This window comes from Aegilops tauschii, chromosome 7, assembly GCF_002575655.3.
Source record: "Aegilops tauschii subsp. strangulata cultivar AL8/78 chromosome 7, Aet v6.0, whole genome shotgun sequence".
NCBI classification, from domain to species: Eukaryota; Viridiplantae; Streptophyta; class Magnoliopsida; order Poales; family Poaceae; genus Aegilops; species Aegilops tauschii.
This window is the reverse complement of record NC_053041.3, coordinates 242,248,993-242,321,081: the sequence shown is the minus strand read 5'-3', so window position 1 is coordinate 242,321,081 and position 72,089 is coordinate 242,248,993. Positions and strand designations below refer to the sequence as shown.

The following is a 72,089-nucleotide window of genomic DNA, read 5'->3' as shown; positions in this document are numbered from 1 at the left end:
ACCCGACAGTCCAGGCATGCGTGGGAACATGGAACAACTTCCAATGTGTTGCATGTTCTCCACGTGTCCCTCAGATGTGAACCGCCAGGGGCACCTGCGTAATTGCGCTATGTCGTCCCTCTCCCTATAAATACACATCACATCGCGGTCAAAATCTTTCTTCCACCTCTCCACCTCGACAAACCCTAGCGCCACCGCTAGCTTTCGACGACGCCGGCGACGAAGCGCTTAGCTGCCGCGACCTCACCGACGCCGTCCTCACGCCGGCCGCGGACATCGTCTTCTCCGCCGCCGCCGTAGGTGTCCTCCGTCGCCAAGTTAGGGCACGGAAGATCGAACTGCTCGGGCTCCTCTCTACTCCGTCTAGCAGTTCTTTGTGTGGTAATTAAAACTCACTTTTACTGCCTTTTTGATCCGATTGATTCATCCGTTTTCACCAAAAGTGGTTTCTGTGGCTACATAGTTAGATCTATCCTGTTCTGCATCTCATAATATGCCTAGTATATTCACTTATGCTTCACACACAGTTAGATTCCTCACTTGTACCTATTCTTGGATTCGTACAAATCTAGAACCAACTCTCAACATATAAGTGAATGTCTTCGCGCTATGAGGTCAATGTCTTCAAACTGATTTATCTTCAAAATCTTCTGAGAATGCATATGACCTCTTCCCCTTCCCTCGCATCTCTAATGCTGTCACAGGTACATGTCCGTGGGAGAATCCCTTGGTTCTCATAGTCTGCATTCATTTGCAGAATTCTTACAGCATCACATTAACTCTCCCGAAGCTAGTTCTTGTCTGACCAGCAGACAGAAGCCTTTGACAGCTTTGAAGCCATTCAGTCTGAACTTCATGGCAACAGAAAAATCAACAAGGAAAGGAGGCAGACAACACCGTGGGGGCACATCAAGGGATTTGCCACCAGATCTCTATGAGCTGTACAAGACTGATCCAGAAGAGGATTACAATCAGCGCAAAACTCGAATCCAATGGATTCGAAGATATTGGGCCGAGCAATGGTTCAAATATAGGTTCGTGACCCAGGAGTATGCTGAGAAGAATGCCATCAAATGTCCTTGGGGTGATATTCTCTTTCGAAATCTTCAACCCAAGAACAGAGCTGAAGCTATTGCTCAGGGTTTCTACCCCTGTCTGGTCCGTGGACCACAGCCTGCCAATGCTGACCCATCATCATTTCTATGGTGTCGTGATGATAATCTCTTCAAGCGCAAGTTTCAGACTGCAACCCCGGTCCTTCTGCTCCTCGGGCTGATGGCACACGCGATGCTGAACCCAATATCATTGGGCCCTTCTACAACCTTGAAGGTCTCATCACTCACATTATGGTTCAAGGGGCAGCCGTGGAGCACTCTGTAGATGACGCTAACTCTAATGAAGCGCCTGCTCCACCAAAACCACAGAAGCAGAAGAAACCCAAGGCTTCAAAGCCCTCCACTGCACCAAGAGCTTCGCGTGTGAAGCCTCTAGCCACTGTTCCTCCTGCACCAAGTGTGCATTCGGAAGATCTTTCTCGTATCTCCAAGACCGAGAAGAAGAAGAAGCCCATGCAGATTACTGGTCAAGCACTGACCCCAGCTGCCGTTCTAAGGAATGAGAACGAAGCCATTGATCTGTCCAGTGATGATGATCTTGGCGACGATGCTCTCGAGCTGCTGATAAAGAGCAAGCAAGAGGCGGAAATCTTCAACGATCTTCCCCTTTTCGATGTGGACATCCTGAACAACTTCATTGATGAGTGGTTTGACAGCCCAAACCTCAGTTTTGATGATCTTCAGCTTCCAATTGGCCTCAGCGTCTCCTTCCACGGAGCAATTGCTCCTGAGCTAGCTCTAGCTCAGAGAATTGTTGAACTTAAGAACAAAATTGACTATGAAAAGGCCCAGTTCAAGAAGCATATGGCCAAGCTCAGTGTGACTGATGTCCAGAACTTCAAGCAAATGATGCATGAGCTCAAGGAGGCGTTTCACAAGAAACGTGATGAAGCTAAAGGTTCTCGAGAGCGCATGAAACTCCTCGCTGCCAAATGTGTTCAAGCTTACAATGAAGCCGAGAAGCGCAAGGCACTTGGGCGTCCTAGCATCGACCCCAAGATGGCTGCCAAGAAGAAGAAGCCTACTGTGGCCCCAGCTGAAGCATCCAGGCGGGAAGAACCTCGCATTGTCTTCCCCGCCAGTATGACAGGCATGAAGCCAAAGGTCCCCACAGTAGCTTCCGAACTCAAGAAAACAAGAACAGCCTAAGCCAGAAAGCGCAAGACCAAGAACACCACTGATGATGCTCCACCAACCAAGAAGAGAAAGATGAAGAAGAAAGTTCGGGCTGCTCCCACAAAGCCCCTTGTCGTCGAGCCAATTTCAGTTGCTCGTCCTGCGTCAGAACACCGAGAGCGTCAGTTGATAGTTCACGAGCCTGCTACCACAGAGGCTCCTGAAGCTCAAGAAGATCCAGCTGTTGACCACACCGCAGTTGAAGACATTGGTCCCCAAGACAATGTAGATGACGATGAAGTCCTTCCTCAGATCGAGCACCAAATGGTATCATCGCCTGTTCTCACGAACAGCGAACTCATCAGCATTGGTCGTCCTTTGACGCCAATTGCTCAGGATGATTCATGGGCTGATCACCCTCAAGACTCCCCCCGTCAAGAAGAATCACCACGTACTCCCCCAACTCAAGTCACCACTCCGGTGCTTGATGATGAAGACTTTGTGGCCCAGACAACTCCATCTCCACAAGCGTCGCCAGTGTTTCGCAGGCTTCGCAAAGGACCAAGACCACAAGTCACTCTTTCGAGTGTTCCAGAAGGAGAAGAGCACCACCACTCAGTATCACGCCAAGTGTTTCCTGAAGCCACTCCAACTGTGACCATCTCAGAGTCTGAAGCCAAAGCTGCTGAAGACATTCCGGCTGCATCAGCCGATGAATAAGAAGAACCAAGTCAAGAAGAAGAACGTGTTGCTACACCCCCGTTCAACCAAGAAGTTGTTCTCGAGGAGAACGTGTCCGACCCTCCAGTTACTCAAGTGGAGGTTGACAATACTGAGGCGGCCACCGACATCAATACTGAAGCCCATGACATTGTCATGGACGAAGCAAATGTGGCGCCTGAAGTTAATGTGGTGCTAGAAGTAAATGCACCTGAAGCCAATGCTGCATCTGAAGCCAATCTGCAGCCTGAAGCTAATGCCAATGCCACTGCTCTTGTACCGCCTCCAAGGCCACACACCATTGAGCAAGCATTTGATCATGGTCAGCTGGTTACTGTCCGATGGCCCATTTGAAGGAAATATGCCCTAGAGGCAATAATAAAGTTATTATTTATTTCCTTATATCATGATAAATGTTTATTATTCATGCTAGAATTGTATTAACCGAAAACATAATACATGTGTGAATACATAGACAAACAGAGTGTCACTAGTATGCCTCTACTTGACTAGCTCGTTAATCAAAGATGGTTATGTTTCCTAGCCATAGACATGCGTTGTCATTTGATTAACGGGATCACTTCATTAGGAGAATGACGTGATTGACTTGACCCATTCCGTTAGCTTAGCACTCGATCGTTTAGTATGTTGTTATTGCTTTCTTCATGACTTATACATGTTCCTATGACTATGAGATTATGCAACTCCCGTTTACCGGAGGAACACTTTGTGTGCTACCAAACGTCACAACGTAAATGGGTGATTATAAAGGTGCTCTACAGGTGTCTCCAAAGCTACTTGTTGGGTTGGCGTATTTCGAGATTAGGATTTGTCACTCCGATTGTCGGAGAGGTATCTCTGGGCCCACTCAGTAATACACATCACTATAAGCCTTGCAAGCATTGTGACTAATGAGTTAGTTGCGGGATGATGTATTACGGAACGAGTAAAGAGACTTGCCGGTAACGAGATTGAACTAGGTATCGAGATACCGACGATCGAATCTCGGGCAACTAACATACCGATGACAAAGGGAACAACGTATGTTGTTATGCGGTCTGACCGATAAAGATCTTCGTAGAATATGTGGGAACTAATATGAGCATCCAGGTTCCGCTATTGGTTATTGACCGGAGAGGTGTCTCGGTCATGTCTACATAGTTCTCGAACCCGTAGGGTCCGCACGCTTAACGTTACGATGACAGTTATATTATGAGTTTATATGTTTTGATGTACCGAAGGTTGTTCGAGTCCCGGATGTGATCACGGACATGACGAGGAGTCTCGAAATGGTCGAGACATAAAGATTGATATATTGGAAGCCTATGTTTGGACATCGGAAGTGTTCCGGGTGAAATTGGGATTTTTCCGGAGTACCAGGAGGTTACCGGAACCCCCCGGTAACTTAATGGGCCTTAGTGGGCCTGGGTGGAAGAGAGGAGAGGAGGCTAGGGCAGGACCGCACCCCCCTTCCCTCCCAGTCCGAATAGGACAAGGAGAGGGGGGCAGCGCCCCCCCTTCCTTTCTCCCCTCCACCTCTTCCCCCTTCCTCTCCTACTCCAACATGGAAAGGGGGAGTCCTACTCCCGGTAGGAGTAGGACTCCTCCTGGCGCGCCACACCTCCTAGGCCGGCGGCCTCCCCCTTGCTCCTTTATAACGGGGGCAGGGGGCACCTCTCAACACACAATTGATCAACGATCTTTTAGCCGTGTGCGGTGCCCCCCTCCACCATATTACACCTTGATAATATCGTAGCGGAGCTTAGGCGAAGCCCTGCGTCAGTACAACATCATCATCGTCACCACGCCGTCGTGCTGAGGAAACTCTCCCTCAACACTCGGCTAGATAGGAGTTCGAGGGACGTCATCGAGCTGAACGTGTGCTGAACTCGGAGGTGCCGTGCGTTCGGTACTTGATCGGTCGGATCGTGAAGACGTACGACTACATCAACCGCGTTGTGTTAACGCTTCCGCTTACGGTCTACGAGGGTACGTGGACAACACTCTCCCCTCTCGTTGCTATGCATCACCATGATCTTGCGTGTGCGTAGGAATTTTTTTGAAATTACTACGTTCCCCAACAGTGGCATCTGAGCCTGGTTTTATGCGTTGATGTTATGCACGAGTAGAACACAAGTGAGTTGTGGGCGATATAAGTCATACTGCTTACCAGCATGTCATACTTTGGTTCGGCGGTATTGTGAGATGAAGCGGCCCGGACCGACATTACGCGTACGCTTATGCGAGACTGGTTTCACCGTTGCGAGCACTCGTTGCTTAAAGGTGACTGGCGGGTGTCTGTCTCTCTCACTTTAGTTGAACCGAGTGTGGCTACGCCCGGTCCTTGCGAAGGTTAAAACAACACCAACTTGACAAACTATCGTTGTGGTTTTGATGCGTAGGTAAGAACGGTACTTGCTAAGCCTGTAGCAGCCACGTAAAACTTACAACAACAAAGTAGAGGACGTCTAACTTGTTTTTGCAGGGCAGTTGTGATGTGATATGGTCAAGACATGATGCTATATTTTATTGTATGAGATGATCATGTTTTGTAACCGAGTTATCGGCAACTGGCAGGAGCCATATGGTTGTCGCTTTATTGTATGCAATGCAATCGCCATGTAATTGTTTTACTTTATCACTAAGCGGTAGCGATAGTCGTAAAAGCAAAAGTTAGCGAGACGACAACGATGCTACGATGGAGATCAAGGTGTCGCGCCGGTGACGATGGTGATCATGACGGTGCTTCGGAGATGGAGATCACAAGCACAAGATGATGATGGCCATATCATATCACTTATATTGATTGCATGTGATGTTTATCTTTTATGCATCTTATCTTGCTTTGATTGACGGTAGCATTATAAGATGATCTCTCACTAAAAATTTCAAGATAAAAGTGTTCTCCCTGAGTATGCACCGTTGCGAAAGTTCTTCGTGCTGAGACACCACGTGATGATCGGGTGTGATAGGCTCTACGTTCAAATACAACGGGTGCAAAACAGTTGCACACGCGGAATACTCAGGTTAAACTTGACGAGCCTAGCATATGCAGATATGGCCTCGAAACACGGAGACCGAAAGGTCGAGCGTGAATCATATAGTAGATATGATCAAACATAGTGATGTTCACCATTGAAACTACTCCATCTCACGTGATGATCGGACATGGTTTAGTTGATTTGGATCACGTAATCACTTAGATGATTAGAGGGATGTCTATCTAAGTGGGAGTTCTTAAGTAATATGATTAATTGAACTTGAATTTATCATGAACTTAGTACCTGATAGTATCTTGCTTGTCTATGTTAATTGTAGATAAATGGCCCGTGTTGTTGTTCCGTTGAATTTTAATGCGTTCCTTGAGAAAGCAAAGTTGAAAGATGATGGTAGCAATTACACGGACTGGGTCCGTAACTTGAGGATTATCCTCATTGCTGCACAGAAGAATTACGTCCTGGAAGCATCGCTAGGTGCCAGGCCTGCTGCAAGAGCAACACCAGAAGTTATGAACGCCTGGCAGAGCAAAGCTGATGACTACTCGATAGTTCAGTGTGCCATGCTTTACGGCTTAGAACTGGGTCTTCAACGACGTTTTGAACGTCATGGAGCATATAAGATGTTTCAGGAGTTGAAGTTAATATTTCAAGCAAATGCCCGGATTGAGAGATATGAAGTCTCCAATAAGTTCTATAGCTGCAAGATGGAAGAGAATAGTTCTGTCAGTGAGCATATACTCAAAATGTCTGGGTATAATAATCACTTGATTTAATTGGGAGTTAATCTTCCAGATGATAGCGTCATTGACAGAATTCTTCAATCACTGCCACCAAGCTACAAGAGCTTCGTGATGAACTATAGTATGCAAGGGATGGCGAAAGTAATTCCCGAGCTCTTCGTGATGCTGAAATCGACGAAGGTAGAAATCAAGAAAAACATCAAGTGTTGATGGTTGACGAGACCACTGGTTTCAAGAAAAGGGCAAAGGGAAGAAGGGGAACTTCAAGAAGAACGGCAAGCAAGTTGCTGCTCAAGTGAAGAAGCCTAAGTCTGGTCCTAAGCCTGAGACTAAGTGCTTCTACTGCAAAGGGACTGGTCACTGGAAGCAGAACTACCCCAACTATTTGGTGGATAAGAAGGATGGCAAAGTGAACAAAGGTATATTGGATATACATGCTATTGATGTGTAATTTACTAGTGTTTATGGCAACCCCTCGGTATTTGATACTGGTTCAGTTGCTAAGAGTAGTAACTCGAATCGGGAGTTGCAGAATAAACAGAGACTAGTAAAAGGCGAGGTGACGATGTGTGTTGGAAGTAGTTCCAAGATTGATATGATCATCATCGCACACTCCCTATACTTTCGGGATTAGTGTTGAAACTAAATAAGTGTTATTTGGTGTTTGCGTTGAGCATGAATATGATTTGATCATGTTTATTGCAATACGGTTATTCATTTAAGTTAGAGAACAATTGTTGTTCTGTTTACATGAATAAAAACCTTCTATGGTCATACACACCAACGAAAATGGTTTGTTGGATCTCGATCGTAGTGATACACATATTCATAATATTGAAGCCAAAAGATGCAAAGTTAATAATGATAGTGCAACTTATTTGTGGCACTGCCGTTTAGGTCATATTGGTGTAAAGCGCATGAAGAAACTCCATACTGATGGGATTTTGGAATCACTTGATTATGAATCACTTGATGCTTGCGAACCGTGCCTCATGGGCAAGATGACTAAAACACCGTTCTCCGGAACTATGGAGAGAGCAACAGATTTGTTGGAAATCATACATACAGATGTATGTGGTCCGATGAATATTGAGGCTTGTAGCAGGTATCATTATTTTCTGACCTTCACAGATGATTTGAGTAGATATGGGTATATCTACTTGATGAAACATAAAGTCTGAAACATTTGAAAAGTTCATATAATTTCAGAGTGAAGTAGAAAATCATCGTAACAACAAAATAAAGTTTCTACGATCTGATCGTGGAGGAGAATATTTGAGTTACGAGTTTGGCCTTCAGTTAAAACAATGTGAAATAGTTTCACTACTCACGCCACCCGGAACACCACAGTGTAATGGTGTGTCCGAACATCGTAACCGTACTTTATTAGATATGGTGCGATATATGATGTCTCTTACCGATCTACCACTATCGTTTTGGGGTTATGCATTAGAGACAGCTGCATTCACGTTAAATAGGGTACCATCTAAATCCGTTGAGACGACATCTTATGAACTGTGTTGGCAAGAAACCAAAGTTGTCGTTTCTTAAAGTTTGGGGTTGCGATGCTTATGTGAAAAGGTTTCATCCTGATGAGCTCAAACCCAAATCGGAGAAATGTGTCTTCATAGGATACCCAAAGGAGACAGTTGGGTACACCTTCTATCATAGATCCGAAGGCAAGACATTCGTTGCTAAGTATGGATCCTTTCTAGAGAAGGAGTTTCTCTCGAAAGAAGTGAGTGGGAGGAGAGTAGAACTTGATGAGGTAATTGTACCTGCTCCCTTATTGGAAAGTAGTTCATCGCAGAAACCAGTTTATGTGACGCCTATACCAATTAGTGAGGAAGTTAATGATGATGATCATGGAACTTCAGATCAAGTTATTACTGAACCTCGTAGGTCAACCATAGTAAGATCCGCACCAGAGTGGTATGGTAATCCTGTTCTAGAGGTTATGTTACTAGACCATGACGAACCTACGAACTATGAAGAAGCGATGGTGAGCCCAGATTCCGCAAAATGGCTTGAGGCCATGAAATCTGAGATGAGATCCATGCATGAGAACAAAGTATGGACTTTGATTGACTTGCCCAATGATCGTCGAGCCATTGAGATTAAATGGATCTTCAAGAGGAAGACAGACGCTGATAGTAGTGTTACTATCTACAAAGCTAGAATTGTCGCAAAAGGTTTTCGACAAGTTTAAGGTGTTGACTACGATGAGAGTTTCTCACTCGTATCTATGCTTAAGTCTGTCCGAATCATGTTAGCAATTGCCGCATTTTATGAAATCTGGCAAATGGATAAACAAAACTGCATTCCTTAATGGATTTATTAAAGAAGAGTTGTATATGATGCAACCAGAAGGTTTTGTCAATCCTAAAGGTTCTAACAAAATATGCAAGCTCCAGCAATCCATCTATGGATTGGTGCAAGTATCTCGGAGTTGGAATATACGCTTTGATAAGTTGATCAAAGGATATAGTTTTATACAGACTTGCGGTGAAGCCTGTATTTACAAGAAAGTGAGTGGGAGCACTACAACGTTTCTGATAAGTATATGTGAATGACATATTGTTGATCGGAAATAATGTAGAATTATTCTGCAAAGCATAAATGAGTGTTTGAAAGGAGTTTTTCAAAGAAAGACCTCGGTGAAGCTGCTTACATATTGAGCATCAAGATCTATAGAGATAGATCAAGACGCTTGATAAGTTTTTTCAATGAGTACATACCTTAACAAGATTTTGAAGTGGTTCAAAATGGAACAGTCAAAGAAAGAGTTTCTTGCCTGTGTTACATGGTGTGAAATTGAGTAAGACTCAAAGCCCGACCACGGCAGAAGATAGAAAAAGAATGAAAGTCCTTCCCTATGCCTCGGCCATAGGTTCTATAAAGTATGCCATGCTGTGTACCAGATCTATTGTATACCCTACACTGATTTTGGCAAGGGAGTACAATAGTGATCTAGGAGTAGATCACTGGACAGCGGTCAAAATTATCCTTAGTGGAATAAGGATATGTTTCTCGATTATGGAAGTAACAAAAGGTTCATTGTAAAGGGTTACGTCGATGCAAGTTTTGACATTAATCTAGATGACTCTAAGTCTCGGTCTAGATACATATTGAAAGTGGGAGCAACTAGCTAGAGTAGCTCCGTGCAGAGCATTGTAGACATAGAAATTTGCAAAATACTTACGGATCTGAATGTGACAGGCCCGTTGACTAAAATTATCTCACAAGCAAAACATGATCACACCTTAGTACTCTTTGGGTGTTAATCACATAGCGATGTGAACTAGATTACTGACTCTAGTAAACCCTTTGGGTGTTGATCACATGACGATGTGAACTATGGGTGTTAATCACATGGTGATGTGAACTATTGATGTTAAATCACATGGCGATGTGAACTAGATTATTGACTCTATTGCAAGTGGGAGACTGAAGGAAATATGCCCTAGAGGCAATAATAAAGTTATTATTTATTTCCTTATATCAGGATAAATGTTTATTATTCATGCTAGAATTGTATTAACCGGAAACATAATACATGTGTGAATACATAGACAAACAGAGTGTCACTAGTATGCTTCTACTTGACTAGCTCGTTAATCAAAGATGGTTATGTTTCCTAGCCATAGACATGAGTTGTCATTTGATTAACGGGATCACTTCATTAGGAGAATGACGTGATTGACTTGACCCATTCTGTTAGCTTAGCACTCGATCGTTTAGTCTGTTGCTATTGCTTTCTTCATGACTTATACATGTTCCTATGACTATGAGATTATGCAACTCCCGTTTACCGGAGGAACACTTTGTGTGCTACCAAATGTCACAACGTAACTAGGTGATTATAAAGGTGCTCTACAGGTGTCTCCAAAGGTACTTGTTGGGTTGGCGTATTTCGAGATTAGGATTTGTCACTCCGATTGTCGGAGAGGTATCTCTGGGCCCACTCAGTAATACACATCACTATAAGCCTTGCAAGCATTGTGACTACTGAGTTAGTTGCGGGATGATGTATTATGGAACGAGTAAAGAGACTTGCCGGTAACGAGATTGAACTAGGTATCAAGATACCGACGATCGAATCTCGGGCAAGTAACATATCGATGACAAAGGGAACAACGTATGTTGTTCGGTCTGACCGATAAAGATCTTCGTAGAATATGTGGGAACTAATATGAGCATCCAGGTTCCGCTATTGGTTATTGACCGGAGAGGTGTCTCGGTCATGTCTACATAGTTCTCGAACCCGTAGGGTCCGCACGCTTAACGTTACGATGACAGTTATATTATGAGTTTATATGTTTTGATGTACCGAAGGTTGTTCGGAGTCCCGGATGTGATCATGGACATGACGAGGAGTCTCGAAATGGTCGAGACATAAAGATTGATATATTGGAAGCCTATGTTTGGACATCGGAAGTGTTCCGGGTGAAATCGGGATTTTTCCGGAGTACCGGGAGGTTACCGGAACCCCCCGGTAACTTAATGGGCCTTAGTGGGCCTAGGTGGAAGAGAGGAGAGAAGGCTAGGGCAGGGCCGCGCCCCCTTCCCCCCAGTCCGAATAGGACAAGGAGAGGGGGCGGCGCCCCCCTTCCTTCCTCCCCTCCACCTCTTCCCCCTTCCTCTCCTAGTCCAACATGGAAAGGGGGGAGTCCTACTCCTGGTAGGAGTAGGACTCCTCCTGGCGCGCCACACCTCCTAGGCCGGCGGCCTCCCCCTTGCTCCTTTATATACGGGGGCAGGGGGCACCTCTCAACACACAATTGATCAACGATCTTTTAGCCGTGTGCGGTGCCCCCCTCCACCATATTACACCTCGATAATATCGTAGCGGAGCTTAGGCGAAGCCCTGCGTCGGTAGAACATCATCATCGTCACCACGTCGTCGTGCTGACGAAGCTCTCCCTCAACACTCGGCTGGATCGGAGTTCGAGGGACGTCATCAAGCTGAATGTGTGCTGAACTCGGAGGTGCCGTGCGTTCGGTACTTGATCGGTCGAATCGTGAAGACGTACGACTACATCAACCGCGTTGTGTTAACGCTTCCGCTTACGGTTTACGAGGGTACGTGGACAACACTCTCCCCTCTCGTTGCTATGCATCACCATGATCTTGCGTGTGCATAGGAATTTTTTTGAAATTACTACGTTCCCCAACACCATTCTGGTTCCTCCACCTGTTGCCGGTCCACAATTTGACTATCATGTCGAGCACAGGCCTCATGTCCAGAAGCCTAAGCCAAGGTTGCCAAGGTTTCCAGGTACTGCAACTTCACGAGGATCTTTCAATGCAAATGGCTTCATTGCACACAACACCTTCTTTGACAGTGCCAAGAACCCCTACTCGAAGCCAAGAATTTCATCTGATCGGTTCTGGAGCTATCAGCGGCGCAGTTACTTTTCATGTGTTCTTTATGATCAAGGGCGCATCTTTCCCATATGTGTCTAGACTGTGAAGCTATTGTTGGCCTGCCCTGCTTAGAAGAAGCCCTTGACTGTTTTCGAGATGCTGGTCTGCTGCAATTTGTGACTGATAAAGAGCACTGGAAGAAAGAGCTTCTACTACAATTCTATGCCACTCTCCACATTCGCGGCTACAACAGGGATCCGAAGACATGGATCCTTGAGTGGATGACAAGAAATATACACCACGAAGCCAAAGCTCTGGATATTATTGAGCTCACAGGCCTGCCCACTCCAGGTGAACTCTTCGAGCCTGGTTGTCAGCTTCACCGCAATGCTTTGGAGAGCATCTTTCAGAAGCCTGAGCCCAACATGAGCCAAATGCTGAGCATGATGAAGCCACTACCATGTAACGCTGAATATCCAAGGGAATTCTTTGTTGAAGACCTAGAGTATCTGCCCCGCACTATTTATCATATCATCAGGCGAACTCTATGGCCAGTCAAGGGATATTCTTCTGCAGCGAAGCTTGAAGGAGCAATGAAGACTTTGGTCTTCTATATCTTCAATGGCATCAGTTTCAATGCTCAAGACTTCTTCATCAGGCAATTGGCTGCATCTGGCTCTAATCTTTTTGGATTGAAATTCTATGCTCCATGGGTTATGCGCCTCATCAAACTTCATTCTGCTATCAACTATCAGCCGTCTGCGCGCAACCATATGATATTCTTGCCAGAGGTTGATATGTCTGTCGAAGCCATATACCCAGAACCTGCCAAGGAGCCCATTTATCTTCACAACGCTGATCACCAAAGCTTCACTCAGCCCATTGAAGGAGTTTTGGCTGCCACCCGTGTTTATCCTTTGGCTAGCAATACACGTGCACCTCATCGTGCCCATACTAAAGCCACCGAAAGCACAATAGCTCAAAGGCCTCGAAAGCGTTCTCGTGTTCTCAATGACCGAGAGCTTCTCATTGCCTTGCATCAAAAGCAAGATAAGCATCACGACTGGCTGAAGCATCAGATGCAAAGCCTCTTGGTGGATGTCAATCGCATTCGCAACCTTGCCACCAAGAATGCATTTGTCACTCATGAAACCTGTCGGAGATTGTCGTGGAGTTGTCACGGCAGATGTCCTCGAGCTAGGACTTAGTCGTGGAGCCATCGCGACAGGAAGCTTGAAGGGGTTATGTGGGACAACTCCACGACAGTTGGCGCCCACCGTGGGGCCTGCGCACGGTGGATTTGAGTTCTTGAAGGGCAGCTTCGAAGGGCTCAAGGGATACGCTGTGGGCCGGATGACCAAGAGTCGTCGCGGCAAGCTCTACATCAACGATGCGAACTGGGGCCCCGACGCCGGCTCAATTGAGTACGGGTACCAGGTCCCCTTTGGCGGAATTCATGTCTTCATTGGCAAGATTGGTGAGCCGGGCCCCGAGCCGGATCTCTGCGCTGATCTCATCAAAACGGCTCAGCGTGCACGACCCGCCCGGGCCCGGCCTGCCTTAAAGCATGCTTTTGTGGGGTGTATCCATGGAGGACTCGCCGATCGATCTGGATCCGGTGACGAGACGGCCGCCGGCTCCGACGGCGAGTCGGCCACCGATGAATCAAACTCGTTGTACCAACTTCAAGATGGCAGGCTCATGGGTTGTTCCGACGGCGACAGTATTCCGGACCTCTTTGAGCCGCCAAGTCAGGTTGGAGTTTTTATGGCTGGTGCGCAGCCTGTTCAGAACCCCGCTGCTGGATCGGGAAACCCGGTGCCTTCTCCGGCTCAGGTGCTGATGGATCTCACGGACAAGATGACGGCCCTGTTAACCGCCACGGTTGACCCGGCGAATCAAGCTCAGCATGATGCGGAGGTGGCACAGTTAAAATTAGATCTAATAAAAGCTAAAGGGGATCTGGCAGCAGAAGGAATCAGGCTGGCTGCGGAGCGGGCGGCTCTCGACGCCCGGACTCAGCTGATTCAGGCGCAGTCCTTCCAACTCATGATGGATCAGAACGCGGCCAACGAGGTCATGAGAAGGAGGCATCAGAAGGCTCAGTCTCGACTCCCGCCGGTTTACGATCCACGCAATCTCTTCAACACGCCGGGTGCAGGGTCCAGTAACCCGCCAGGGGTCATTGCGCCCGGGTCCGGACCCCTTATTCAGCCACGAGTGATGGGGCCTCCCCAGGTGCCCCCCGCCCCGCCTCAGTATGTGCCAATACCCCCGGGTCATTATGATAACCCGCTGGAGAACATGGTAGCCGCGGCAGCACGGCTGGCGGCTCTCCCTGTTGACGGCGACTCTCCGGCGGCCATCGAAACCCGCCGGGTTAGGGAACTCCTGCAGACGGCACTAGCGCAGCAAGAGGCGTACTCCTACAGCCGCGACAGGATCCACTCGACCCCTCGTCCAGGCCAGAGCCCGAGTTACAGCCGGCACATGGTCTCCGCAACCGGTTCCAGTAATGTCCGACGCCATGACCCGCCCCCTGGCCATGGCCCGGCTCATAACGGAGCCTTCTACGCAACAGACCAAGCACGGCAAGAGGCGGAGCAGGCGCCTCAATTGACGGCTTATCAGACCCCCCCCCCCCGGCTTATCCGACGACGTCCGTCGATGTGGGTATTTTTACCAGGACCGGGGGTGTCCCTTGTTTGGTACCAGCCATCCGTAATGAACGTCTGCCTAAAGACTTCAAGGGCCCTAGGAAGGTGCCTAACTATACAGCGGACTTACAGCCTGTAGCCTGGATTGAGAGTTATGAGATGGCTATGGAATTGCTGGAGGTCAGTGAGGCGGCCATGGCAAAATATTTCACCATGATGTTAGACGGAACTGCCCGCACGTGGTTGAAAGGGTTACCGCCGAACTCCATTGGGTCTTGGGCTGAGCTGAAAGCCCGGTTCATTCAAAACTTCAAAGATACCTGCAGGCCATCTATGTCAATTGTGGATTTGACTAACTGTAAGCAGCAGGAGGGTGAGTCCACGACCCATTGGGTTCGCCGGGTCAAGGAGATCATACATTCATCAGATAAGATGGATGCCGGCTCTGCAGTCTTAATGTTGGAATAGAACTGTCGCTTTGTGCCCCTTAAGATGAAGCTCGGGCGGCTCAAGCGCGACTGCACCGATATGGGTACCCTAATGGCGGCTCTTGTCAAGTACGCCGATTCCGATGGTACCAAGGATCCCCCTTCAGACGATGAAAGGGCAGGGAAGGGAAAGAAGAATGGCAACGGCAAGGGTCCTCAGTTTAACCCGGGGAATCAAGGAGGAGGCAAGCGTAAGGCTGATGGCAGCCTAGAGTTTGTAGCCAACGCTAACTCCCAAGGTAATAACCAGCGACGCAAGGGGAGGCCCCCTCCCCGAGGCGGCGGGTCAGGTCCAACACTGGAGCAGCTGTTAAATGAACCTTGTCCAAGGCATGGCTCTAGAGAGAAGCCAGCGACTCATCTGTGGAAGGATTGCGTGATCATGAAGGCCTTTAAGAGTTACAATGGCCTGGGCGGCGGCTCAGGCGCCGGCGGCTTTCATGGCCCGGGCGGCGGCTCAAATTCCGGTCCTCAGAACGGTCAAGGGGGCTTTAATCAACAGTCTGGACAGGGTCATCAACAGCAGCAAGGGGGTTATCAGACCAACCCAAAGCAGCTTAGCGGTGGACAGTATCATGTGTTCACCACTAGTTTGTGCAAACGAGACGGGAAGCTTCACAAGAGGGCTGTTAATGCTGTTGAGCCGGCGGTTCCACGCTACTTGCGGTGGTCTGAGCAGCCTATAGTGTGGAGTAGGGAGGATCACCCTCCCCGGGTGGATAACCCGAGCCACTTGGCCTTAGTGGTAGCTCCTCAGGTGGGAGGTTATAAGTTCACAAAGGTACTCATGGATGGAGGTAGCAGCATCAACATCCTCTATTACGAGACTTTTCGCCGTATGGGGCTAGTTGATAAGAACCTCAGCCAGTCAAACACTATCTTCCATGGTGTGGTACCTGGTAAATCGGCTTATCCAGTCGGCAAGATCAAATTAGAAGTGGCTTTTGGTGATGAGAACAACTACAGGGTGGAGAAATTGACCTTTGAGGTGGTCAAGATAAGAAGTCCATACTATGCTATATTTGGACGGCCGGCTTATGCCAAGTTCATGGCACGGCCGTGTTACGTGTACTTACAGCTCAAGATGCCGGGTCACAATGGGACCATCACGGTTCACGGCAGACGGAAAGTGGCTCTCGAGTGTGAGGAAGGTGATGCAGCTTATGCAGAGTCTGTTTGCGCAACAGAGGAGTTGAAGTTTTACAAAGACAATGTTGACCCAACAGACATGACTTCTTTAAAGAAGCCGACTACGGAGGCTGAGCCGGCGATGAAATTTAAGTCGGCTGATGAAACTAAGCTTGTTGATTTTGTTCCAGGGGATTCATCTCAGCAGTTTAGCATCAGTGTCAATCTGGATCCAAAATAGGAAAGCGCGCTCATCGAGTTCATCCGTGAGAATAGGGACATCTTCGCATGGAAGCCTTCTGACATGCCAGGTGTACCTAGAGAACTTGCTGAGCATACTCTCAATATTGATCCAAAGTTTAAGCCAGTTAGACAATTCCTTCGACGGTTTAATGAGGAGAGGCGGAAAGCCATTGGTGAGGAAGTGGCCCGGCTCTTGGCGGCCGGTTTTATTGTTGAAGTTTTTCACCCAGAATGGTTGGCTAACCCGGTGCTTGTGCTCAAGAAGAACGGCACCTGGCGGATGTGTGTGGACTACACAGATTTGAACAAGGCGTGTCCGGCTGATCCTTTTGCTCTCCCCCGTATTGATCAAATCATTGATGCTACGGCAGGTTGTGCATGCTTAAGTTTCTTGGATGCTTATTCCGGGTATCATCAGATTAAGATGGCAGTTAAGGACCAGGAGAAGACGGCATTCATCACTCCTTTTGGAGCCTTCTGCTATGTTTCTATGCCCTTTGGACTCAAGTGTGCACAGTCGACTTACCAGCGTTGTGTACAGAATTGTCTTCATAAGCAGATCGGGCGCAATGTTCACGCTTACGTAGACGATATTGTGGTTAAATCCGTCAAGGAGGAAACCCTGATAGATGACTTGAGGGAAACCTTCGATAATCTCCGGGTCTACAAGATGATGCTTAACCCGGCCAAGTGTGTTTTTGGTGTTCTTGCAGGCAAACTATTGGGCTTCTTGGTTTCTGATAGAGGCATTGAGGCTAACCCGGAGAAGATCAAGGCTATCACCTCCCTAGCTAAGCCGGCATGTATAAATGATGTTCAACGCTTGGCGGGTCGCATCGCTGCTTTAAGCCGGTTTATAAGCCGTTTGGGTGAGAAGGCTATGCCCCTATATCAGTTGATGAAGAAAACTGATAACTTTGTCTGGAATGATGCAGCTAATACCGCTTTTGAGGATTTGAAAAAGCAACTGGCAGAGCCCCCCGTCCTTGCTGCTCCGGTTGATAAGGAGCCCTTGCTACTGTATGTGGCGGCCAACGCACGAGCCGTCAGCGTGGCTATTGTGGTGGAGCGCAAGGAGGCGGGTAAGGAGCATCCGGTTCAGCGGCCGGTTTATTATGTCAGCGAGGTGCTCATTGAGTCCAAGCAGCGGTACCGCATTGGCAGAAGCTCGTATATGGTGTGTTCATGGCGAGCCGGAAGCTCAAGCATTATTTTCAGGGTCATCCCATCATTGTGGTCAGTTCTGCCCCTCTTGGTGATATTATCCAGAACAGAGAGGCTACAGGGAGAATTGCTAAGTGGGCTATAGAACTTGGACCTCATGGCCTCAAATATGTGCCACGCACTGCTGTTAAATCTCAGGCTTTGGTGGATTTCATTAATGATTGGACAGAGTCTCAAGTGCTTGAGCAAAAGCCGGATAACACTTATTGGACTATCCACTTCGATGGGTCCCGACAGTTGGAGGGCTCGGGGGCTGGTGTTGTATTGGCTTCCCCTAAAGGTGACAAGTTCCATTATGTGCTACGGTTGATGTTTCCTTGCACTAACAACGCGGCTGAATACGAGGCTTTGCTCCACGGTCTTCGGGTGGCTAAGGAGATGAGCTTAAGCCGGGTAAGATGCTTTGGTGACTCAGACTTGGTGGCTCAACAAGTACCGGGCACCTGGGATTCTAAGGATCCTCTCATGGAGGCTTATCGCCGCGAGGTTGATGCCATTGCTGGGCACTTTCAAGGATACCAAGTGGAGCACATTGATCGCAGGAAGAACAAGGCGGCTGATGCTTTAAGCCGGCTAGGCTCCCAGCGAAAACCGGTGCCGCCTAACACTTTCTTAGATGTCCTATATAACCCTTCGGTTCGGTTGCCTACAGAGGAGGACTTGGCTATCCCTGACCCGGAGGCACGACTGGTGGCGGCTCTTCATGTCATACCAGACTGGACAATGCCATATCTGGCTTATATAACCCGGGGAGAGTTGCCTGAGGATGAAACTCTGGCCAGGCAAATAACCCGGCGGGCTAAGTCAATGATTGTTATCGATGGCGAGTTGCATCATCGTAGTGTTTCAGGGGCATTTCAGCGTTGTATCTCCCCAGAGGAAGGTCAAGAGATCTTGCACGAGATCCATGAAGGGGATTGTGGCCATCATGCCGGTTCAAAATCTCTTGTGGCCAAGGCTTTCCGTCATGGTTTTTATTGGCTGACGGCTCACGCTGATGCAGAGGACTTGGTCAGTAAATGTGATGGTTGCCAAAGGTTCTCACGACGGGCTCATGTGCCGGCTCAGGAGTTGAGGATGATCCCAATCACTTGGCCCTTTGCGGTCTGGGGGCTTGATATGGTTGGGCCCTTTAAACGGTCCAAGGATAAGAAGACCCACCTCTTGGTGGCAGTTGACAAATTCACGAAGTGGGTGGAGGCTGAGCCAGTTAGCAAGTGCGATGCAGCCACGGCGGTTCAATTTATGAAAAAGGTGATTTTCCGCTTCGGCTTTCCGCACAGCATCATAACTGACAATGGCACCAATCTATCCAAGGGCGCTATGGAAGAGTTTTGTCAACGAGAGCATATCCAACTTGATGTTTCCTCAGTGGCTCATCCCCAATCCAATGGTCAAGCAGAGAGAGCTAACCAGGAGATTCTGAAGGGCATCAAGCCCCGGCTTTTGGTCCCTTTGCAACGGACGCCGGGTTGTTGGGTGGAGGAGTTGCCTTCCGTCTTATGGAGCATCAACACTACTCCTAACAGGTCTACAGGCTTCACGCCTTTTTTCATGGTTTATGGAGCAGAAGCAGTCCTCCCCAGTGACATCCATCACGATTCACCTCGCGTGGCGGCTTATGTTGAGACGGATAATGAACAGGCGCGTCAAGATGCTCTGGATTTGTTGGACGAACAGCGTGATGTGGCAGCAGCCCATTCAGCGATTTACCAACAAGATCTGCGCCGTTATCATAGCCGTCGGGTCAAATCCCGGGTCTTCCAGGAAGGCGACCTTGTGCTCCGGCTCATCCAGGATCAAACAGATGCACACAAGTTATCCCCACCTTGGGAAGGGCCCTTTGTGGTCAGCAAGAACTTGCACAACGGGTCATATTACCTCATTGATATTCGGGAGCATAAAGATTCGCGTAAATCTGAGGAAGAGACCCGTCGGCCGTGGAATATAGCTCAGCTTCGACCTTACTACACTTGAGCTACCGGCTCTCGTGGTGTACATATTTATCTCAGACATGTATATATTATGATAAGCAATAAAGCAGGACCTCTGTCCTTTTTTCTCCTCCAGTTATGCGTGTGTTATTTTTTACATGCTGATTTAAAGGAGGATCCGGCTTATGATCGTATTTGAGTCTAGCCTTAAGCATTAAGGTCACTTGGGGGCTTCCTGTTCAAACATGGGTCGTATTCGAACCAAAGAGAACATAGCTGTCGATACCCACTTGATTGGCAAAGTGCCGAGCTCATTGGGAAGTTAACTTTGGTCATATTTGAATCACAGTTTAACCCCTCTGAGAACCGACGTGGATCGTATTCGAATCAGCATCGTTAAACAATTTTAAGAATCATTTGGGGGCTTCCTGTTCAAACATGGGTCGTATTCGAACCAAAGAGAACATAGCTGTCGGTACCCTCTTGATTGGCATCGCCACACCCACTGGGGGCTATATGATCGTATCCGAATCTTGGCTTAACCCCTTTTGGGCCGGGTCTCTGGTCGTATTCGAACTGGAAGCCCCTAAGTTCTGATTTATCACAAGTTTACTCTGATTATGACAAAGTGTGCATGGCCAGGTTTCACTTGCCGGTTTAATTTTGGGTTTATCTTGTTAATTGAACATCATGGATGACATCAAGGCAAGTAAATTAGAGTTAAGATACCAACCGTGCTACCCGGGTTATTTAATCCGGAAGTGTGCTTATAGGCCGTTAAGTGTGTTATCGCGGCTATGTTCAGAGTATAACGAAGGACCAGTTCTTTTTGATTCATATTCCGGGTTATCCATCTCAAACACCTGATTCTCAGGGTGGTAAGCCGCCTTGAGACTTGTGATTTGCCTTTCTATGCAGATACTTAAAGGCACCTTTTAAGGTTGAGAAGGACAAAGGGATAATTATGACCCGGAGGAACACCAAAAGGATAACTTCAAGGAATTTCAGCATTCATTACGTGCACGATGGCACGGCAGAGATAAATTGTTGCACCTATTCTATTACAAAATTCATCAAGTCTCAAGGATGGAGTGTTGTTCGGTGAACCGCCAGCTGCTTTATGATGCCTACTGAGTTGATGTCCCTGGCTCGTTCCTGTCTTCTGCTCCGGCTGATCCCAAGACCTCGAAGGTTGACGACTTCCAGTTGATGCCGCTGAGAGCTTCAAACTGGGCTTCTTCGTCAATTAACCCGGCCGGGTCAATCTCCGGGGCGAAGGTGTGCTGACGAGCCGGAGGAATCAGATTGAGAGCTTCATAGTGAGGGGTTGGAATCCTCTGATTCTCCGCATTGTACCCCGGCTGATACTTGGTTAAGTCGGTGTCGTTCCCGATGATGGTGGCCACCGGGCGTACAGCCTTCACACATGCCGCGAAGTCCTTCTGGTCGAAGGCTGAGCCGTCTTCCTTCAGGCTTGGGTAACCCAGGGCGATGTCTGCCGGGTCTAGCTCCGGCAGGAATGCTTTGGCCCGGCTCAGTGCGGCAATTGCTCCGGCTCTTGCGGAGGCTCGGCGTAGCTCCTGGATCCGCTGCGGCAGAACAGCGAGCCGGCGCAGGACTTCGGCCAGATGGGTTGGCACCTCGTTGGATAGGGCCACCACAGCTAAGGCGCGCTGTGACCCGGTGTAGAGTTGTTCCACCAGGGTGTACACGGCCTTTAACTTGGTGACCACGCTCTGGTTAAGGTTGGCGCTTCTGGGACCTGTTTAACAACATCAAATAAGCCGGTGACAAGGATGAATCAAGAGATGTAAGCATTCTAAAATGGGCGAAAGCCGGTGAGGCGACTTACCGAAGATGGCGGCCACCATTTGGGAAACCTGGCGCTTTAGGCCGGAGAGCTCGGCGGTTTTCTCAGAGAGCGCCTTCTCCGCCTGTTCCGCCCGGGTCACCAGTGCGGCCTTCTCCTCAGCCCGGGCTTTCCGCTCAGCATCAAATTCGGTCTTCAGTTTCTCTTGAGCGGCGATGCTGGAGACAAACTTGGCGTTTGCCTTCCGGGTCTCCATCTCCTGTGTCTTCAGCCGACTCTTGAGATCCGCAAGATCCGACTCTAATTTCTTGCCAACAGCCTGCATATATTTCCGGGTTATTAACAGTCATTCTATAAGTCCCAAGCGCTTTCCAAGCAAAGACACTTGGCACTTGGGGGCTAATGCATGTTGAACGTATCTATCTACGTACTGCCGGCTCAGTTGAGTAAGCCGGAACCTAAGTCTACAACATATTCAAGTATAAGTCGTTGACTTGGGGGCTGGCATGACAAGGGTCACTATGCAGAAAGTAAGAAGACAGCAGAAGGATACCTCAGATTTTTGTTGGATCTGGTTGACCATGGCGATCTCGGCGTCCCAGCTTTTGTGAACTTGGCTGATGTAGCCAGAGACGAGCTCTCCAATGCTCAAGTCGGTGTAGCTGGAGAGGTCTAAATTCACCCGGTGGGGCTGCAGCAACTCCCCCTTCGCGGAGCATTTGGCCAGCACGGTCGGTCTCCCCGGCTCAACATACTCCGTCCGGGTAATTACCACGTCCGGGTCGACAGCTGGTGGGGCTGAGCCGGAGGCCTCCGGGTTAACCGATGCTTCGGTCGTTGTCTTGGTAGTCGGGGCAGGGGCTTCAGGCGTCGTGTCCATGGGAATGGTGGCCTCGGGGGCGGAGGCAGCTGGCGGCTCTTGAGCCGTCGCCTCCGGCTCAGGCAAGTCTGGCACTCCGGCTGACCTGGTCTTCTTTGCTCTTTTGGTGAGCTTTGCCTGGGCACTGAAAAGGCAGAAGTGTTAGGCATACAAAGAGTAAATACAGACAGATAATGTAAGGAGATTGTTATTACCCGGGTGCAGTCTTGAAGGCCGGCAGACTTGACTGCATGGAGTCACCCGAAGAGGGGGAGGTCTCCTGATAATTGGAGTCAGAAGAGTTGAGTGGCTGACGGATGACACCCGCCAATGGATGAAAAGGGTACAGGTTAGAAAAAACCTCGGTGCGACGCTTCCTTGTTGCGTCGGGTAACCTGGCGGAGAGGTCGGTGTCTTTGCGGGCCCGGGTGTGACGCCGACTTTCGTGAACCTGCTGCTTCAAAAGAAATTGAGGGTCTTGATGAGCTAATGGATGTGAAAAGCTTACTTTCCGGGTTACTCTTCGGACTTTCAGCTGTGGCAAAGGCTCCGAGTCGGAGGAAAGTGACATTACCTCTTCAACCACCGGGTTACTGGCGCCGGTGTCGTCCTGTCAATAAGCAAAGTGTTGATAAGGTGGACAGCAACAAACAACAAATATAGCAAGACTTTAAAGGTTTAAGGATTACCTCTGACTCGGAGCTGTCGCTTAATTGCAGTAGCTCCGAAGCAGTGGGTCTGCTTCCCTTTTTGCGAGGGGCGGCTTTCTTGGCGGCTTTCTTTGCTTTCCGGGCTTTCTTGGCCGCCTCATGGTCATATTTGACCCGCCAGAATTTATCATCAGCCTGAAAGATACAATGATTGATTCTTACAACGGTTCAGTTGAAGGTTATATGCAGACGAAGATAAAGGTTAAAGTCAGCGGCTTACCGCTGGGGCTGGATTGGTCTTGCAGAAGGGGGCTAGGCCGGTTCTTCCGCAGTCTGCCAAGCTCTCGTTTAGAAGAGCCTTGGTCTCTTCCTCTGCAACGTCTTCTGGAAGATCATTGCGACTGTGCCTCTGCGGGTCATCCTTTCGCCCGGTGTACTCGCACATTAAGCCGGGGCGGCGGCTCAACGGGATCACCCGCCATGAGATCCAGACTCGGACCAGGTCAATTCCGTTCAGACCGTTGCCTAGCAGGGCCTTGATTTTATTGATCGTTGGAAGTAGAGGCTGGCGTTCTGCGGCAGTCAGTTTGTCGGATAGCGGATGAGTCGGCTCTAGGCGCGTTGGGCGAAAGCCGGGCAGCGGGTTCTCATCAGCCGGGGACATATCTTGGCAGTAGAACCAAGTCATATTCCAGTCCTTAGGGTGGCTCGGCGGCTCTGCGTAAGGGAACAGACAGTCCCTACGCCGCTGGATGGAGATGCCGCCTAATTCCAGACTTGGCCCGTTGGCACACTCATTTTGGCGGTTTAAATAAAACAGTTCTCTGAAGAGCAGCAGACTCGGCTCTTCTCCAAGATACACTTCACAAAAGACTTGGAAGTTGCAGATGTTGGATACGGAGTTGGGTCCTATATCCTGAGGCCGAAGGTCAAAGAAGTTGAGCACGTCCCGGAAGAATTTTGAGCCGGGTGGTGCGAAGCCCCGGCTCATATGGTCTGCAAAGATCACTACCTCCCCGTCCCTCGGCTGTGGTCTTTCTTCTAACGGATCAGGGGCACGGTAGGACATCACTTCCTTCTTGGGCAGATATCCGGACTTAACGAAGTTGGCCAGGGTCTCGTCAGTGACGTTGGATCTCATCCAGTTGCAAGTGATGGGAGCCTTGGGAGGCATGGTGAAGGTTGGTGGCCTATGACAAAGAGAAAAGTGTCCGGGTTAATTGTAAGCCGGAGATTACCATTCAAACTAAGATGGCGGCTTATGAAGGGGACTAATGATATATATTCAGATACGGTGCGTTATTTAAGCCGCAGGGGGATTCAAAGTAATTTGGTTATCTACGGTTTTACCAGAGTTAAGCCGGAGGATTTTACAGAGCATAGTTCTCTTTAAACCGGAAAAGTTCTATGGCGCATGTTTTCTTTAAACCGGAGATATAAGCCGCCAAGATTCAAGGGCTGCAGTTTTTACTAAGTGTGGTAAAATAGGTTTCACATATTGCAGTAACTTTTTTAGATCAAAATGGTCGGGTGAAATGAAAATTTTTCTAGACCTAAAAAACAGAGTCAGGAGAAGTTCTTGAGGTTGAACACGGTTCTTATGCAGTAAAAGGAGGGTTTCTTGCAGATGAAATGGGTCTCAAACTTCTACCGCAGTGGTTCTACGCAGGGTAAAGATCAAGAGAAGGGTGGTAAAAAACAAAACTACCGCAGGTCGCAACGAACATGAAGAACACAGACGAACTCTACCACAGATCTGTTCTAGCAAGGCGGAGGAGACTCACCGGAGTTGGGGAAGAGCGGAAGTCACCGCCGTTATCTGGTCCGAGTCAGGGTGATGCAGCGGCCGGGTTGATGAAGATCAAGGGCGCGACGGCGGCGGCAGTGGCAGAGCTCGGGCAGAAGAGCGACGGCGCGAGGAGGAAGAAAGAGAGCGTGGGAAGGACCCGTTGGGCCGGCCTATTTATAAGGCGAAGTCAAAAGTGGGCGCGAGATTCAAGGGGACCGTGGCGTGATTATCTCCCCCCCCACGACGCCTCGATTCTCGGAATGATAGTAAAGCAAAGATCCGTTGCGGATCTGGCGGAGTAAAAAACGGACTTAATGGAGGATGATGTCACGGCGGATTATCCGGAGTCCAGAGGATGACGTCACTCCGGGTTATGGCCTTCACATGAATGGTAAGCCGGAGACTTTTTCTGTCAGAAGAGTTGAAGATTGACATGAGCCGGCTCAAATCAATCTGGGGCCTAATGTTGAGGATATAGACCTTAGAGTCACCCGCCAGGAGGGGCCGGGTTACTCGAATGGTCATTGCCAGAAGCCCGGAGCCATGTTTTAAGATGATGGGCCAGAGATGGGCTGAGACCCGGATGTAGTTTAGGGCCTGTAGTTACAATCATTATCATAGTAGACTTGTAGTGTAAGGCAAGTATAGTTTAGAGTCCGAGCCGGACGCTCTTATGAGTCGGCCGGGACTCTAAGGGCTGCTGGGCGTCAGCCTCCCTATATAAAGGGACAACCCGGCAGCGGTTCAAGGGCGACAACAATCTCATCGAAAGCCGGGCATAGCTGTTTAGCTCCCTGGCGATCGTAACCCTAATCAATAACACCTCAAACTGGACGTAGGCTTTTACCTTCACCGTAAGGGGCCGAACCAGTATAAGCCCTCGTGTTCCTTGTCCCACATAACCCCTTCAAGCTTCCTGTCGTGATGGCTCCACGACTAAGTCCTAGCTCGAGGACATCTGCCGTGACAACTCCACGACATTGCTTAGTGCTGAAGCTGATCTTCAAGACGACGGCTTCACCGAGAGATTCAAGTTTGGTTCCACTCCTCCTAGGAATGTTGTCTTGCGTTGGACTCCCTCACTCGAAGACTCTGAGTACTCCTCCTCTGCGGCAACTGTTAATGCCAGAGTCATTGATGACCAAGATGATGCTACTTCACCACCTCCAACTTCGGCGCGTATCGACACTGCACCAAGTTCTTTTGCACCACCGAACCTCAACGACGACCCTGCTGCTTCACCACCTACTCCTCATGGGAATGAGTAGAGGCTCTATGTCTTCAAACCTTTTTGGTCCTTACTGACATAAGGGGGAGAAGCATATGAGTTGATAGTCTTCAAGCGGGTACAAATGGGTGGTTGCTACATTTTTGCCAAGTGCTTACAACTCTCGCTTTTTATACTTCTGGTTCTTTGAGTTGTAACACTTAAACTTGATGGTCGTCTGCCACTTTTTCTGCTATTCTATGATGCGATGATAAATCCCGCACGAAGTCATATTGCAGACGTCCATTTTTCATTATGCATGTCATTATCTTCGTTATATCTTATCATGCATGATGAATTGCCTTCATAAGTTGAAAAGGATCTCCACAAGAACAACCTGCCATGTTCATTTGCATTCCAAAAGCAAAATACTAAGATGCACATCTTCAGGGGGAGCCTTTTGCTACTTATGAAGACAATACCTTTATCCTTTACAAATTCACATATTTTTATCCCCGTTGAAAACTTCAACCAGTTTGTCATCAATCACCAAAAAGGGGGAGATTGTAAGTGCACCTAGTGCCACTCCTAGTTGGTTTTGGAGTATTGACGACAAACCTGGTTGAGGGACTAATGTGTTTGTGAGAATTGCAGGATAACACAGGTAGTAGTCCCTAAAAATGTTGAAGACATTGAAGACAATGGTGGTGTGCGAAGACAATCACATCGAAGCTTATGACTCGAGAAGATATTCACGTGAAGACTATGGAGCGCGAAGACATAGTTGTTACGTAGTTTCCTTTTCTTCTTTGTTGAGTCATAGGAACCACCGTACTGTTAAGTGGGGTACAAGTGAACAAAGTCAGAGTGACTGAAGTGATGCTCAACCAAATCCTATGTCTTCGAGCGAAGACAATGAGAGCAAATCTTATCCAGAGCTGGATGAGTCAGCTTTACTTGTAGCCCAAGTCAAGCTGCCGCGTGTGTTTGAAATCTGACCATTGGAACACGTGCCAGTTCCTTAGTGACCCAGGGTCATTTCGGACAAATCAGGTCGGGTTGCCTAGTGGCTATAAATAGCCCACCCCTACACCATAAATTGGTGGCTGCTCAGAGTTAGTGCACGGCTTTTGTCGTTTGAGAGCAACCCACCTCCGAAGCTTTTGAGAGAGAGAAATCCTTGTGATGACAAAGCCCAAAACACCCAGAGCCAAAGAGTGTTAGGCATCACTAAAGTCTTTCTGTCCGCGTGACCTGAAGACTTGTTACACTTGAGGACTATGAATCCTCCAGCCGGTTAGGCATCGTGTTCTGAGCATCCAAGAGTCATTGTGGATCGCCGGTGAACGAAGTCTGTGAAGGTTCAGAAATCTACCTTGAAGACTTACAGAGTGATTGGGCGAGGACTGGGTGTCCTTAGATCAAGGGGAATAAGGTGAAGACGCAGTCTTCTGAGTTGAATCTCAGCCTCCCTAACCAGACGTACAGTTGTCACAGCAACTGGAACTGGTCCAACAAATCCTTGTCCTCACCAAGAGACTGGTTCTATCTTCTCCCTCTCTTTACTTACAGTTTGTCTTCGTGAAGTCATTGCCTGCTCGCACTATCTGTTGGACTTCACTGTGTAACTACTTGTTCTGATTGGCTTCATACTATGTTCCATCCTGATCATTACTACCTAGCTGCTATTAGTCTTCGTGCTTTCACTTCATAGAATACTTGACTATGGCTTGCCTAGTGTAGTCTACCTTCCGCTGGATGTTAATAGGGTCATTTCTATGGTTTATCTTGGAAACTTCCATGTTTTGAAGACTTTCATAAAAATCGCCTATTCACCCCCCTCTAGTCGATAACTAGCACTTTCAACAAGCCTTGCCGGCAAGGCATGTAACCCTCCATACAAAGCCAGGCGTAGACCCTGAGCATAAATAAATGAAGCGCTGGCGCTCTAAGTTTTAGCATGCATGCTAGGTTAAGTCTCTCCCTCGGTTAGGGTTGATAGTGCTTAGCGGTGACTAACCCCTAGCCTAGAGGTCGAGTATGCGTCTTTCTATCCTCTTTGGTTCGCAGGGCACGTGGACACTTCTGTTGACCCGCTTGGGAGAAAGAGAACGAACCGGCGCTCTGGCCCCGGCAAGCCAAGACTGCCGGGGGCTGAAGACACAAGGATCCAACCACGGCAAGCCAAGGTTGCCAGGGGCTGCGGATTCAGATAAGTCCTTCATCCCCTATTGTACATTTCCGTATGGAACTGGGACATGTGAAACCTCGTTTGTATTCTTAAGCCACCGTGCTCCCCTTTTCCTATACCCAAGAGCTATCCCCTGGGTCGAAACTTGGTCGTAGTCGCGATGGCAAGGAAATGAACGAGGGGCCTAACTCTACTTCGCCCCTGCCTCCGCCAAGAGCGTGAGAATGGTCGACTGAATTAGGGAGACGACAAGGCCTGTTGCCGGGCGACAATGTTTATCTTAAAAATAACAAGGATTCGTTCCCTGGCATGGGCCTCGCTCACGCACAAAGAACCCGGCAAGCACCCTTTTTCATTAAAAACATCCCATACAGGTACAGTTCATACGGAATTAAAAACATGAGCAAGGGGATTACAAATCTTAAAATTAACAAGTGCCCGCAGACTTACAAACTAAAAAGAGATAAGGTGCCCCTAATCCCTTTCTTGTCCCTCTCCTCAGAAGGTGGAACAAGACAGCGGGAGGGCAAAAAGAGTTCCTAGGCGAGGTGCGAGGAGCAGAAGGCACCAAGAGAGCATCCCGGTGCCGGGAGAGAAGCTGGAAGATGAGGCTGCGGGCCGGCAATATGCGACGAAGGCGTCGGTGCCCGCGTACTCCGACTTGACGGCCGCCACCCGCCTTCTTCGCCTTCTCCGGCCCTCCTACGCCAACCGCCCAAGGAGACGACGGGGAGCGTGCCGATGGAGAGCTTGACGAGGAAGGCCCTCGGCTGGGCGCGTGGCCAAGGGAGGGGCGACGCGGTCAGTCGGAGTCGGGGTCGGCGTCCCGCCGCTCGACTCCCTCGTCGTCGCTGTCGCTGTCCTCCTCGTCACTCCCGCTTGAGGAGGAATCTTCATCGTCAGAGGAGCTCTCCACGCAGCACTTTAGGCGAGTTCCAAGATCTCCAAAGACCTTGACGGAGAGCAGGCCGCCCTCCATTAACTTGAAGTAGAGGAAGAGCCCCGCTGTCAGGCTGTGGATGTGAGCAAACGTCTTCCATCCGCGACGAAGGTACATGACGTGAGGAGCGGGGAAGTCGACATCGACCCGCGTGCCGCCGTTCCCGCAGCCCCTCATGTGAAACCTGAGGGTTTGGGGCGGATCGAGCTCCATCTCCCAAGAAAATGGGGTAGGGAGACGAAGACAACAATGCGGTGGCCGGCGCAGCCTGGTGAAGAACTCGCGGGGCTGGTCCCCAACATGGCCCTCCATCGCGGGAGGCATCGCTGGCGGAGGCACGGCCATTGCGCCGCCTCGTCCCCCTCTTCCTCGAGCACCATGGCGACCTCGGCCTCGCCCCTCCCCCTTCCTCTCGTAGCCGGCTCCGCCGCCGTGGGCTCTTGGGAAGGAAGAACGCGTTGTCGAGCGGCGACCCTCGCCGCCACCGTCGAAGGGCCTGCACCCCCTCTCGCCATAGCGGGATGGAAGAAAGGAGCGGAAGTGGAAGAGGATGGATGCTGAGTGAATGTGGGATGACATCCCCCTCCCCCTCCTTATAAAGGGGCGGGGCCGAGGCCCGGCCGCCCCACTTAACCAATCCAGCCATCGGAGGTGCAGGGAATCAGGACCGACCCACTGCCCCAATCAGCGACGGCCCGGTTTTCCACCTCCACTGCCTGCCACCTGCATGGGGGGACGCGTGGCGAGCGAGCGGGATCGAGGGGACGGGTGAAGCGACCGTTCCCCACCCCGTGATTGTGGGGCGTGGGTGCCTTGAAGACCGCGACCGGAGTCCACTCAGTAAATGAGCCGCGCCTCTGTGCCTCCCTCTTTTTTATGGGGAAGGCGCGAGCCGCCTCTTTACCACGATGTGACGCATGCATGCGGGAACCGCCCCACGCATGACCCCCACGTCACACACGACCCTCCACGTCGCGCGTTCAACGCGGGTCGTGGGGAAGCGCAGCGGACAAAACAGTTACTACGGTAAAAATTCGCCCCACCTGCCCGCGCACCGTTCTGGGCCTAGCCCAACAACGCATCGCGCTTATGTGTGGCCTAGACCCAGGGGCTCCTGTCGGTGTAAAAAAGTAGGGGCTCTTCTTTTGACCCCTTTACTTGTGCACGGGCAGTCAGAGCCGCGCGCCACGGCCACACTTAGCAGGGCAGAGGAGGGAAGCCGGAGAGAAGCCAAAAGCACAAGACAACCAAGGCAACGCCAAGACCAGAAACACAAAGAGCAAGAGGGCGAGGTAGAACCCCCCCGGAAAGACCCTTGCCGGGGCGGCCTCCGCAGCCCCGGCAAGAGTCTTGTCGGGGCAACTTGCCTAACGCCAGTGGAGCGCGCTTTCCTTGAGCCCAAGTGTTCCACCGCCAACAACTACCTTGGGACTAGGGCTCGAGAGGCACCTCCGTGGTGGCATGCAGATCTTTGTGAAGATCATAAATACACGAGATCAGGTGAGGACCAGAAGACGACGACCCTCGGCGGGATCCTAGCCGAGGAAATCCAAAGACCCCCGGCAAGCGCCTTGCCGGGGACGACCGCAGCGCCGCGGCAAGACCCTTGCCGGGTCCCCGGCAAGACCCTTGCCGAGGGCATCAGCAGGGCCACAGCTAGGCCCGCACCAGCCAAGACTCCACCACCATCCCCAAGCAACTGCTAGTTCGACCAGCTGGGTGGCCTCTACACCGACTTAGCAAGCACCTGCGTGGTGGCATGCGACCCTTCGTGAAGGCTCCACCACTGCGCCAGCCCAGCAGCCAGCCAACGTGGCGCCGCAAGGCCTCCTCAGCTCGGGAACGTGTCAAAGCCAGGCGAGGCGGCGACAACTGGGATGTGCTTCCTTGCCGTCCCCGATAAAGCGAGAGGGACACATCGGTAGCGCATTAAATGCGTTTGTCCGACGGTGCCAGAGAATAGACTCATCCACTGTACACCTTTCCACCTCCTGTGTGCCACTGTGGCGACCCCTTTTGCCTATAAAAGGATGCCCGAGAGTCCAGAGGAGGATTCGGATCTTTTGGGCAAGTTACACCCCGCAGCTAGCTCAAGAACACAAGAACACTCTAATACATCCACCAAAGTAGGACTAGGGTATTACGCACATTCGCGGCCCGAATCTGGGTAAACGATCCGTGTGCTTCCTGTCAGACCCGCTCTTTGCACAACCTCGCGCCTGCTGCTACCTCTTGAGCACTGCGTTGGTTTTCCCTTGAAGAGGAAAGGGTGATGCAGCAAAGTAGCGTAAGTATTTCCCTCAGTTTTTGAGAACCAAGGTATCAATCCAGTAGGAGGCTACACACGAGTCCCTCGCACCTACACAAACAAATAAATCCTCGCAACCAACGCGATAAGGGGTTGTCAATCCCTACATGGTCACTTACGAGAGTGAGATCTGATAGATATGATAAGATAATATTTTTGGTATTTTTACGATAAAGATGCAAAGTAAAATAAAAGAAAAATAAAAGCCAACGGAAATAGCTAAGTGTTGGAAGATTAATATGATGGAAAATAGACCCAGGGGCCATAGGTTTCACTAGTGGCTTCTCTCGAGAGCATAAGTATTTATGGTGGGTGAACAAATTACTGTTGAGCAATTGACAGAATTGAGCATAGTTATGAGAATATCTAGGTATGATCATGTATATAGGCATCACGTCCAAGACAAGTAGACCGACTCCTGCCTGCATCTACTACTATTACTCCACACATCGACCGCTATCCAGCATGCATCTAGAGTATTAAGTTCATACGAATAGAGTAACGCTTTAAGCAAGATGACATGATGTAGAGGGATAAACTCATGCAATATGATATAAACCCCATCTTGTTATCCTCGATGGCAACAATACAATACGTGTCTTGCTGCCCCTACTGTCACTGGGAAAGGACACCGCAAGATTGAACCCAAAGCTAAGCACTTCTCCCATTGCAAGAAAGATCAATCTAGTAGGCCAAACCAAACTGATAATTCGAAGAGACTTGCAAAGATAACCAATCATACATAAATGAATTCACAAGATTCAAATATTGTTCATAGATAAACTTGATCATAAACCCACAATTCATCGGTCTCAACAAACACACCGCAAAAGAAGATTACATCGAATAGATCTCCACAAGAGAGGGGGAGAACATTGTATTGAGATCCAAAAAGAGAGAAGAAGCCATCTAGCTAATAACTATGGACCCGAAGGTCTGAGGTAAACTACTCACACTTCATCGGAGAGGCTATGGTGTTGATGTAGAAGCCCTCCGTGATCGATGCCCCCTCCGGCGGAGCTCCGGAACAGGCCCCAAGATGGGATCTCACGGGTACAGAAGGTTGCGGCGGTGGAACTAGGTTTTTGGCTCCGTATCTGGTAGTTTGGGGGTACGTAGGTATATATAGGAGGAAGGAGTACGTCGGTGGAGCAACATGGGGCCCACGAGGGTGGAGGGCGCGCCCAGGGGGGTAGGCGCGCCTCCCTACCTCGTGGCTTCCTAGTAGCTTTCTTGACGTAGGGTCCAAGTCCTCTGGATCACGTTCGTTCCGAAAATCACGTTCCCGAAGGTTTCATTCCGTTTGGACTGCGTTTGATATTCTTTTTCTGCGAAACTCTGAAATAGGAAAAAAAACAGCAATTCTGGGCTGGGCCTTCGGTTAATAGGTTAGTCCCAAAAATAATATAAAAGTGTATAATAAAGCCCAATAATGTCCAAAACAGAAGATAATATAGCATGGAGCAATCAAAAATTATAGATACGTTGGAGACGTATCACCTGCCAACCGTAGAAGGGATCCCAGTGATTCCATAGGTGTCGTTTCCACCGACACTTATGTTGTGAGGAGAAGGACTGCTGTGGACTATAGATTTCACACCAAGGAACAACAGGACTCCTATGAGACAATTCTGTTGGATAAGAAGCCCATAGTTGTGACATGAAGTGGGTTGATTGGAAGTACATTGACAACAATGAAGACCACTTCCCTGGAGTGCATGAAAGTTTCAGAATCAATGGATTAGACATCTTTGTGGTCAAAAATTGACCAAGTGGAATAATGAGCTCATTATGCAGTTCTATTCAACAGCTCATTTCTACCCAGATGGAAAAATTGTTTGGATGTCTGAGGGTACAAGGTATCAATCTACTGTTGCTAAGTGGGCCAAGCTCATCAATGCTCCAGATGGAGCTGAGGATGACATTGATGTCTATGCAAAGCGCAAGAAAGATCACAACTCCATGGCCAACATGTACAAGGAGATACCTGACAAGGCCTTGGAGACACACAAGCTAGGCTCAGTGTACTATCTATTGTCTGGACTGGCCACCATAAACACCATCTTGAGGCACACCTTGCTGCCCAAATTAGGAGATCACAGGATGATCAGAGGCCACTCCATCAATTTGCTTCAGATGTTTGATGTGCCCCAGAAATTCAAGGTGATGAGTTTGATTGTTGAAACCATCAAGAGAAATGCAGCAGACCAAAAGAGATCATGTGGGTATGCTCCACACATCCAGATGCTCATCAACTCCAAGATGGGCACAGGCACATACCTGTTGGACAAAGAGCACCTTCCCTTGAGGCCAAACTTTGAGGACAACATAGTTGTCATGGATGCTACATATCCTACTTCAGTAGAGGCTCAGGAGAAGAGGGAGAAGGCAAAAGCAGAGAAGGCAGCCAAGATGCCAAGTGCTGAAGAGGCTTCACAAGTTTTTCTCAAGTCAAAACAAGATCAACTTGGATATCTTATTCAAGCCACTTTGAGGATTGATAAAGGATTGGCCACCCTGACTCAGAATCAAGAGAGTCTTGAAAGGATCATTGAAACAAAGTTTTATGATATAGACTTGAAGGTCATAGAGATGCAAACAATTGTTGAGAAGCTCCAGGATGAAGCTGAAGAGAGCAAAGGGAAAGCTACCATTGAAGCTTTTCAGAGAGTGGCTAAGGCACAGAGATCTGCAGCAGTGCCAGTGACAGACACTAGAGCTACTACCTTCAGCACCTGCAGCCACAGCTTCAGTTGCCCCTCCGGTTGCAACTCCACCAGCTCCTACAACCTCAACAGATGCCTTTGTCGCAGGAGTCCTCTCCACGCCACCTCCCGAGGATCAAGCCTAGAGAGCCGCATAGCACTATGCATTTTCGAGCTTTTTGGTAACTTGTTGCCAAAGGGGGAGAAAGTGTATAGATCATAGGCTTCGAGAGAGAGAGAGAGCTTTGATTCTTTTTTTGCTACTTAATTTGCTACCTTGTTTGTTTTGCTTGCTTGGATGATACTTTATGTGTGTGTGAGATACTTGTATGGTCATGCGTTTGATCATATCATACGTTAAATGCTTGTGCTTGGATGATGATATTATCTATCTCTCTTGTATGATCATTCACATCTTGCCTTGGTGATGAGTGCATATTTCATATACTATCATTTTGAGCGCTCCACCAAGATGTATGTGACATGGAAGAGTAACCCATGGTCCTAATCGATTGTGCATTTGCATTCAAAAGCAAATTTTAAATAATGCACAAATTTAGGGGGAGCTCTTGCTTATCACATACTTCTCAAAGCGATGATGTATTTCATTCTTATTATCATTTGTCGAAGCTTTGATCTATATGTTGTCATCAATTACCAAAAAGGGGGAGATTGAAAGTGCAACTAATCCCTGGGTGGTTTTGGTAATTCTTAACAACATGTAGCTCATTGAACTAATATTCTTTCAAGATAATCATTTCAGAAAGTTCAATGACTGGCATGGCATGGACTAGAGATGTGGACCCTTCAAAATGCTAAGGACACATATTGGCTCAAGCTCAAGACTCTACATTTTCATTTTAGTGATCCAAGATCACATTGAGTCCATAGGAAAAGCCAATACTATTAAAAGGGGATGAGGTGTTGCTTAATGGCTCGCTTGCTCAAAATGCTTAGTGATATGCTCCAAAAACCCTCAACCACTTTCTCATTTCCACATATGTCCCAAACCAAAAGTCAAACTCGGCCCCACCGATTTGATCTATCCGGCGCCATCGAGTTCATTTGACATAGCCATAGCCAGAAACCCTAATTAGTTTGGTCTAACCGATAGGGATCTTGGTCTCACCGAGATGGGATTGCAAACTCTCTGTTTCCCTTCGTAACGTTTCGGTCTAACCGAGATGAGAGATCGGTCCCATCGAGTTCGCAATGCAAACTCTCTGCTTCCTTTTCGCAACATTTCGGTCTCACCGAAATAAGCGATCGGTCCCACCGAGTTTGACTGACCAACTCTCTGTTTGCCTATTACAGAAATCGGTCTCACCGAGTTCATGTGATCGGTCTCACCGAGATTACATTATGCCCTAACCCTAACACAATCGGTCTGTAGGATCGAAAGTATGTCTACAGGGGGGTGATTAGACTACTTGACCAAATAAAAATCTAGCCTTTTTCCAATTTTAAGTCTTGGCAGATTTTAGCAACTTATCACAAGTCAAGTAATCAACCTACACATGCAATTCTAAGAGTATAGCAGCGGAATGTAAATCATTGCATATGAAGGTAAAGGGGAGGGGTTTTGAGGGAGCAAACGCAATGTAGACACGAAGATTTTTCCCGTGGTTCCGATAGGTGGTGCTATCGTACATCCACATTGATGGAGACTTCAACCCACGAAGGGTAACGGTTGTGTGAGTCCACGGAGGGCTCCACCCATGAAGGGTCCACGAAGAAGCAACCTTGTCTATCCCACCATGGCCATCGCCCACGAAGGACTTGCCTCACTAGGGTAGATTTTCACAAAGTAGGCGATCTCCTTGCCCGTACAAACTCCTAGGTTCAACTCCACAATCTTGACGGAGGCTCCCAAGTGACACCTAACCAACCTAGGAGACACCACTCTCCAAAAGGTAATAGATGGTGTGTTGATGATGAACTCCTTGCTCTTGTGCTTCAAATGATAGTCTCCCCAACACTCAACTCTCTCTCATAGATTTTGATTTGGTTGAAAGATGATTTGAGTCGAAAGCAGCTTGGGGAAGGCTAGAGATCAAGATTCTTGTGATTGGATTGGAATATCTTGGTCTCAACACATGAGTAGGTGGTTCTCTCTCAGAAAATGAATGCTGGAAGTGTAGGCACGTTCTGATGGCTCTCTCCATGAATGGAGGAAGGGTGGAGGAGTATATATAGCCTCCACACAAAATCTAACCGTTACACAGAATTTACCAAACTCGGTGAGACCGAATACTCAAACTCGGTCAGACCGATTTAGTTCAAAATGTGAACGTTAGGATTTTCGGTGGGACCGACATGTCAACTCGGTGGGACCGTGAAAGTGCAACTATCCCTGGGTGGTTTTGGTAATTCCTAACAACATATAGCAAGGGTTGAGACCAAGATATCCCTGGGTGGGGGAAAGTGCAACTATCCTGGACCGTGAAAGTGCAACTATCCCTGGGTGGGTGAAATCTTGATTTCACTCGAACGCAGGAGTGCGGGTTAATTTCGGCAAAGTGCAAGGGTTTTCCCACAAAAGTGCCCGGCGACCGGCTAGCTCCCGTCTCCGCCATCATGGTGCCACACGTCTCGTGCTGATTGGATGTGGGCTAAGAGCAACTCCAACGCAGGAACCCAAACGGACACGGATTTTGTCCGTTTTATGTCCGTTTGGGTCGCTCGTCCGCCTAGTGGACATGCGGCAGATACGCGAGGATGATAGATTCACCCAACGCAAAGACACGCGGCGGACCCATTTGCTGCCTCTGCGGCTGGTTCCGTCGGCGAAGCAAGCGCGGCCAGAAGCTCGGAGCATGGCGCCAAGCTGGGCAGGTCAAGGAGCGGCTCCCCGCCCAGGCATGGTGGCCGGAGGTGAGCGCGCGGCCCGGCCCGCCAGTGTCATCGGGGAACGAGAAGTACATGGACGCCAGGAAGACATCTCGGCGCCGGTGACCCGGTCGAGACAGAGCGCGTAGTCGGCGCCATCCTCATCCTCGTCGCGGCAGTGCCCGTCGCCCCAGCCGAGCACGCGACGGCCGCTGGCGCCGGCGCGACACTCCTGCCAGTAGATGTCGTAGGTCCAGGCTCCTCCCGCTCAACGAGGTCGCACAGGCGCGCCTGGAGCTCGGGCGACGACGTGGCCGGGCCGTCCAGGTGTGGCGGCGTGGTGGCAAAGTGGCGCACGGCGTCCTGGCACAGGCCGCACGCGAAGCAGGGAGGTCGGGGAGGAGGGGAGCGCCGGAGAGAGGGAGGGTTGCACACCCGGAAGCCGGCAGGCGGGCGGGACGGGCAGAGCCGGCACGCGCCAAGATGGGGAGGCCGGGCACGGCCAGGCGCGGAGCTGGGAAGGCGAGGCGCGGGGGGCGGAGGCGCAAAGGGCAGGCCGACGCTGCTCCAGCGGGGCGGGTGGGTGGGGGGAGAAGAGAGAGGAAAAGAAGGAGAGAGACGGGATGGGACAGATGGGTGGATGGCAAGTGGGCCAGCCGACACATGCAGCCGAACAGAGGGGGGCGAAGAGGGCACAAAGAACGTCCGCTTTGTGTCCGCTTTTGACCCAAATTTTCCTAGATTTGAGCCCAAAATGGGTCCGAGCGGACATCAAACGAACAGCAGGCGAATGCGTTTGGATCGCCACGTTGGGCTGAGTTTTGTGTCCGAATAACCCAAACGGATAAATTGGGTCACCTCATTGAAGTTGTTCTAATTTGCACGTCGGCTGTAATCTCCCATTATGGCTGGGTGGCGGGGTGAGCTTCGGCAAGTTGTTGGACCAAATCGTCACGGCCTGGACAAGTTTCTGTCTGGGTCTGCCGTGCCTTTGCCTCTTTTTTTGGGATCAAGCCCCAAGTTCTGTGCTCGAAAACCGAAACCACGGTCCATCATACCACATACCGGGCCGGGCAGGGCCTCAGAATCTTGCCTAACCCCCGAGATAAAATCCATTCCGGCGGTACGCATGGCCGCATCAGCTCCTCGCCCAGCCCACCAAACCAGCCCCGGCGCCACCGTCCCGCGACCAGCGAAACCGCCTCCCTCCCTTTCGCCGCCTCGCTGCCCACGCCGCTGCTCCGCTCGGTCCTCTTCCCTCGCCGCCTCGCCGCCCACGCCGCTGCTCCGCTCGGTCCTCTTCCCTCGCCGCCTCCTGGTAAGCCTCGTCTCCTCCCCACCTAATCCCGCGTCGCTGGGTGCGCGCGTGCTGGCCTGCCTGCTTGATCGCGTGTTGCTGGTGGGTTTCTCTCGGCCCCCCGAATCGGATCCGCGGCGCCGCTCTCGTGTGTTTCTCCGCCGGAATGCTCGGGTTCTGCATGCCTTGACGGCGGAGTTTTTCCTTGTCCTCCGCTTCGCCGGCGTTCCCGGTTGCTTTTCCGCCGTAAGCTGCGAAGCTCTTGATGCTCGCTAACGGAATGTTCGATTTCCTCTCGTCTTGTTAGTGGTTTTTTTTTTTCTTTTTCTCGTTCTCTGATTTTTCGGGATTTTCGCTTCAGGAAAGTTATTGGCGCCGCTAACCCTTGATGGTTGCTGGGATTTTCGGTTCTTCTTAATGGAGTTTTTTCTAGTCATCTCAAGTCTGGTTCAATCTCTACTCCGTACTGTTCTGTTTTTGGGGTTCAGAATTCACCCTACTCATTCTCGTTGTTTCCTAGTTTCCAGACGGCAGGCGTGATGGTAGAGGAGAAGAGGGAGAGGGCGGAAGAGGCGTCCGAGAGCCCGCAGAAGTCCCCGCGCCTGGACCCGCTGGCCGCGGCTTGTCCTGGATGCAGCGCCGCGTCTGCGTCTCCGACGGGGTGGAGCGAGTGGCCATCATCCGAGGAAGCGGAGGCGGCAACCAGCAGCGACAGTACTGTCGACAGTATGGACGACAGCGGTCGGTGCGACCACATACTTTTCGATCTGGATATGATCGTACATGAACTCAAGGTCGCAAACCAGGTCCTCAAGGAGCCTTGGAAGTGCCAGCGTCGTAATTGCAACACGACCTGGAAGGGAGCCAGTGAGGACGACCAAGGGATGATGAAGTGCATAGACTGCGCCTATTTCTTCTGCTCTGGGTGGCCGGTGGACATAGAAAATCCGCAGGGACACGCCCGCTGGCACGCTGGCGAGCACCAGCATTGGGTTGCTCAGTGGTGCGATGAACCGAATTTGGGATACTGCTTCTTGTGTGCACGCCCCATGAGGCTCAGTGACTTGAGTGAAGATGACTATGCAGTGGCGGCCAGAAACGAAAAGGATCAGCAAATGCCGGGGGATAGCGCTGCAAAGGATGGCTGGGGAACAATGGCCGGCGTTGTAAAGGATGACTGGGGAACAATGGCCAGCATTGCAAAGGAAGGGTGTGAGACGGGGGCCGAGAACCCGCAAAACCCCCCGCCCATGGACCTTCTGCTGCTTGCGTCTGCGGCTGAGAACATGCAGAAATACCCGCACCTGGACCTGCCTGCGTCCGAGGCGTTGGTGTTGTCGAGCGAGTCGCCATCGACGGGGGAAGCGGAGGAGACGAGCGACTGCACATACGACATCGGGTCATGCGAGCACTTGTTCAAGGACAGGGAGGAGCTGGATGATATGGTGCTTGATATCAAGACCGCCGAGAAGCTCCCAGAGTGCGAGCATTTCCTGTGCACGACCACCTGCACCTGGAGGGGAGCTGCTGCTAGGTTCATGGTGTGCACGGAGTGCACCTCTACATTCTGCACCGGGGAGAAGGGGGGCATGGAAAATCCGCAGGGACACGCCCGCTTGCACGCCACCAGGGACTACCATTGGGTTGCTCTGTGGTACGATGAACCGTATAAGGGCTACTGCTTCGAGTGTGGGCACGTTCTGAAGCTCGGTCAGGACAAGCTGAGCGATGATGAGTGGGCAGCTGTGGCCAGAAATAAAAGGGATGAGCGGGCAATGTCGGCCAGCAATGGATGGGATGAGTGGGGAACAGCGGCCAAGAGTTATACAAAGGATTTGTGGGCAATAGTGACCGGCGATGATGCGTCTGGGTACTCTAATGGAAATGGCTGTGTTATCAGAGGGTTGCCGAATCTTGGAAACACATGCTACATGAATGCACTGCTACAGTGTCTCCTTGCGCTCGGTGAGCTGAGGACAAGGATTTTAGGACCGGGTGCTCGGCTGGGGAGAATTGGTCTGCACCTGAAGCAATTGTTTGTGGAGACAAGCAGCACAAATGATGCCAGACGCGCGCTGGATCCAGAGATGCTATTGAAAGATATGCGGGTGTTTAATCCGCAGTTCAAGGGCTCTCTTATGCAGGATAGCCAAGAGTTTCTTGCATCTTTGCGCAGTGCTTTGGAAGAGGAGACAAAGGACCTAAACAAATTGCATGGGGGCGCGGAGTTTCATGCAATTGGCAATTCCATTTTTGGGGGCTGGTTGCGTCAGACCTTATACTGCATAAGTTGCCCAACTAAATCAGTTTTGGGTCTGCAATTCGATGAGCTCCAACTGGCGCTGCCATCAAAGGATTGTCCAGCCAGAAGTGTTACGTTACCACCAATGACCAGAAGCCGTGGATCTCCGACGAAGTCTCGTAAGGAACTATTCCAACAAACCGACAAGACTGATGAAGAAAAGATTCAAACAATTGCTGAAGGCGGTGATTCTCAGTTTCCTGGTTCAGAATTTGGAAATGAGGCCATAGAGAAAACACCCAAGCCTTTGCAAGTTGGTAAGTCTATGTGCTCCTCTAGCTAACTTAAAACATATAATGTGGAACAGGCCCGCAGGTGTGGAATAGCGAGATCTAGTACCAGCTAGCTATTTTTCTGAACACAGAACACATGACACTTTCCGGTATGGAGCTCCGGTAATAGCTAAGTAGAGAAAATTGTTAAGGACATTTTACACATGCATTAAAAAAGTAGCAGCAAAGCGTTCGGGGTGGCTACGAAAAATTGGGCTGGATGTTTCAGCAGTCTTAGCATGAAAAAAGTGTTTGGTATAGTGTCGTAGTTTAAATTGACATTTGAAGATAACTCAGGGTCTTGAGTCCTTACCTTCATAAAATAAGTGTTACTCAAAATGGTTGGTTAACTTAAGCGTGTATGGATATTGTCGAAAAAAGAGAGCTTAGAACGTGGTGGATAAAGATTCTTAAATATGCAAAGGATGAGGGTTTCTGGTTGCATAATCTTGCCAATGCTGATGAAACTAAATCCCTGTATGCTTGAATCTGCAGATTCTACTGAAGTGGAGGATGTTGCACACGGTCGTTTGCAGACTCAGAAAAATGATGTCCCACGAGAGATCATTGAAGTGCCAATAAAAGTTCTTGATTTCATTCCTAACTTGTTTGATGACACTGAACGAACGGATGAATCAATAGTAGATCCTCACGGTCCAGAAGATACTGGTCCACCTCCACTTGTTGATATAGAAGCCAAGGAGAACACTTACTCAGTAGAATTTACTACAGAAGACAAGGGGAGAGCTCAGAGCAGTGATATTACTGATGATGAGGCAGTACATATGAACTCTGTTGCATCACTCGAGGACTGCTTGACACTTCTTTGCTATTGTCCGGTGGGATGGAAATGTGATAACTGTTCCAAGGTTGTTGAGCTGCCGAGAAAAAATGGAAGTGAAAATGGTGAACCGATGATAGCAAGTACCAATGTAAACCCAACAGTTGAAGGAGACCAGACTGAATTATCAGACAGGAAAACATGCCCAAGTGAGCGATCTAATGATTTGAATAGCTTGTCGGTACATTACACCTCTCCAAGTAGACAAACACATGGTTCAGATGCACATCATCAAGTTATTCTTTCTGAAGACAGAATTAGTGAAGAAATCACTTCAGGGATGAGCTATGATGAAAAGAACTCGGCCTCTTGCAGCACTACCAATAAAAAATCTGAAAGTCACGAAGTTGTTCAGGAAGCTGCACCTAGTTCCTTTCCAACTGATAAACAGACTGACCTGCTGAGTGCCCAGGATAGTCAGGATACCAGCGACCAAAATCTAGGCAGTGGGAAGCAGGTAAAGCTGGATGATCATAGTGTGCAACAAGTGGAAGAAAACCGAATTGAGCAGAAATATGAGACTGGTGGTTTTCAAATACAATTGATTACTAAGCTGCCACCTGTGTTAACCATTCAACTGAAGAGATTCACCAATGCTCTTTCTAAAGTGAGAGGACATGTGAGCTTTAAGGAGATTCTTCATGCAGGACCGTTCATGGACCCCAGGTACCGACTTCTGATAGTTCTATACAGCAACTTATAAGACTGTTCTTTTATGCCTATTCCATTAAGTCCTTACCTTTAGAAATCCAGCAACTATTTTGTGTCATAGTTTGCTTCTACAAAGCTTTAGGAGTATTCCTTCTCTACAAAAATAGGCATTGCAGGTTACAGAAATGAAGGTTTTCAACACAAAAAATATGTCAGACTTCAGGAATTTATATGTAAGTTTGTAAACTATTTTATAGGTTGAGGTTCAGACTACAATTTTTTTCTTGGTTCAGACTAGCATTTCGTACTTGTCAGGACACGATAATTGCAAGCTTGACTGAATCGTCTGAAGGCATCAGCTTAATTTGAGTGTGTACTGACAGCCTGATATGGACCATCACCAGAACCCTGTGCCATTGATTGAAACTGTTAATATTTCTTTTTTAGTATAGGATACCATATTGCAATATGTATCAGATGTCCAGGCCGTTGAGTACAAACTCTGTTCACCTTGGCAGTGTATCGGTATCACTGACCAAGTTATGATTATATTATCATCACCTTGGTGTAGCGTATAAAATCTGTTTGAAGTTTGGATTGTTAAGTATAGTTCTGGTTTTAGACTTGCAATTGGATGGATATCATATATATACAAACCTAACATCTTTGAATGGCCTGTTGAGAATTAGTATGAGCCTTTATTTCTAAGAGTTATAATTAGTAAGTACGTAATCAGTCACTTGAGATACACCATATTGTTTTGTTAATCTGATAGAGCTTTCTTGTTAACAAATGTCCAGTTTGTTGTTTGAAGAAAGACATTGCATTGTTGGTACTCCAGCTTAATCTTCAGTTTCCTTGCATCTGATCTAGCTGTTTATTACTACTTTTTTTTACTCTTCAGTTCCGAGGACAAAGGTAACTCCAGCTATCGTCTAGTTGGTGTCATTGAGCACCGGGGCCACGCCTTGAGTACAGGGCACTACGTTGCTTATGTGAGGGCAGGTCGCAAGCAGCAGAGCAGTGGTTCTTCCTCATGGGTTTGCGCAAGCGATCGCGACATCAAGGAAGTTCCCCTCGAAGAAGTTCTCGGGTGCGAGGCGTACATGCTTTTCTATGAGAGGATGGATGACCGCGGCATATCTGGGAGCCTAGCCACCAACTAACCAGACCAGATGGACAATGAGAAAGGATGCACAAGTTTGATTATAGCAAGCATGGCAATTGCCAAGTGTAGATAGATACATAGAGTCGTCATCACGTCCAATTTTGTTGCTTTGGCTGAGTCATTGCAAGATTTTGCATTGGTTGCAGCATGTAGATTGCAGGGTAGTCTTTTTCCCTTTTTTGCGAATTGATTGCAGGGTAGTCAACTGGAAAGAATTCGGCCAGTGTTGTTGGCCAGATGTTCACTCGTTTATAACCAGTTCTCTGTCCATGAGAAACACATCATTTCTCCATCATCTGTCCTTACATATTGAGAAAAAAGAACAACATTGACTGCGCAGGACAGTGGAAAACATGGAACATATCCAATTAATTACACTTAGAAGTAACAGTTGATGATTGTTCTCAACCTCTTCTGGATGCGTGGATTATGCGTATCCGAGTAGCGAGTCTAGTAAGTCTGAATCCACGGGAAAAAGAAATCTACTGTCAACTGCCATTTTGCATTTTCTTCCCCATCATAGGAGCGGCTTCGTCTGTCATTGTTACTGTTTTTTTAGTTGGAATTGTTGCATTTTATCCAAATCACAAGAAAAAGGCAAACAGGAAGCGATTAGTCGCTTCTGGCGGAGCTTAACAAAGGCCAACTACTACATAGAGAAACAACTAGTAGTCATCGGTGATAGTGAAGCCGTCAGACGCAGAAGTTGTCGCTTGACGGATGAAGCCGAGCCGATACATTAGGCGGACGAAGTGAGCGAGACCAAAACGGGTCAGACGTGGAGTGGCAATCTCCGAAGCTACCATAGAGTCAATACACTCTAGTGGTACTTAGAATCAAGTCTTACAATGTTTTTCTTTTTCTAACATGGACAGTACTTTCACTCATTTAGGCCATCCTCTTTTTCTCCCTGCAAAAATAAAATAAAATTGCTGCTTATAATTTTGTTTTGGATAAATATATAAACAGGTTGCCTGCTTACAAAGCTAATACTCTTTCATGCTGCTAGGCTTGAGCTGATTAGATATGTTTTCTCTGCTATTCCTATGTGCTACATGACTAACATTTTGTTTAGCAAGAAATTTATAGCTAAACTCACTGCTATTATTATGAATTCTTGGTGAACAGGAATTAGAGAAAATAATTCTAATAGAAGCCTTTGTCTTAGAGCTTGGTATAAGGAATTTGCAAGCTGTAATGAAGGTCTAATTCTTGCGGCTTCTTGGAGACTTGCTAAAGCCCCTTCTTCTCATTTACACCTTGTGCTTAAATCCAAATATTTCCGTGATGCCTCCATTTGGACTACCACTCCAAACACTCCCAAATCAGCATTCTGGTCCTCCATTTTCAAAATGATTTCTAAGCTCAAAGCTCATTTTTTTCTACCAAATCACGCAAGGGAATATCTCTCGCTGGAGAACTCCTTTGTGTTCTCATTGGGCTACGGTTCATGATCAACTCATTATTCAGCGTCCTGGATACAAATATCCTTCTCTTGTTAAAGATCTTTGGCTCCCGGGACAAAAAGTCTAGAACAATAATCTCATTCACTCTCTCTCTTCCAGCAGCTTTTAGCGTCTGCTATTATCCAAACTGAGATTATTAATATAGATTATCCTGACATGTCATGCTCGGATCTTACTCCTAATGGAATTTGTTCTTCCAAATCCACTTAAAAATCATGTTTGCGGGATATTCATGGCAATCCTAGAAATTCCCCTTCTTAAGTTTCCTTGCAGGTTAAAAATCTCCTCAACATGATTTGGAAGCGAAAGTCCATGATTCCCAGAGTACAAAATTTTGCTTGGAGGCTTCTTCAGAAAGCTCTCCCCACTGGTTTGAGGGCTAGCCGCTTTTCTATACATATTTCTGAATTTTGTTGCAGATGTGGCCAACAGGAGAATGAGATACACCTCTTTTCTTTGTGATTTTGCTAGAACAGCATGGTACTGCCATCCATATTAGATCAGATGTTTTATTTCATAGTCATTCCAATATGCGCAACATTATTCCGGCTTTGCTTAACATGAATCGTCCACATGCTTCTGCTTCAAACATTCTCAATTTTATGTGGTGCCTTTGGAAAGTAAGAAACGACTATCTTTTTGACAGGAAGAAGGCTCTCCCTCACCACATTAGTAGAAAAAAGCCTAGTAGCAGCGTTCAAAAAACGTGGTTACCGGCGCAGAGCCCAGACGCCGGTAGTATAACGCCAGTGATAAGTCTCACTAGCGGCGTCTGCTTCCAACGCTGGCAGTAATGTCTTACTACAGGCGTGTGTGAGCCACACCTGAGATAAATATGTTATTGTTGGCGTCTGACGTACGTCAACACCATCCAAGAGTGTTGGTATTAAAGAAAATTGTGTTGCATCATGTGGAATCACATTACATTATAAAAATGCATTGATATGAAATCACATGATATTACCTAAAGGCACTGCAGCTGAAATCACATTATATTACCTAATTAAAGGCCATTACTGACGGTGTCCTGGATAAGGGGGTACTAACCCAGTCGTCCCATTCTCCTCAGGTTGGGCCGACGAGCCTTCATTCGTGATCAAGATGGACTCCGGAGCCTGTACGCAGGAGGTGTGATCAAGACCGCCTCCCTCGAAGACTTGACGTATATATACTCCAAGATCTCTGCTGCTGCCTAGCTCTTAGTTACCGACCTTGTAACCCTAGATACCCTCCCTGGCATGTATATACACTACAAAAAAAAGACACATCTGTGACATTTTGGGCCGAACGAATTTTTTTTCTGTCATACATATGACACTTCTATGACGATAATTGTGACAAAACCCGGTATCATCATAGATGTGGTGGGCTCCTACTTCTATGACAAAAAATCATGACAGAAAATGGGCTTTTCGTCCTGGGCGGGCCGGAGACGCAGCAGCATGACATTCTTTGGGCCGTCCATGACGGAAAAAACCGTGGTAGAAGTGAGGGCGAGGAAAATTTCGGGGAGTTCCCGGTTACGGTGGGAGGTCGAGGGCCGAGCGATGCGCGTTTCTCTCGTACACGTGCACGCGTGTGTGCGAGGCGTTGGCTCTAACTGAACCCGAGCGAGGCGTTGGCTCGAGTGATTGCACTGCAGGCTACGCGTTACTGAGCCCGAGTGATCGATCGATGGCTGTTAACTGAATCCGATCGAGCGATTACTTCGCTACTGCTGCTAACTGAAGCCGATCGATGCTGCCTCTGGATGAACAGTGAGCGTTGCTAGGGGGGGTTTGGATGAACAGTTCCCGGTGGGGGTGGATGAACAGGACCCCGTGGTGTTGTCTTTGGATGAACAGGACCCTGATCGATCGAGCCGGTTGGGGCTGGATGAACAGGACCCCGTGGAGGGCAGGATGAACAGGACCACCCCGTGGAGGGCAGAATGAACAGTAGACGGTGGAGGGCTGGATGAACAGTAGCCCGTGGAGGGGTGGTTGAACAGGAGCCCGTGGAGAGGGCTGGTTGAACAGTAGCCGGTGGAGTAGCGCGTGGTGGAGGCTGGATGAACTGGAGCCCGTGGATGAACAGTCGCAGGTGGAGGTTGGAGGAGGTCGACGGTGGATGAACAGTAGCCCGTGGAGGCGGGAGGGGGTCGACGGTGGAGATGAACAGTGTCCGTGGAGTCCCGTTTTGCGGTACGCCACACCCCTCCCGATGAACAGGACCCCCGTTTCGACCGTAGCGCTCCAACACAAGTCCGTTTCCTCCGTTTTGCGGTACGCCACACCCCTCCCGATCAACAGGACCCGCGTTTCGACCGTAGGAGGTCCGTTTCCTCCGTTTTGCGGTACGCCAGACCCCTCCCGATGAACAGGATCCCGTTTCAAACGTGGCCGGTCGAACACAAGGCCGTTTCCTCCGTTCTGCGGTACGCTAGGCCTTGTTTCCATCGGTTGTTCCGTCCAAGCCCTCCCGATGAACACGACGACGCATTCCGTTCCGACCCAGCCGGTTGGCTCCCCATGAACACGACGATGACGCTGTTTCTCCGTTCCGACCCAGCCATGTACACGAGCCCTGGCCGTACGTATGCGCGAGTAGGCGTTCGAGACCCTACCCGTATGTACGTATGTGGCCGTATTTTCTTTCTTGCACACTGGCCGATGTACGTACGTGTACATGCTACGTGCGCGCCTCTACATCGACCAGTATGTACGTACACGTTCGCGACCAGAATGACAATGCTACGTACGCTTCGACCAGGTGGGTCCCGACTGTCAGGCACTTCCTTGCCTGCGAAGATGTAGCTGGTGGGTCCCAGCAGTCAGGGGGGCGAATCGTTTTTTTTGCCCGGACGCACTTCCTTGCGTGCGAAGATGTAGCTGGTGGGTCCCAGCAGTCAGGGGGAAACGTTTTTTTCGCAAAATACAGTGGCCCATCCGGTGGGTCCCAGCTGTCAGGTGGAGGAATCATTATTTTCCGCGTAATAAGGAGGCACTTCCTTGCTGCGGACGTGGACCCAGCTGTCAGCCTTTCCACGTACAGTCCACGTCCGATGGAAGTCCTTCCTTGACCACGTTGACCACGCCGTGCCGAGAGCACCAGGGCGGTGGACGACGGCGAGGCCTAGGAAGGGGACGACGGGGAGCCGGGGAAGACGCGGCAGTGGAAGCCCGCGCGGAGAGGAGTACGAGGGTTCACTGGTTCGGCTGCGGTGTGAGGCTGCCGTCGCCGCAGGGCCTGGCCAGCGGTGGGAATAGTAGGGGGCGGTGAGGCCTCCGCGGCAGCACAGCCGGCCACGGGAGGCAGGAGCATGTGGCACGACCAGCGCTGCTTTGGGCGGCTGGAGCAAGAAGACCAGAGGTTGAAGAAGCACTACGGCCGTTGGATGGACATCGTACGGTCACTGGAGCTAGAATCGTTCATATTGACTAAAGTTGACAAAGGCCCCCGTCCCAGTCAACTTAGTAGGCCCACAAGTCAGCCTCCCACCATGGTGGGTCCCAGCTAGCAGGGGGAGTATTCATTTTTTTGTGAGTAATAAGGAGGCACTTCCTTGCATGCGAAGATATAGCTGGTGGGTCCGAGCTGTCAGCGGCGGTAACATTTTTTTCGCGAAATACAGAGGCCCTTTCGGTGGGTCCTGATGTCAGGTGGAGGGAATCATTATTTTGCGCGTAATAAGGAGGCATTTCCTTGCGTGCGGCCGTGGACCCAGCTGTCGGACTCTCCACGTACAGTCCACTTCAGATGCATGTCGGTCGTTGACCACGTTGACCAGGCCGCGCCGAGAGCACCAGGGCGGTGGACGACGACGAGGCCTAGGAAGGGAACGACACGAAGGCAGGGAAGACTCGGCAGTTGTTTCCCATGCGAAAGGGAGTACGACTGTACGAGGGTTTACTGGTTCGTCTGCCGTCGCCGGAGAATAACAGCAGGTGTGGGTGAGTAGAGGGATGGCTAGGCCAGCGATGGGAGTACGGTGGGGCGGTGAGGCCTGCGCGGCAGCAGAGCCGGCCGCGGGGAGGAGGGAGCATGCAGTCCCGCCGGCGCTTGTTTGAGCGGCTGGAGCAGGAAGAGCAGAGATTGAAGAAGCACGACGGCCGTTGGATGGCCATCCAACAGTCACTGCTTGTGCGTCAACCTTTTTTTTAGGAAAGCCTCAAATATGTGGAAAACAGCATACAACCCATCTGCCATTATTTCTAATAATTTACAGCCCATTTGCTTTATTAAGGTTTTTTTGAGCCCATATTCTTAATTTTAGCATTACAGCCCATATTGTGGCCACGGTTAAAAAATTATACGAAATTTTGCATATTTCGGTGCGGTCCGAACTGTTTTTAATCCCGAAATTTCGACTCACATTCAAACTGATTTTAAAAATAAATGTATATCAATATAAAATCCAACAAATTCTCCACGCATAAAAATTAATGTAATTTAAAATCTCGAAATGAAAAAAAAGATATTTGAAACTAATTGCCGGTTTGATGTGTTTTAAAAATGTACATCCCATTTCTCATTACTGATGGGCCATTTTCTAGGCCAGCCGAATGAAAGCTCTCCTCGTCTTGAAAGATTTGCAGCCCAACAGGCCTGACAAAGCGACTTACTTGGCAAATCACAAAAAAACTGGGCTGTGGCCGTGGACCCAGCTGTCAGCCTCTCCACGTACAGTACTCTTCCGATGGAAGTCGTTCCTTGACCACGTTGACCACGCCGCGCGGAGAGCACCACGGCGGTGGACGACGGCGAGGCCTAGAAAGGGGACGACGCGGAGACGGGGAAGACGCGGCAGTGGAAGCCCGCGCGGAGAGGAGTACGAGGGTTCACTGGTTGGGCTGCGGTGTGAGGCTACCGTCGCCGCAGGGTCTGGCCAGCGATGGGAATAGTAGGGGGCGGTGATGCCTCCGCGGCATCACAGCCGGCCACGGGAGGCAGGAGCATGCGGCACGACCAGCGCTGCTTTGGGTTGCTGGAGCAAGAAGACCAGAGGTTGAAGAAGCACTACGGCCGTTGGATGGACATCGTACGGTCACTAGAGCTAGAATCGTTCATATTGACTAAAGTTGACAAAGGCCCCCGTCCCAGTCAACTTAGTAGGCCCACAAGTCAGCCTCCCACCATGGTGGGTCCCAGCTAGCAGGGGGAGTATTCATTTTTTTGTGCGTAATAAGGAGGCACTTCCTTGCGTGCGAAGATATAGCTGGTGGGTCCGAGCTGTCAGCGGCGGTAACGTTTTTTTCGCGAAATACAGAGGCCCTTTCGGTGGGTCCCTGATGTCAGGTGGAGGAATCATTATTTTGCGCGTAATAAGGAGGCATTTCCTTGCGTGCGGCCGTGGACCCAGCTGTCGGCCTCTCCACGTACAGTCCACTTCAGATGCATGTCGGTCGTTGACCATGTTGACCAGGCCGCGCCGAGAGCACCAGGGCGGTGGACGACGGCGAGGCCTAGGAAGGGAACGACACGGAGGCAGGGAAGACTCGACAGTTGTTTCCCACGCGGAGGGGAGTACGACTGTACGAGGGTTTACTGGTTCGTCTGCCGTCGCCGGAGAATAACAAAAGGTGTGGGTGAGTAGAGGGATGGCTAGGCCAGCAATGGGAGTACGGTGGGGCGGTGAGGCCTGCGCGGCAGCAGAGCCGGCCGCAGGGAGGAGGGAGCAGGCAGTCCCGCCGGCGCTTGTTTGAGCGGCTGGAGCAGGAAGAGCAGAGATTGAAGAAGCACGACGGCCGTTGGATGGCCATCCAACAGTCAATGCTTGTGCGTCAAGCTTTTATTTTGGAAAGCCTCAAATCTGTGGAAAACAGCATACAACCCATCTGCCATTATTTCTAATAATTTACAGCCCATTGGCTAATTATTAAGGTTTTTTTTGGAGCCCATATTCTTTTTGTTAGCATTACAGCCCATATTGTGGTCACGGTTAAAAAATTATACGAAATTTCGCATATTTCGGTGCGGTCCGAACTGTTTTTAATCCCGAAATTTCGACTCACATTCAAACTGATTTTAAAAATAAATGTATATCAATATAAAATCCAACAAATTCTCCACGCATAAAAATTAATGTAATTTAAAATCTTGAAATGAAAAAAAAGATATTTGAAACTAATTGCCGGTTTGATGTGTTTGAAAAATGTACAGCCCATTTCTCATTACTGATGGGCCATTTTCTTGGCCAGCCGAATGAAAACTCTCCTCGTCTTGAAAGATTTGCAACCCAACAGGCCTGACAAAGCGACTTACTTGGCAAATCACAAAAAAACTGGGCTGTGGCCGTGGACCCAGCTGTCAGCCTCTCCACGTACAGTACTCTTCCGATGGAAGCCATTCCTTGACCACGTTGACCACGTCGCGCCGAGAGCACCATGGCGGTGGACGACGGCGAGGCCTAGGAAGGGGACGACGCGGAGCCGGGGAAGACGCGGCAGTGGAAGCCCGCGCGGAGAGGATTACGAGGGTTCACTGGTTCGGCTGCGGTGTGAGGCTACCGTCGCCGCAGGGCCTGGCCAGCGGTGGGAATAGTAGGGGGCGGTGAGGCCTCCGCGGCAGCACAGCCGGCCACAGGAGGCAGGAGCATGCGGCACGACTGGCGCTGCTTTGGGCGGCTGGAGCAAGAAGACCAGAGGTTGAAGAAGCACTATGGCCGTTGGATGGACATCGTACAGTCAATGGAGCTAGAATCGTTCATATTGACTAAGTTGAGAAAGCCCTTGTCCCCGTCAACTTAGTAGGCCCACAAGTCAGCCTCCCACCAAGGTGGGTCCTAGCTAGCCGGGGGAGTATTCATTTTTTTGTGCGTAATAAGGAGGCACTTCCGGTGGGTCCGAGCTGACAGCGGGGGGAACGTTTTTTTCCTGAAATACGGTGGCCCGTCAGGTGGGTCCCAGCAGTCAGGGGGCAAACATTTTTTTCGCAAAATACGGTGGCCCGTCCAGTGGGTCCCTGCGGTCAGCTGGAGGAATCATTATTTTCCGCGTAATAAGGAGGCACTTACTTGCTGTAGCCGTGGACCCAGCTGAGACTCTCCACGTATAGTATACTTCCAATGGAAGTCGTTCGTTGACCATGTTGACCTCGCCGCGTTCCGTTGCATGCATGCGTCCATGGGCGTGGTGCGTCCCCACTGTCAGCCTCTCACGTACAGTCATCTTCCGATGACTCTCGGTTGTTGACCACGTTGACCACACCGTGCCGAGCGCACCCAGACTGGAACGACCCGGAGATGGGGAAGAAGGGGCAGTGGAGTCGCAGATGGAGAGGAGTGGGAAACTTCACTGGTTCGAGTGCGCGGCAGCACAGCCGCGGTGCCGCCCACGGAAGACAGGAGCAAGAACAGAGGTTGAAGAAGGAGCACGGCTGTTGGATTAACATCCAACGGTCCAGCTGCTAGAATCATTTGTTGATTAAGTTGACAAAGCCGTGTGTACACGTCCGCTTAGTAGGCCCACAAGTCAGTCACCAAATCTGACGGGTCCCAGTTGTCAACGGGATGAATAATTTTTTTCGCAAAACAAGGAGGCACTTCCTTCCGTGCGAAGATACAGCCGGTGGGTCCCAGCTGTCAGGTGGAGGAAACATTTTTTTCAGGTTAATAAGGAGGAACTTTCCTTGCGTGCGACCATGGACCCCGTGGGTCCCAGCCGTCAGGCTCTCCACGTACAGTCCTCTTCCGATGACTCTTGTTTGTTGACCACGCCGCACCGAACGCAGCGAGGCGGTGGACGACGGCGAGGCCCCGGACGGGAACGACTCGGAGATGGGAAAACGCGGTAGTGGAGTCGCAGATTGAGAGGAGGAGAAGGGTTATAACTGGTTCTGTTGCGGCGTGGGGCTGTAGTCTGTGGAGAATAACAGGAGGTGTCGAGGGGTGGAGGGATAGCCTGGCCGGCGGTGGGGTAGCGCTTCGCAGCAATGCAGGCTAAGCAGAGCCGCTAGCCGCCGGAGGCCGGACCAGGCGGTCCCGGCGATGCTGGAGGAAGAAGACGAGAGATTGAAGGTGCATGCCGGCCATTGGATATAAATCCAATGGCTGTGGATGACACAATCATTTGTTGACCAAGTTGACAACGCCCTGCGTAGGCTTCGACCTATTGGCCCACATGTCAGCCTGCAAAAATGAGGCATATATTTAGCCCATGTTTTCTAGAATGTACAGTCCATTTGCTGGGCTGGATGAACAAATAATTTCGCGTCAATCAGGCCCATTTGTATTTTCTAAGAAAACCCAGCCCATTTGCACTTCCTTGAAATACACGTATTAGGTGGGCAAGTTATATATATAATGTTATGTTAGAAGGAGCAATTAATATCAAAGAATAAACCGAAGAGGCACATTATATATATATAATTAAGAAATTAGCGAGTTATTGCTCAAAATAAAAATGAGCGCGTTATTATTAAATTGGTCCTTAAAATCTTCGCAAGCTTTTGTACGCAATCACCAGGATTTTCCTTGCCTGTGAGTAAAAAACAACCAGGATTTTCCTTGCCAACTTCCGTTAAACATTTACTTTTATAAGTTAATAACACGTGGGATGTTTTTATAATGTATATATAAGTCTCTATAAAATATACGATAATAGTAATAATATAAATATATATATATATATATATAATGTGGTTAGAAGGGAAAACATAAATTGGACGCAGCATTACTTTTATAAGAGACCTGCGTTTTATACCCCACAGTAGGCATACTAACAAGTTCACACACAAATACAACAGAAAAAGTAAACATTCATATCAAACTCAGGTTCACAGGACACGTTCATATTCATAGCCAACATTCACTATCAACAACTCAAAAGATTCATATATACACAAGCACAGCATATCTATGCATCCAAATGATTGATAGATCACACGACAATATTCATACATAATTCACAAAAAGATTCAGATATACACATGTTCAGTATGTTTATGCATCCAAATGATTGAGATCACAGCCAATATGATCCATGGACGAACTTTAATTACCTAGGGTATAGACTGGTAAATGGTGTTCAATCGGAGGTACTTCTTGCTAAAATTAGTTCTTGTACGAGTAAACTTTCGAGTACATAAGAGGCAGCACAGACAATCTGAACTTTGCTTGTAGGTTTATCCTCAAATAGTGGCCTCGTGCCGAGGGAGGTTTGAGCAACTTGGCCACTACTTTCATCCAACTAGTTTACTGGCTCATCTTGGTCCTGTATCTTGCCAAAATTCTACATTGCAGACGAGAAAGGAGGCGGTTGAGAAAATGAACCACCCAAATTTTTTGTGCAGTTCAACTGAAATGGAGCATCCTTGGCGTGCAGACTGATTAAGTGCCAGATGAATATACGCGTCAACCAACTTGTCTGGAATCTTTAGACTCCATGCCATATAGTTCGCTACCATATGTGCCGATAACCAAAAGGCACAAGTTGGGACCAAAGACTGGACTGCGTTTTTCTGGGCTATGCACCAAGCAATATTTTTGGCGTTCACTCTCCTAATACTTGGAGGTTGACAATTGGTTGACGCCGGTTGATACTCGAATGAATATAGGCACTTCTTGTCAACATCGATGCTTGTCTGAGTGAACTTTGGAGTACATAGCAGCAACATAAGTACCTGTCCATCTGATCATTTTGTGCAGTTCTACTGAAATCACCCGATGTAATGATTTGCCTGTGAGTTCGGGCTCCAAATTACTCCTTTATGAAATCGGCAAACAGTAGCACAATACCAAATTACCAATACATATGACAGGCACAATAATCAGGATAAAGACCAGTACTAACCTGTGTGAGGTAGCATATCAATTACTATTTCCTTTGACTGGGAGCCGAGATAAGCCAAGCGACTGACAGCAAAGGAAGAAAGCAAGCGGAGATTAGCGACTGACAGGAAAGGACGGAAGCTGTCGAGGCAATGAAGCACCCAAAGTTTTTGTGCAGTTCCACCAAAATCGAGCATCCCTGTTGGCACATATATTGAGAGAGTGAGATTACTGTAATAGTGGGACTAGTTGATGAAACATACACTAACAAATAGAAGCAGCCTCATTATCTTAATGGGTAAAGTTAGCAACATAGTAGTCTTGCTTAAAGAGAGGTATTAGTTTATTTAATCAGTGCCAATTAGCTCAACTCAACACTCAAAGCATTGCCATTTATCATAGGTTGCAAAACTTTAACGTGCAAAGATAAAGGAGTTTCTCATGACAGTAGCACGATACAAATAGAGATGACAACAAACTAATATGGATGAAGGCCTTAGGCCCGTACCAACCTGAGAAAAAAACTTATTCATGTAGTCCCATAAGAGATGATAAAGCACTCACTGGAATCACACAATAGTATATATTTTTGTGCACTTCAAATGTATGGTTGAAATCACTCTTGTTTACCAGTGCTGAGATTATATTAAAAGATTATCAAGAACTTCCAGCAGAGTTAAAGCACCGGCTGGGATACAGTTCATTGTATTGTCTTGTGTAGTTCCACTAAAATGTATGATTGGCACAACATGATCCCTGTTTGCACAAGTAGGAACAAGGTGAAACCTCATTATCTTAGTGAGAAAGGATAGGAAGACATTAGCATATTACTCAAACAGTAGCATCAAATTCATGATGGACAATACGCAAAACATTGCCTCATTGAACCAATGGCAATAAATTGACATGCAAAACAATAGCACTATTATGTCATGACACTAATAATATTCCCTCCCTGCTCCACCACATGATTCACCTCCATAGACAAACATACACACGTACACGATTCAGCATAGGGTCCTACTAAAGATTTGTTTAACTCCAACAGGAAAATTAGCCAGTAATAAATTAGTGGTACTTAAGTACTCCTAATTAATTAAATGAGACAGCAGAAGTGGAAGGGCTCCCTGGAGGATCGTCTCACATGTAAGGTAGTCGTTGCCAGAGCCCTTGAATGGCCTCGACTAAGGCCTCTGGCTTCAGCAAGATCGCCTTGGCACTGTTTATTCTTCTTCTTCTTCTTCCTCTTCATGCTCTGTTTCTCTTTCTCCTCACTAGTTGGTGAAACCAAGTACATGATTCGCCTTCTAATTCAGAATTGGTTTTGTCACTGAGGGAGTACAAGTGTACTAGTAAAAAACAGCATTATTTTCTCATGGCAGTCGGAAAATAGAGATGAACACATGCATTAAATATCATTCTTACCTAAAGGAAGGTTATGGCGCCAATATAGATGATGAGGATTGGAACACAGATCTCCCTTTGTGCAGTTCCACCAAAATGAACCAACTGTTCCATTCTGACATTCCAGTTAAACAGCACAAAAGTCACTTCTTTTAAGAAGAGTTTTGTGCAGTGCAACAAAAGGTCACAACAGCAACCATTTGAAATGGATATCCCTGTTTGCACAAAAAGGCACAGAGGAAACAGTCAGAGTCTCAAACAATTACAGGCAAAAACATTTGGCTAAACTTGTCATGGCTTATAACAGTGGCATGGCTTCATTTTTACCAGGGACATTAGATTAAGAACAGCTAACGCTGCGTTCGGTTCACAGGTTTGGTGCAGGATTTTCGTAGGAACACAATTCCTACGGTATTCTTTCCCTTCCAACCGTTCGGAACACAGGAAAGGTGAATAGTGTTTCATAGGAAAGCTGGTCTGGTAGTACTGATTCCATAGGATTAGAAACATCCACGCGCTGCTCATTTTTTGGGCGGAAGCCCGAGGCAGGCGCTCGCTGCCATGCGTTAGACAGGTTGCTGTGCTGTGTTGCCGGAATAAAAAAATCAACCTATGTGTGGTACGTGAGGTGAGGACAAGAGTAGTCACTGTGCAACTGAATAAACAAATAGCATCTCATACTGCCAAGCATGCTACTCTAAAAAAACAAATATGTACATTTCGTAGTCCATCCGAACACATTCTCTTGAGAGTTTCCTCCGGTTCGCTGTTCCATAGTTTTATACCTACATTCCTTTCCTATTCCTCTATTTTCATCAAGACCTATGTTTTCTGCCCCTTTATTCCGAATGGAGCCTAAATATTTGGTATAAGGGCATGGGACAGTGGGTGCACCAGCAGTCCAGCACCATGTACGTAAACAGGGGCATAAAGTGGTGATTCATAGTTTGTTGCCCCGAGAAACAAACATCCAAGAAACATATCTGGGTTGGTCCCATTTTTGTTCACCCTAGCCACCTACTCCTATGTGTGGATAGCAAATCTAGTCCTGGTCATACCACTGTGTACAACGTTACCCCTATATTTCCCTTTTCGACTAAGAGACCGGTTGGATGACCAATCTGTACTACTTTCACTCCCTTTCCTTCCTGTTTGTACCAAGTCCGATGTACTCCCTCCGTTCGGAATTACTTGTCGCAGAAATGGATGTATCTAGATGTATTTTAGTTCTAGATACATCCATTTCCGAGACAAGTAATTCTGAACGGAGGGAGTACATACTAAATTCCCCCACCCCCACTTTATTTCTTGTTTGAACCAAGTACTCCCTCCGTCCGGAATTACTTGTCATCAAAATGGATGTGTCTAGAACTAAAATACATCTAGATACATCCATTTCAATGACAAGTATTTTCAGACGGAGGGAGTACAAGATTCGACTCCATGAAGTAGCTTTACCTCTAACAATAGAAGAAGAAAAATGTGACGTTGGACCATCCGATCGAGAGGGGCTGAGAGGTAGTAAAATGATGCACATGCAGCGACGTAGTGAGCTGGGGAAGTAGAGCTAAGGCGGTTTCGAACAAAGATATACCTGAAGGTCGTCGGGATGTGGATAGGTGGGCGGCGGGAGGCCAGATCCGCCCACAGGCAACGACAAAGGGATCGGAGGACCTCCCGCGCCGGCGCTCGGCCAGAGATAACGGTGCGGCCGGCAGTGGGTCTCCTCCCTCGCTTTCGACGACGGCCTAAACGCTGCCCCTCCTCCCCTTCACCGGCGGAGGGGGATACGTTCGGATCTGTAACTAGCGGTGAGGATAGAAAGCCAGTGTTTTTTGAAGGGAGAAAGACAGTGTTACTACCCCTATCTTGTTTAGATCTGGAGAGGATGAGAGTGTGTGAATAGAGCAACCCTAGCAAGCAAGCGCAGAGGCTCTGGCCTATATATACATAGTGGGGTAGTTTTCCTTTTTCACTCCATCAAAACAATCGTTTAAAATTGTGTACTACTACATGCCAGGTCGCGGTTTTTTTAGTTGTTGATTGTTTTTTGAGATAGCTACCCGCTTGTTCCAAGTGGTGTTACGGTGTGCCAGGTTGCACTTTGTATCGTTCAAGTCTGGTACTACAAGTCCCTCCATTAAATGGACAACCAACCCCTCGTAAAAATTGTGAACAAGCCCATGGCTAAAATTAGCGGAAACGTGGGTTGCCCCAACATGCATTATTATTTATATTTTCTACTCCCTCCGTTCCTAAATATAAGTCTTTTTTATAAGCCACACCTAAGACAAGAATTTTTTTATTAGCAGTGAACCCCACATGTCATAGACACAAAAATTGTGGCAAGATTCCCTTAGGCAAGCCAAAGTGTGTCTAACAATTTGAGCAACTCAGGTTAGGCAAGTGTGGCAAGTGTGGGAAAAATAATGTGGCAACATAAGACAAACATAGTCACAATCCAAACAGCCCCGTAATTTTTTGTGTCATGCATGAAAATTTGGTTAGTTAAATTTATAGTCAAAATTTGGCAAGGTGCATCAAATCAACACATGCAAGTATCAAAAGGAAAGTCACGGCATGCATGCATGCGTTGTACTCCCTCCGTTTCCAAATATAGGTCTTTTTAGAGATTGCAACAAGTGACTACATACGAAGCAGAATATGTCTACTCCTACATACGAAGTAGCCCATTTTAAATGTGTAAAAAGACTTATATCGAGTGCAGTGCTTTGATGTGTCGCGTCAACTCGTACAAGACCGAGAAATTTGATTACTACAACGCCCTCTCCCTCGCGGAGTGAGCTCCGGTGCCTTAACTGCACCTGCCTTTGGCTGCATGACAGGAGGGCCAACCACCTGTTGGGCCCACCTGTCATAGACGCAAAGGCAGGAGCAGTAAGTAGAAGCTTTCGCTACACGCTATCCCTCCCGCACGAGGTGGACGGACATGCAGCAGTGGATTCGATACTGTAGAAGTAGGAGTAACATCATTGTTCATCTTCTCGAAGAGGCGAAGAGCCAAGCGCAACCCGAACGTGGCAGTTGCGAACGCTCGCGTGGTGCGGTTCCTTGGAGTACTAGCCAGGCTCTTGCATGAGACAAAATTGCTATTGTTTAACCATTAAACTCCATTATCCATTGGTTGATACTCATTCTGCATAGGTCCACATGCTTAGCACCGTTTCCTCCTGGGGTCACCAATGTTTATTTGCTAATTAATAGCATTGCATGCAATGAACTAGCCATTGCAAGTCATTAAAAGCATGCACACCTCTCATCTCTTATTGGTTGATATGTCAAGAAACAAGAAACAAGGTAGAAGTTAATGCACCGCGCCTAAGTGTTTTGGGACTATTTGGTTTTCGTAAGATGACTTACACACCTAGACGGAGGGAGTAGTATAGCCCTGTAAACCGGAAAGGAGTATTTGCCTTTCTAGAGATTTCAACAAGTGACTAGACTACACCGTGTGCAGTACTCCCTCCCTTCCGGTTTATAGGGCTCAAATCTCAAATCTCATGAACCAAGGCATTTTGCGATTGGAGGAATGTATCTCGTACTGTACAAAACTACCCTAATTAAACTCATGCATTAATTACGTAGTTCTCTCGTTTTCCTCTCCGCCTTCGTCGCGGTGCACAATATTGAGCACTCCTATATGACTAGCCGCTCTATCTACATGCGGGACATTTCAAAGCATCCGGGCCCGCGTGCCATCCACCAAATCACAGCGAGGTGCTACAGTCGAGACTCACCTGTCACCCCGGTGTGGCCGTCATGACCCGTCATATCACAAAACCCACACCTTTACCAGCAGTGGTAAGGTGGCCTCCAAGTTGGACTGGACGAAGAAACCATCATTTCACTAGAACGCTCGTTCAAGCCCTTTCTTCCCTTTCTTGAAGAAAACCTCACTCTAGGCTACTCACTTCTGCCATTTTTCTTCTGTACCGACGAAGGAAAGGTGGGCGAATCAGTTATGCTGCTATATTCATTCCAAGAATCTTCTTTTTGCGAAGCACCGACCGATTCTCACATCCTATTCTTTTCCCGTTTTCATTGCGATTGTGGTTTCCTTTTGATTGCTTTTTGTTTGTCAGTTCATTGATGGATCCTGGAGCACTAGGCAAAGAGTTGCCGGCGGACAACCCAGTGGAGACAGCGATCTCCAGGAAGCGAGCACCGACCAACGAGTTGACCATGTTGGCGGGCCAACCCATGGAGACGAAGAACTCCAAGAAACAAGCACTAGCCAAAGAGTTGAGGACGTTGGCGGACGAACTCCTCAAAGAAAGTTGGAAGAACAACAAGGGCCCCACCGTGCCTACCCCAGGAACTCTAATTTCCACCTATGTGAGGCTCAAGACCGAGTTTGAGGAGATAGTCGCCGTTGAGAAGCAGTATTCCCCTGGCAAGGTGATGGCCCCCATCGAGGACGAGGAGATGGCCCCCGGAGGGATGAGATCCCCCGGTGAGCTGCAAAGGGTAAAAAATAATGGCTTATTACCATAGTTGTGGTTTTTGATTATTTGCAATGTGCTTGCTAATATGTTAGGGTTGTGCAGGTGCCGGTGGACGTCCTTGATGATTCCGATGTCGTGGCCCGTCCTGTTGGCATCGCCCCGGAGATCGATTCCGATGCCGCTGTCCATCCTGTGGACATCACCCTAGAGATCGATTCCGATGTCGCGATCAGTCCTGTGGACATCACCCCAAAAATCGATTCCCATGCCGCTGTCCGTGCTGTGGTCATTGCCCGAGAGATCGATGACAAGAAATAGTTGGTCGCGCTAATCCTTCAGGGTAGTTTGCATTGCCCTGTGTTTAATTACTAGAACGATGCGTGTTATCAAACCATCTTAGGGCTAGTGCACTGTCTTGTGTGGGCGGATCTTGCTACTTTTGTTTGATACTGAATCATGCGATGAATCATGAGAACCCTCTCCAAGTTATGGAAACAGATGTATCCTCACCAGCTTTTGATGTAATATATGGCATGCTTAGATGTAAGTTTGAACTGTTTATCATATCAGTAGGGCTTGTTTGATGATTCTTGGTGTTAGTAGGCTAGCTACTGTGCGAGCTATAGTACTTGCAAAACACTCACCGAAGAGAAACGTTGGGGCTGATGAGCTCGTGGTACGCTTATACTTATCCCTCGTTGATCGACCAATAGCCCTAGCTCCTAAAATTGTAGGCTTAGCGATCGATCAGACAATAGTCGACATACATTCAGTCCTCATTTGGTTCATAGGGTAGGAAAATCATAGCAAAAGTACAAAGAACGTGCAACACAAAATCATAGCAGTGCAGAGACGTACTCCCTCCGTTCCAAAATAGATGACCTAGGCGGGCTAGTTTGGCCTAGTGGGTTTCAGTGATATGACGTGGTACAGTGCCGTCCAGTCTTAGCGTGTGGTAGCAGTATTGCGGGTACAGTAAGTTTTCTTGAAGAAGCAGAATTCAACGAAGTCATGATGGTTCCTTCGTCCGAACAACTTACAGTGGGAAAGGTTGGGCCTGCGATATGACCGGGGTAGACCAGGATAATTTTGTGCATGGCAGGTGGACCAGGATGGTCAACGTCCCACATGTCGGCGAATGAAAGTATTCTTTCCGATATAGAGGACGAGCAACGAGTATTCATTGTTTATTTTTTATGAAAGCTATTGTCTCCACTGTTACGACGGAGGAGTGTGAAACACGGCAGCCCAGTGAACTTGGCATGTGCACCACTCCCTCCTTCCTCATGTAATGCCCAGGTTACAGCTTTTTCTCACTTTCTCTCTATCTATTTCCTCTCAAATGTTTTTTACCTTTCTTTTTTTAAGACACAATTGTTTTTTATGCCTTTTTTTAGAATTATTTTTTATACCTAGGAGCACGTGTAGAGACGGGCTCTTGCAGAGCCCACTCCTTGACCTTGTCAATGCCTCTCTCTCCTCCACATAAGGAGTACTACTTGCTATGCATGCATGCGGCGAGCAACTGGTGTCTTGAGGGGCCAGGGCGGTGAGAGCGGGCTCCGGAAGCGGTACAGACTCCAGCATGGCCCACCTCACATTATCACCATATATTTCTTGGAGTCCGTGCGCGGCGGGCGGGCGATTTCTTCTCCCTCCCCCATTTCTCTCTTCTCAGCCGACGCCCGCCGAGCGATTAGATTTCGGCTATCGACGGTTTATTCAATTACGGTCCCACATGTCAGTGAAATTGCAAGACAACGCGTGTCCCCTCTGGTGAGCGGCGTGCGAGCCGGACTGTCGGGGTTGCGATGCGTACGAGTCGTAAGTGTGCCGCCTTTTCCTTTAGAACTTGCGAAGCGTAACATTTTCGCGCGATCAACCGATAGAAATCCATAACAAAATGACGAGGGCGGTGCTTTCCCGCTCGTTAGGCGGGCTAGTTCGAGTGATATGACGTGCTACAGTGCCGTCCACTTGCTCCATTTTTATGTAAGCAAGAGTTTACACTCTTACGCGGGAGGAGTGCGAAACACCGCGGATCTGATTTTGATCGAGGGATAACTGTTCCCTGCCAAATAATGGAGGATTGTTAGCGATTATAGCATGATAGTTAGGGCATCTCCAGCGCTGGCCCACAAATTTACACCAGCATCTGTCCGAGGACACTGATGGATGCCATCCGATGCTGCTTGCATACCTTTCGACAACTATATGAACTAACCGGACGAAATTCGTGCAAATAAAGCAAATTTCAAATTAACCGGATGAAATTCATTACATTTCGAAAACTTTTCCTACAAACTGGACGAAATTCATTACATATTTCGCACAAACCATACTAAAACCTACTGTAAACCTAATCTAAACGATCGCCGGCGCCCGACCACCATGTCCGGCCATGAACCCGAGAAAGCCGGCCATTGCCTTTGCCTCCTCCTCATCCGCCTCGATAACCTCCTCCTCCAGAGCGGTGGCGACCTACCGTGTACTACTCTTCCTCGCTGCCGGCTGCGCTTGCGCACGCGCGCCGGCTTCATGGTCGTGGCGGCGGAGGGCGGCCGGGGGGTGCCGGCGATCTCCTTCGTTTGCTCCTGCGACAGTACGTCGAAGAGAGCTTTGGAGCGCGCCCGGAGCGGAGCCGCCGATGTCCCTCGTCTGCTCCTGCGACAGTACGTCCAAGAGAGCTTCGGAGCGCCAGGAGGCCATGGTTGAAGTGGTGCCGACAGAAGGAAGGGACCGGAGGAGAATAAGTGTCGGTCTTTGGCTATGGCTGGGAGCTGGGGCTCAAGTTAATATAGCGGGCGAATGGCAATGAGCCGCGACAGACGGATGGACAACTGGCGCCGGAGTAGGTTCGTCGGGCGTGAATGCGGACGTTGCTTCAGTGACTTAACTGCAGATGCGTTTGGGTTACTGACATGTGGGCCCAACGGGCATCTGGCCCGCATGTCAGTGACACACCAATTGCACCTGCAGTTAAGTCCGGTGAATGCGGCATTGACATTCTGGAGAGACGGTGACCGTTTCAGGCGGGAAGCGCGCGCTAGCGATGGAAGGGGTTTCGGTGTGCAGTGGCACTAAGATCGGTCGCTCACGATAGTACATACTCCGTACCATACTACCATAGTACCCTCTCTAGCTTAGGCTGTTTTATAGATTGTCGTTGTGATGGACGATATACATGAGCAAGGCGGTCCTAGTATGACCGTTGTTGTTGAGCCAGGTGAATACATGCTCGGCGTTCGCGTAGGCCTCCATCAAACGTCTAAACAGTAATGTCAGGCATCGCCGGGGCGCGTAGGTGATGGGCTCGCCGTTTGCGTTGCGCCATGAGCAGGACTTTGATTTAGAGGGCGACGTGCATGCATTAGCATGCTTTGACAGCGTGAGCGTGAGTGTCTGACGCGAAGTATTTCATTTTCATTTGGCTGACTAGGGTGCGTTGCAGCGACGAGTCCGTGGTTTGATTCCCCACGTACGCATAATTTTGGTTAGTATTTCTTTCTCCATTGACAGGTAGGCCCGCGTAGATAGATAAAGAACACGAGCTGATGAGGCGCATGCGGACTGTTTGACTGGTCAACCAGACAAATACGGAGCTATACGCTGAGCCAGTGACCGTATAATCATCATATCTCGTATACAATGATCAAAGTGAGCTATCAAGACAAGTTCGATGACCGCCAATGCATTTTACTCGGTAATAAATGACCAGGATTGAAGGGGAATCCAAATTTGCTTCGTCTTCTGTCCTTGAGCTCTTGACAAACCAATGCACTATACGGTTGTCCGGCCACTCCACCCCAGAGCTCTCACCAAGCGTCGTTCATGCCACCGCGCCACACACTAACCGGTAAGGCAGCGATGGCATCCCGCCGCGCTGAGTTCCTCGCCGCCCATGACCGCACACAAAATGGTAGGGTAGCGATGGCATCCCGCCGTGCCGAGTTCATCGCCGCTCGCGACCTCACAACTATGTGGGAGGAATTTGAAGATGCCAAGGCCGAATGGGTGGTAGAGCAAGAGGCGGCCAAAGCCGCACAGAGGGAGCGGAAAAGTCAGAAAGCACTCAAGAAAAGAGAGGCCCACCGCCGCAAGAAAGAAAAGGATGCACGCGCTACTGCGGAGAGGTCGGCGGAGATCCAAGCACGGTGGGGGTGTCGCCGACAACGCCAGGAAGGAGAACGACGGCGTCTGGCCAGCATGTGAGAAGTAGTAGTACTAGTAGTTAGTGTGTGTGTCTGTGTCTGAGTACGAGCATGTACCAATACTACTAGTTACTACTGTAGTTTTTAGAGAAAATTACCAGTACATTAGCCTAGACTAAATGGAAAAATTCCTATCCTAAGCATCAAATGGCATCTCTTTCTCTATAGGAATTGAGATGCATGTCATCTCACTTCCTATGATTTTCATATTCCTATCCTATGAACGAAAGGAGGCCTCTGTTGGAGTAACTACTATAGCTAGCAGTACTGCTGGTACAGTAGTTTCCTTCAAGAAGCGGAATTCAACGAAATCATGATGGTTCCTTCGTCCGAGCAACTTCAAAGTGGGAAGTGGGCCTGTGATTTGACGGCTCATTAGTCATTGTTATGCGGCGCGACGACCTGGGTGACTCTCCCTTGGAGTTCTGCGTGCATGGCAAGTGGACCAGGATGGTCGACGTCCCACATGTTGGCGAACGGAAGTATTCTTTCCGATATCGAGGAGCAAGGAAACCGCGTGGTATAGTATCACTGCTGATTGGTTCGCAAAAAAAATAGTATCACTGTCGATTTATAATTATTTTTTATTTCTGATGAATGCTAGCGTTTCAACTCTTACGACGAAGGGTGCCAAACACGGCACGTGCTGGATGTCCCACACGTCAGCGAAAGGAGTGGGACATGAACAGCGTGGTAGAGCCCAGCGTAAAAAAATAGCGTGGTAGAGCGTCTCCACTTCTTCCACTTCTGGGTCGGAGACCACACGTAGTAGTACTTAGTGGTATGAACGATACAAAGTGCGACCTAGAGAGAAAGACACGTCTAGTTGGAAGGTCTCGGGGCATACACGTAAACAAATATAAAAGTTAATATGTGCCTCCAACTAATATAGTAGTAGTAGAGTACTTAGGCACGTACTCCATAACATCACCGTGCATTGCACGTACAACATTTAGTGGTAGTACGTAGTAAGAGACAAATGCCGCCCAAGAGTTCCCTTCTCGACCTACTTTTGGGTGTTTGGTAGAGTGTATGGAGGGTGCCTGAGTCCACACTAGTTTAGCACAAATACACTAGAAGCATGCATGAAGAGAGCATGCATGAAGAGGGGTGTTGAGTTGAGCATGCATGAAGAGGGAACAACTATGCTGAGACGAGAACGCAACCAAACACACCCTATATGCCACGCATGTTCATACCATTTGTGCCTTTCTACTTCACTTACTGCGCTACATTACTCAGGTTCGTACGTCCACTCCTGGGTACATGTTCGTCTCGTAGTTCCAGTCCCACGTGTTCTTCATATAGATGGAACGATCCTTGCATAACACATGCAACTTGATGCTAGATGTCTCGCGTGTTGGCAAAAGGATGAACAAAGCTCATATAAAAAAATAGAGTGGCAGAACATAGATTCCGGACGACTGAGAAGGAGCAAGGAACCTCATGGTGGATCGTCTGCACTCATAATATTTAATATTATTCAGCGATATAAAATTAACCAATCATCTCCACAGTGGACTGGAAGAGTACGAAACACGGCAGCCCAGTGTAGTTACATCATACTAGTACATGGCTAACCCACGCTATCACCATATTTCTTGGCTTCCGTGCGACACCTATCTCTAGTAATCCAGCAGCCTGTATCGCTTCTCCCTCCTCGTCTCTATCAAAGTGTGGCGGGCTGGCGTTTCTGCCGTCTATTGAGGTCGGTTAACTATCACATGTTAGCGACATGCCAAGAGCATTCTAAAAAAAATTCCTTTCATGTTCCGTTTTCAAAAAGAAAAAAATCCTTTCACGTACGAATTTGCATGTATGCTTTGAGCAACTTGCATGTCCTATACTGCTCCTGTTTGATACTCTAACTTAGCTAGAGGTTAGACTAACTCATGACTAACCCTGAACTAACTGTAGCCAAAGAGGTGTTTGGGTGACAGGGTTAGATTGACAATAAATGCACTTCATGGAGAGATAAAAGTGATTTTTCAGTGGTCCCAATGAGAACTATCTCTAGTTAGCACCTCTTGGGTGGGATAGTTTTTTTTGGTGGGTTCGGTGCAACTTGCTCCAATTTAAACCCTCATGCTTGGATACTTTAGGGCTATTTGAGCCCCAACTAGCTCAAACTAACTCTAACCCATGGGTCCAAGCATGGCCTATGGCCAGTCTCGACGCGGAGCAGTCGCGTGCACCGGGAAGCGGCGCTCTCTCGGCCGTCGCGCCACTTCAAAGCCGGCGCCAGTGAGAGGTCGCCTCCGCTCTGGTCGGGCATTAATGCGGCACTGACGCTCCAGGGCGACGCTGACCGTTTCACGCGGGAAGCGCGCGCTGGCAAGGGAGTATAGGTTTTAAACTGTTTCAGGTGTAGTACTGGTAGTTTGCAAAACTACTCAATTATTGCACTCAGTTTCCTAAGAAATTGTGGTAAAAAACGTTACTCCACAGCCCGCTTCCCTTCTCCTTCCTCTTCCACCGCCCGCGCACGTCCGCGGGAAGAGTGCTAGCACAAAAAGATGCATGCATGACCACTAAAATTTCCATATTAAAGCGCCGCTCCGGCGGGAGTATGGCGTATGTTGTTACCTTCGGCCGGCCCATGGCTACCGGGCGACGGCGACCAGAGAAGAGGCGGCGGGCGGGGAATGAATGCAGCTACTGTTTGGGTTCGCCTTCCGGCTTAAATAAATGCGCAGCATCACGTGTACCCGCGGGTGCACAAATTGTAACATACGTGTCTGCTTAAGTGGGCGTCACGTAACTGGTGTGTGTGTGTGTGAGAGAGATTCTGAGAGACAGAGTGCATGTGTGCGACTCTACTCTTCGGACATGTACTCAACCTTTTGCATCGGGATATAAGTATAATGGTATTTACTTAAGCTAGTGATTTACATGGCCATGTTAACGTGGTTGTGTCAAAAAAAGTCACTTCCTGCTCGTGATTTGCGTTATATAATTACAAGCAAGATTCTCGTGCATTGCACGGAACATCAATATGCATTTTTTACAGAACACCTGTTGTGATTGACCCATGCAGGAGTAATCCCATGTGTAAAAACTAATGATATCTCGAGAATTTTATCGGAAAACTGGTATCTCGAGAATGTCATCGAAAAAATGAAAGATGAGAGATAAGGCGAGGAGGAGTGGAGCGTGGTGGTGACTGGTGGTCGGAATGGGCGGGGGCATGGGGATGGACGGCGCCGGCAGGCGGCAGCGGCCACCATGCATGCTAGATTGTTCCAGAGACTTATTCCTTTTTTAATTGCTGAGCAACGAGGTTGCGGGAGATAATGATGTGGAGAGAGGTGCGGGTATCTTTTGTAAAATTATCATAGTTTGCTTTCTATCCTTAGATATAGATCATACGGTCTGTATTACAAGATGGCAGGCACACCATCACCGCCAACTCGGTTTTTTATAAGGGTACAGATGATAAGTTTGCTGACTACTAAAGTAAAGTGGAATTTGTCCATGTTATGCAAGTAAATAAAGGTGATTGTTTATCATACGGGTAAGGTTGGATGAAGGGTGGTAGGAACAAATGCTCCTCCTAGAGCATGTGTGCGTGAGATGGAGTCTTAGTGTGTGTGTGTGTGAGAGAGAGAGAGAGGAGAGAGAGAGAGATGGAGTCTTAGTTTGTGTGTGTGTGTATGAGAAAGAGAGAGATGGAGTCTTAGTGTGTGGGGGGGTGTGCGTGCGTGCGTGTGTGTGTGTGTGTGTTTGTGTGTGTGTGTGAGAGAGAGATGGAGTCTTAGTGTGTGTGGGGGGGAGGGGGTGCGTGCGTGCGTGTGTGTGTGCGTGCGCGTGTGTGTGTGTGTCGCGGGGTCCTCTGTGGCTGATGTAATTTAAGTGTGCATGGCTTCATCATAGAGAGGTGATGTGTATGGCAGAGGCCACCAACGATGGGGTGCGAGAGAGAAAATGCCCGTAGAGAGGGAAGAGAAGGTCTGTGCGCGTGAGAGGAGTCGACATCGAGAGAACGTGTTTGTTCGAGAGACACCGAGGAAGACTACTATATATCGATGGTGCATGTAGGCGGGAATTAAACAAAGGGATGGTCTTATTGGTTTCGGGGATATAGGGGAAGAGTGAGAGGCGGGGGGGGGGGGGGGTAGCTAGAAGGAGATTGTTAAGTGTGAGTGTGTGTTTTACCCATCCAGGCGGAAGTTATGTGCACAAAAGAGGAGAACGATTCGATGTGGCGTTAGGATTGAGGGTAATTAACTACGTATGGAGACATAGAGACCTTGAACATGCATGTGTGAGAGGTATACATGTATACGTGGGATGTGTGTGTGTGCGCGCGCATGATCGGGATAAAAGAAAGAAGACATAAGTCATAAGATCAACGACATGGGAGAGACGGATCGGTATGACAATATGCATGCATGTGAGAATGCAGGGAAGAAGGGCCGACAATTGAGCATGTGTTTTTGTCTTTAAGAGATATGGCGTGGGCTGGAGCATGCATCTATGGCGAGCAGAGGGAGTGAGCCGCAACGATTGTGCAAAAGAGACCAACCTATAAATGCATATGTATGGAGAGACATATATAGTGTGGGTGATAGGAAGCAAGACTCCGTGCGAGAAAGAAATGTTGACGGAGAAACTACAGATAGATACAGAGATGGAGATGCTAGCTAGAGGGACATCCGCTAGTTTGGGTGTTGGAGATGACCGTCGGGTGGTTCAAAGGGTGAAGTTATATATGTGTGTGAGAGAGCACTTGACTGCATGTAGAGAGAAACATATGTAGTGTGCGTGATAGGAATCAAGAGTGAGGGCGAGAAAGAAGGTTGATGGAGAAACAGATAAATAGAAAGATAAAGATGCTAGCTAGTGTGCGTTAGAGATAGGAGTCGAGTGGATCAGAAGGCTGGGTTATGTGTGTGGGTGTGAGAGAGATAGAGAGAGGGTGCGTGGGTGTGAGAGAGATAGAGAGAGGGTGCATGTGAGTCACATACAAACAGATATCAGAGAGAAATGAGATCCAGAGAGACGGAGTTTTGTGTCTGCGAGAGAGAAAGATATTTCACAACGAGAGTGATAGCTAGAGAGACATACGAGGGAACACAAGATATCTCTAGGGAGAGAGGGTGTGTGTGAGCGACATACAAGAGAACAATGGAGAAATATGAGACCCTGGGAGATAGAGTTTGTGTTTGTGTGTGAGAAAGAGACATTGAAGAGGAAGAGTCGTAGGTTCTCATATCTAAGGAGCGAAAGACATCTCTGTATGAGGGGTTTGCGAGTGGCACACATGGGAATAGTAGAGAGAAATGAGACCCCGGGAGACAAAGTTTTGTGTTTGTGTGAGAGAAAGAGATTCCACATGGAGAATCATAGTTAGAGACACATAGCAGGGAGCGAGATATACTTAGAGAGAGATAGAGTGATGAAGGTCGAGGGAGAGAGTACCGTCAGTGTGTTACGAAGATAAAAGATCATTGTCGACATACAGGTAGCACGAGAGATACCTGAGAGACGATGAACGCGTATAGGTCCAGAGAGATAGTCCTATATAAGCATGAGTGATAGCTATATGAGACGAATATCTGGATTAAAGGGGATTCAAATATTTAAACTGGAGATCACGACATCGATAATATCGTAACGCAAATTGGTGTATCAAACATGCATATTCATTTGAATTTGGGCACACGTGTAATGTTATATAGTTTATCAATATTGGTGATCCATAGATTCTTCAATTACAAACAATGCATGGTTTATATGCAATTAATGTCTAAACGGGATTACACTATATGTTGCGTGTGTGAAACACATTATACATGTTTGAGAAGTAAAAAAAACCCGCATGAAACACACATTAATTGGACACAGTTAGCGAGGAATGCATACATTGGATTTCAACATAAAGTGGTTTCAAATATTTGAAAATCCAAATTGATGGATACAACCTTATGAATCTGAGATCATGCCATTTGTAAACCATATTTATGTATAAATGGTGTTGTGCTTTTGAAAGTATATATAAAAAATGATATATATATAGAATGTAATTCCAATTGAAAATGGATCCCGCCCGGAATAAAAATAGAATACAAACGGGATTCGAATTGAGTTGGCACGGTAAACGTGCACTCTGCAAAATTTGAATGAAGCGGGGAAAGTCGCAGTAACCGCCCGAAACCAAAATCTGCGAGATGAAAATCACTACTGCCTATCCCTGCCATGCAAAGCCTATCTGCTGGATTTCTATAGGTTTCGATAGGGGTAGGTTTGTAATTTCACCCAAACGTGACGTAACCGCCTCTCACCCGGATTCATACACGGTGGGCGCCAAAACACAGTGTGTCCTCGGCCGAAATTGACTCCCTCCCCGATTCATATTCATACACGGTGGGCGCCAAAAACAAACTCTCGTCGGCAAATATTCGGTGTATGCGAGATTACCGTCCTATCCCCAACCAACTAATGTTGCTGTGATGTAGTAGAAATTTGAAACGGGGGCTAAGTTTGTAAATTTCCTCGCATTTGAGACAAGCGCGCCCTGAATACATGGTACCCCCTTCCTCTCTACCTCCCTTTTCCCCATTCGTACTCAGTGGGCGCCACAACACCCTCTCCACCCCACGCTCCTCCGTCCGCCACCCCATCCACCGCTGTCCTCCTCCACCATGCCGGAGCTGATACCCCGACGCTGCCGTCCATTACAAGAGATCGACCTCTCTTATCCACGGCTTTGGACCGGGATCCTTGCATCCCGTCCTCTCGCTTCATCCCTGCCGTCGTCCACCTTGCCGGCGCTGCTCCTACGACCGTCTCGTCCACCGCGCCCCGCCGCCACCGTGTACCCTCCTAGATCTGCTTCCACGCCGCCGACAGCCATCGCTACCGCAGCACCGTCAAATTCTTAGCAGATGCGTACACGGCGCCGCACCAGAGGCGGTACTCTTTCGTATCTGCTCAACTTATTTATCGCAGCAAGAAAATAGATCGCCACTGCTTTACTCTGATTTCTTGTCTTGGTTGCGAAGTTACCTTTGTCCGGTTTGCACCTTCAGATCCGCCATGGCACGCTCAACACTATACTCCCAATGCTTATGGTTTTCCCCTTTTATATTCCACACTAGTTAAATCACAGTAGACTAAATTTCAAAATTGGGTCAGTCAATTTTTCAGAGCTCGCCGGAGTTCGCCGGTGCGAACGAAGGGGCTCGGGTGGTTGTGGGGCTTCGCCGAACGAAGAAAACTCGACGCGGGTGGGGGTTGGGGCG

At 48.6% G+C, this 72,089-nt stretch overlaps 1 protein-coding gene across 2 annotated transcripts; it reads left to right on the top strand.

Annotated features, from left to right (window-relative positions):
- Window positions 1–38,125: 38,125 nt before the first annotated feature.
- LOC109781971 (ubiquitin carboxyl-terminal hydrolase 2-like) lies at window positions 38,126–43,842 on the top strand. 2 transcript variants are annotated; one of them, XM_045231703.2, is made up of 4 exons: window positions 38,126–38,337; window positions 38,844–40,875; window positions 41,386–42,397; window positions 43,287–43,842. In XM_045231703.2, the coding sequence occupies exons 1-4, from the start codon at window positions 38,149–38,151 to the stop codon at window positions 43,546–43,548; spliced, it is 3,495 nt and encodes a 1,164-aa protein (XP_045087638.1). In that variant the 5' UTR covers window positions 38,126–38,148; the 3' UTR covers window positions 43,549–43,842. The 2 variants fall into 2 exon arrangements, with proteins under 2 accessions (XP_045087638.1, XP_040251771.2); XM_040395837.3 differs by having other exon boundaries at window positions 38,149–38,337; window positions 38,837–40,875.
- The last annotated feature ends 28,247 nt before the right edge of the window (window positions 43,843–72,089 follow it).

Excerpts from the sequence above, each read along its gene's own strand:
- LOC109781971 (XM_045231703.2), top strand. The coding sequence starts at position 38,149 with ATGGCCGCATCAGCTCCTCGCCCAGCCCACCAAACCAGCCCCGGCGCC. Across the intron at positions 38,338-38,843 it reads TCTTCCCTCGCCGCCTCCTG|ACGGCAGGCGTGATGGTAGA; the intron begins GTAAGCCTCGTC and ends CCTAGTTTCCAG. Across the intron at positions 42,398-43,286 it reads GGACCGTTCATGGACCCCAG|TTCCGAGGACAAAGGTAACT; the intron begins GTACCGACTTCT and ends TTTACTCTTCAG.